The sequence below is a fragment of the Balaenoptera musculus genome, chromosome 10, assembly GCF_009873245.2.
Source record: "Balaenoptera musculus isolate JJ_BM4_2016_0621 chromosome 10, mBalMus1.pri.v3, whole genome shotgun sequence".
NCBI lineage: Eukaryota > Metazoa > Chordata > Mammalia > Artiodactyla > Balaenopteridae > Balaenoptera > Balaenoptera musculus.
Genome location: NC_045794.1, coordinates 7,493,105 through 7,560,580, shown reverse-complemented (window position 1 = coordinate 7,560,580; position 67,476 = coordinate 7,493,105). Strand labels below are relative to the sequence as shown.

Here is a 67,476-nt window from a genome sequence, read left to right as displayed (position 1 = left end):
GGGAAAGAGAGAAACCGATGAAACTGGGGGTGACTCCGGTGCTTCAGTTGGGTAATGGTGGCACCATAGTCCTAGTATGGGGAGGGACTATGCAGGGAGCAGGACTCAGTTTTACATATGCAAAAATAAGGCTTCCGGCTTCCCTGGTGGCGCAGTGGTTGAGAATCTGCCTGCCAATGCAGGGGACACGGGTTTGAGCCCTGGTCTGGGAAGATCCCACATGCCGCGGAGCAACTAGGCCCGTGAGGCACAACTACTGAGCCTGTGCTCTAGAGCCCACGAGCCACAACTACTGAGCCCACGTGCCACAACTACTGAGCCTGTGCGTCTGGAGCCTGTGCTCCGCAACAAGAGAGGCCACGATAGTGAGAGGCCCGCGCACCACGATGAAGAGTGGCCACCGCTTGCTGCAACTAGAGAAAGCCCTCGCACAGAAACAAAGACCCAACACGGCCAAATATAAATATAAAAATAAATTTAAAAAAAAAATAAGGCTTACTCAACATTTATTGAAGCTTCTTTCTTGGGCACCTTCCTGGATTACAGAGGGTGGGAAACTAAAAACGACATACCCTAGACTCTCCTATAGCTAGAGTTTGAATCCTATAGCTAGGTTTCAGCAACCGTATGCACTAAGCTAAGTCTTGAATTCAAAACCAAGGTTAAGTGAAGAGAGAGGCAGGGAGTGAGGATCCGTTCTGCTGGTGTGGATTCTAGCAGAGCCAGCGTGGTTCCAGAGCTAGAGTGGTGACATCTCAGCATGGAAGGTGGCCTCCAGAAGGTGGGAGGGGCACTAGGATCTTGGTAGTTATTCCTGGGCGTCTGTTCTTTAGCTTCTCCCCTTTCTGCTTAAATGATCCTGCTCTAATATGAAGCCTGACGGACTCAAGGTGCTAATGGGACATCCAACTAGAGATGTACTATTGCACCTTCAGATGTAGAAGAGACTGAAGTATAGATCTAGAAGCAGAAGCCAGTAGATGGTAAATAGAGACACAGGAGTGGGGTGTAGTAAAAAGAGATGGCTGGGGTAAGAACCTTGAAAACTACCAGCATTTAAGGGTAAACACAGAAGAAAAAGAAATTAAAAAATAATGCTGAGCCAAGCTAAAGAGGAAAACAAAGGAAGTGATGTCATAGATGCCAAGAGAAAGACACATTTCAAAAAGGAGGGACAGGCCAACAGTGCCTGATGCTGCAGAAAACAAGAAAATAACACTGAACTTTTTCTATCATATTGAGCATCCAAGAGGTCCTTAGAATTGTGAAGAGAGGTAAATCAGGTTTCAGGGAAACAGCAAAATACAAACGTTCTTTGTTTGGCCTTGTCTAATTTGTTAAAAAGATTCAGTTTAACTTTGTGACACATGTGGCTACACACTTTTGCCACTCCTCCCATCAAGAGGTAAAGTCTATTTCTCCTCCCCTTAACTTGGAACTGAGACCCTGTAGACCAACAGAACATGGGAGTGATGCTGGGAAACTGATGCTGAGCCCTGAGAGATCTGCGGCTTCTTCCTTTGCTTCTGGGAACGCTTCCTCTCTCAACCAAGACCAAGGGAGTCAAATGTAAGTGTAGATACTACATAGAGTGTGAGTATAACAGTGCAAGACCACCAGCGCCATCTGAAAATTTACACAAAGCAAAATGATGAGACAAAAGCACTCATTATTGTTGATAGAAGTCACTTATGTTTCGCATGCACTGATTTTACAGCCCTTCTGCCAAAATTCCTTTATTTCTGGAATAACTGTTGCCCAATCTCTGTGCCTGTTTCCTTTAGGTCTATTCCTCTCGTATTGGATCAAAACACTGGTTAGTTGTTCCAATGGCTGTACTCCTGTATCCTCTCAAACTACTTTCTTCTCTAGAACTTTCTCCTTTACTTTGCATTTGACTCAGTTTTTGAATGTTTCTCTCCCGAAATATTTCGAGTCTTCATCTCACCTCAATTCAAATGACCAACTTTTGAGTTGTTCTGTGCTGATCATCATTATGTCAGCCAGAGACGAGTAAGAACCTCTCAGTCTAATCAAGAACACAGACATGTAAAACAAAGAATATAGGGACTTCCCTCGTGGTCCAGTGGTTAAGAATCCGCCTTCCAATGCAGGGGACGCAGGTTCAATACCTGGTCGGGGAACCAAGATCCCACATGCCGTGGGGCAACTAAGCCCGGGCGCCACAACTAGAGAGAAGCCCACGCACTGCAATGAAGGATTCCGTGTGCTGCAGCTAAGACCCAACGCAGCCACAAATAAATAAATAAATTAAAAAAAAAAAAAAGAATACAATAAAGCTGAGGGGAACTTCTCTGGCAGTCCAGTGGTTGGGACTCTGCACTTTCACTGAGGGGGGCAGGGGTTCGATTGCTGCTTGGGGAGCTGGGATCCCGCATGCTGCGTGGTGTGGCCAAAAAAATAAAATAAATTTATAAAGAATATAATAAAGCTGATGCCACAATGATTAAAAAAGAGAGGTAGCTCAATAGAGGGAATGATTAACCATTCAGAAGCAAAGGGGACCAGGAAAGTTTTCCGGGAAGAGCAGCATGGGGGCTGGGTTTTGATGTACACATCAGCATTTATTTCCTGGAGCTGGGAAGAGGATATATATTTCAGAAAGGAAGGAACAGAAAGTGGAAGGCGTGGAGGCGTGAAGAACAGAGAGGTATGGGTTACTAAGAAGCGGGAAGTTTTCCCTTGCCCAAGTTCTCTGAGGACATATGTTTGCTGGCTCTTAACTCCTCCACTGGGTCCATCTCTTAAGTTTGGCTTTTACCACTTTATTGCTTCATTCCCTCTACACACAGCACTCCCCCCCCCCCACCACCACCCACCTCGTATAACCCTCCTTCCTTCCTTCTTTTCCTTCCTTTTATGGGATTTTTGTGTGTGTTTAGGCCCTGGATTTAATTTAGTTGGATCAGACTGTAGTAATAACGTTTCTGTACGTTTGCCCAGAGGCCTTCAGCTAATGGGTGTATTCTTCACAGGCCAGTAAACAGATGAATAAACCAGCATGCTGTCTCGCATTCCTGTCTCCCTTCTCTTTCTTTGCATTCTACCCATCATCCCCTGATTGGAGACCTCTTTTGAAAACGAACATTTTCCTGGATGTCTCAGACATTAGATCGCCTACATTAAGTCGCTTCTTCACCTGCCAGTCAATTCCATGGAGGACTTTCCTGCATCCTCGACCCGCAGGAGATCCACCCTGTGTTGGATGAGCATGTGGGCTGCTGCCCAGGGAGTTTTTCCCCAGGGCCAGCGAGAACCTCGGAAGAGTCTAGGCTCACATCTCTGGATGGCAGTTGCTCATTCCTGACCATGGGTGCTGACTTTGACTTGATGTAATTAAATGATAACCACCAATGAGAAAAGTAAATCAGAAGATCTCTAAAACTGGGGGTCCAAGCGGAGACTCTGAAAACAAACAGGGACTTGTGCTAGAAGGGGCCACCAGAGCTGCCATGAACAAGAAATCAACCCAAGTACTTTCAAGTAACCGGCATTCCTGAATGACCAAGAAAGATTACATGGTGGTTTCTGCTCTTCTGCCAGCTCCTGCCGTGCCTCCTCGCTTCCTCTCCCTTCCTTCCTCCTCGCTTCCTCTCCCTTCCTTCCTCCTCGCTTCCTCTCCCTTCCTTCCTCCTCGCTTCCTCTCCCTTCCTTCCTCCTCGCTTCCTCTCCCTTCCTTCCTCCTCGCTTCCTCTCCCTTCCTTCCTCCTCGCTTCCTCTCCCTTCCTTCCTCCTCGCTTCCTCTCCCTTCCTTCCTCCTCGCTTCCTCTCCCTTCCTCCTCGCTTCCTCCTCTCCTCTCCTTCCTCTCCTCCTTCCTCCTCCTCGCTTCCTCTCCTTCCTTCCTCCTCGCTTCCTCTCCCTTCCTTCTCGCTTCCTCCCTGTCCTTCCTCCTCGCTTCCTCTCCCTTCCTTCCTCCTCGCTTCCTCGCCCCTTCCTTCCCCTCGCTTCCTCTCCCTTCCTTCCTCCTCCCTTCCTCTCCCTTCCTTCCTCCTCGCTTCCTCTCCCTTCCTTCCTCCTCGCTTCCTCTCCTTCCGTCCTCTCGCTTCCTCTCCCTTCCTTCCTCCTCGCTTCCTCTCCCTTCCTTCCTCCTCGCTTCCTCTCCCTTCCTTCCTCCTCGCTTTCTCTCCCTTCCTTCCTCCTCGCTTCCTCTCCCTTCCTTCCTCCTCGCTTCCTCTCCCTTCCTTCCTCCTCGCTTCCTCTCCCTCCTTCTCCTCGCTTCCTCTCCCTTCCTTCCTCCTGCTCCTTCCTCCTCGCTTCCTCTCCCTTCCTTCCTCCTCGCTTCCTCTCCCTTCCTCCTCCTCGCTTCCTCTCCCTTCCTTCCTCCTCGCTTCCTCTCCCTTCCTTCCTCCTCGCTTCCTCTCCCTTCCTTCCTCCTCGCTTCCTCTCCCTTCCTTCCTCCTCGCTTCCTCTCCCTTCCTTCCTTCCGAGGGCCTGCTCGCTGCCTGCCTGCTCCCTCGGCCTTGCTCTGAACATTTTGTTCCTGTTTTTACTGCCCTAACTTCAGACTCCCCCTTGAGACCCTAGGAAAGCGCCCCCTCCTACTGCCTGGGGAGGCTTTCCTAAGCTACAGTCTCTGGCTGGGAGCACATTGAGGTCATTACTGTCCCTGCCAAATGACTGGCCTGAGTTCAGTTTCTCCATCTGTCTGTGCTTCACGGAAAACATGAGTGTGGCCCTAGGCTCTCTGTTGTATGCCCTGCCTTAGTTCTGCTTTGCGTCTGCTTTTGTCTCTACCCCCACCCCTGCCTCCCTGCCTTTTCTTGCCCTGGCTCTCCCCAGACATCTGTTCTGTAGCCTCTGCACTCTCATTGTGGAACAGACGGGAAAAGATCAAGTTCTGGACAGATCCGATCAGGAAGAGCTGGGTTTTGCACACAGATTTGTTCTGGGGACTGACCAGAACCCATGTTATCTCAGAGATGGAGCACGTATAGCTTCCTAAGAGAAACCAGAGGTGCTATATGCTTATTTCTGACTATGTCCATAGCTCTTCCTTCCTCGTGACAGCTTCCTTCCTTCCCTCCTTCCTGCCTTCCTTCTTCCTTCCCTCCCTCCCTCTCTCTTCCTTCCTTCTTCCCTTCCATCATTTACTCTCTTCTTTCTTTTGGTCTGTAATCCATTAATACTATCTGCTCTGTCTACCTGTACACTTCTCTAATTTAGCTCGTCAGGGAAATACAAAATATAGACTAAAGAAGCTAACAGATAACTTGAAATTTACACACTGCGAGGGCACATAAGGGCAACCATTCTTCAGATTTGAAGTTTCTGTAATTCAAGTTTATTCCTCCGAAGTGGAGATGTTGTAATGGTCTAAGCACTAGAGTTGCTAGGAATAAGAGTGAAGACAAAGTTTTTACAGCTCCTGGATCAGAGAAAACATTATATACATATTACGTGACATGGAGGAAAGTACTGATGGAAAATAAGGCAAGCAGAATGAACTTGGCTCCCAGTTTTCTTTGGGCTTCTGATAGCATTTTTGTCCTTAAGATTCCAGAAACCAAGATTCTTAATATAAGCTTCAACAAAGACAAAAGGCAACACAAGACTGGAATCTCCTCTCATGGAGCTCCTCCACATTTCAAAAAGATGAGGGTTCTATATTCCTTAACTTTTCCTAAGACAGCAGCCCTCCTCTTGGACAAAACTCATGTACTGTCTGTTTGCTTGGATGTAGCAATATATGAGATTCTCAAAGGCGCGTGACGGGGGCGGGGGGTGGTGGGAGAGTCAAATGTGGAGGTCAAGAAAGAGGCAAAGAAAAAAGAGAAACATAAGGATACAAAGAGGGGCTTCCCTGGTGGCGCAGTGGTTAAGAATCTGCCTGCCAATGCAGGGGACATGGGTTCACCCTGGTCCAGGAAGATCCCACATGCTGCAGAGCAGCTAAGCCCGTGAGCCACAACTACTGAGCCCGTGAGCCACAACTACTGAGCCCACGAACCACAACTACTGAGCCCGTGAGCCACAACTACTGAGCCCGCGCACCTAGAGCCTGTGCTCTGCAACAAGCAAAGCCACCACAGTGAGAAGCCCGCGCACCACAATGAAGAGTAGCCCCCGCTCGCCACAACTAGAGAAAGCCCGTGCACAACAGTTAAGACCCAATGCAGCCAAAAAAATTTAAAAATAAATTAAAAAAATAAACAAAAGGATACAAAGAAATTTTTTGGTGTGGAATTCTAAAAGGACAAAAGTGAGAGGGGCTTCCCTGGTGGCGCAGTGGTTGAGAATCTGCCTGCCAATGCAGGGGACACGGGTTCGAGCCCTGGTCTGGGAAGATCCCACATGCCGCGGAGCAACTGGGCCCGTGAGCCACAACTACTGAGCCTGTGCGTCTGGAGCCTGTGCTCCACAACAAGAGAGGCCGCGACAGTGAAGAGGCCCGTGCACTGCGATGAAGAGTGGCCCCCGCTTGCCGCAACTAGAGAAAGCCCTCGCACAGAAACGAAGACCCAACACGGCCAAAAATAAATAAATAAATAAATAAATAAATAAATAAATAAATAAATAAAAGATTGTTATTAAAAAAAAAACAAAAGTGAGAAAGGGGGCTAGGGGAATGATTCCAATATGGACGATAGCCAGAAAAATAGATTCTGGGCGCGTGAGCGGGGAGGGGGCCGGGGAGCTGCTCTTTAGGTAAGAAGGAACCCAAGGAGAAAGGGAGGCCGGGGCCAGAACGTGGCGCACGGAAGAAAGGCATATATGAGCGCCAGCCAACCCTTCAAGGGAGCAGCATCAATGTGGTCATAACCTTTGGAATGAGGGTGTGAGTGGCTGCGAAGCCCCATCCCCCTTGTCCTCCCAGCCTCATATTGTAGCACAGCATCAGACTTCTTGAGCCCGGCTTTCTCCCTCCCTCCCTCTCTCTCTCTCTTCCTCGCTCTCCCTCATCTCATTGTTTCAGAGTAGGCCAAATTTGAAGTCCTTTCCAGGGAGTGGCCCTGTTCATCTTACTCTCCAGCCAAAGTGGAACAGAGTGAGAAGGAGAGAGACACATTCAACAACCAAAGGACTCGGTGGAAAGAGCAGAGAACCATAAACAGTGAGTTGTTTTGATTGTCTAAAACCCTAAATAGACAGGGGTAGGGAATGTGTGTGTGTGTGTGTGTGTGTGTGTGTGTGTGTGTGTGTGTGTGTGTGTTTTGAAAGGCTGGAAGAGGGCAATGGGGAATGTCACTGACTTAGAACTGAACAGACATCCCAATTATCCATGGAATCCCAATGAGGAGACACCAAGATGAGCAGATGATATTAAAAAGCCACAGATTTCAAAACAGAAGATTAGACACTAGGGTTGAAAGAGGCCACAGGGTGGGGGCCATCGTGAACCATTTAGAGGATAAAATTTCCTCTGAGTTGGTAGAAAAAAAGGAGAGAGAATAATGGCAGATGATCAAAGAATAGAATTTGAAGGAGAAATGTTGAGTGAAAGAGAGGAAGGGTCTGAGACTTACGGGACACTAGGAAAGTTCCTGGGAAGATGCAGAGACAGAGATCCTACAGATATCCTTGCCTGGAACTGAAATCTCTACTCTCCCCACCCACCTGTCAGATATGCTGCTTTTGGGACCCAAAGTGATGCTGTTTCTCACTGCACTCATCATTCCCTCTGGTGAGTCCCTACCTTTTTTTTCTCCCTAAAATGTCAGCTCCCCAGATGTGGGTGGAGGTGTATGTTAGAGGGTGGATGGAATGAGGCTGAAGGGGAGTAGGAGGAGAGATGCTTGCTATTGAGCTCTAGAATTGCCATTAAAGAGAAGAACACAGCGAGTTCCCTGGTGGTCCAGTGGTTAGGACTCGTCACTTTTCACTGCCGTGGGTTCAATCCCTGGTCGGGGGAACTAAGATCCCGCAAGCCGGGCAGTGAAGAAAAAAAAAAAACAAAAACCGAAGGATAAAGAAGCTGATATATACAAATGCATACACAAACATATAAGGACCACCTCACAAGAAACTCAAGTTTAAACCGTGAAGGAAAACAGTGGGAATATATACACCTAAGAAACACTAGTACCAGCCTACACACAAGCTGATTCACATGCACACAGAAAATATGTTGCCACATCTATACACAAATGAAAAATGATCTTCACAGATTTCAAAGAATCGAACTAGAAGATTGACCACAGAAAGTGAACCTTGGCTTTCAAAAAATCCTACTCTTTTTTTTTTTTTTTTTCTCATTCGGCCAAATGCAGACTGTGAGATGATAATTTTTGGCCTTGTTCAGTAGTGCAGTTAAGAGGGGTTGGCTGTGGGGACAGAAGGATGGGACATCAGAAAGTCTGCTGGCCTTGTGTGTGGATCAGGGCCCTACCCTTTCTGGCTGGCCTGAGGGCAAGAGGGCCTCCTGAGTCAGGGCATAGCAGAGCTCGCCTTTGTTCTCAGGAATCTGCTCTCTTTGAGTGTTCCCATGTCTGTGTGTAGCACTAACGGTCTGAGTACTTTTATATTGAGCTATAACAGAAATAAAACACTGGAAGATAAAGTACAATTTTCCCATCATTTTCTGGTTCATCTTATACAAGCTTTACGGGGTATAGAGCTGGACTCATTCACATACATTTTCTCCTTCCTTTGATACAGACTGGACACCCCTAGGGGTCAGCAGCCAAAGAGGAGGTAGGTGAACCCTTGGAACTGGGCTCTGATGAGGTTCTTATTAGGACAATGTAGCTGAAGGGTTAGAGTTCAAGAATTTGTAATACAACACAGAGATGCATTGCCAAGGTGTGGGAAATAATAGGATCTAATTCACTAGTTCAACAATCCTATTATCCTGGTAACTGCCGGGTGGTCCAGTGGTTAGGACTATAAGCTTCCACTGCAGGAGGCACGGGTTCGATCCCTCGTCGGGGAACCAAGAGCCCATTCATAAAACATTCTTGTTCTCTCTTTTTTTTTAAATTTTATTTATTTATTTATTTATTTTTGGCTGTGTTGGGTGTTCGTTTCTGTGCGAGGGCTTTCTCTAGTTGCGGCGAGTGGGGGCCACTCTTCATCGCGGTGCGCGGGCCTCTCACTATCGCGGCTTCTCTTGTTGCGGAGCACAGGCTCCAGACGCGCAGGCTCAGCAGTTGTGGCTCACGGGCCCAGCCGCTCCGCGGCATGTGGGATCTTCCCAGACCAGGGCTCGAACCCGTGTCCCCTGCATTGGCAGGCAGATTCTCAACCACTGCGCCACCAGGGAAGCCCCTCTTGTTCTCTTTTGAACTACTGAAATAACTTTCCCCAAACCTTCTCTATGTCCATCTCATTTCCACTCCCTTGGAAAATGCCCACAGATCCTAACAGAAAACATTTTCCTAACCATGTAATAGGGGAGAAACTAAAATGCAGACATAAGAAGTCTTCCCAGCACCAGAGCAACTGTGGCACAATCAGACAGAACCCAAAAGTTCTGGCTTCCAAAGGGCCACTTCCTTCAGCTTGATGAAGGATACTCTAATCAACATTCCCAGGCTGCCTCCAGGTATCTAACATAAGTTCTCTTGCTTTTCCCAACCCCTGAGAGCACTGCAGTATGCAACCTGTTAATGGGTCAGAAACCAAATGAGTGGGTCACAACTGGGGCTTTTAATGAGTTAGGATAGACTAAAATAAAAATAGAGTACACTGCAAGTACATTACCAGAGTAAAGTATTACCTTATTAAACTTGTTTCAGTTTTCTTTGTGTATACTGAGGCACAATATCATTCCTTACTGTGCATCCTGGTAGAGAAGCTAAAATATAGAAAAGCTTTTTTTTTTTTTCTCTGTTGTGGCTATGGAGGTCTGAATCCCTACGTTTCTGAACCTAGGTCATAGTCAGCAGTAGCAAAACTAAAAATCCAAATTCCTTTCTTTGGGCTGGTTAAGGTCCAGTCCTATTTTATGATTTGTGATGCAGAGATAGTACAAGAGATGATGAAAATGTTCCTTCAGGGAACACTCATGAATCCTTAATAAAGCATTCAGATGGTGGTAGCTCATGGAAAAGGTGGGTAAACTGAGGAATATATGGAAAACTAGTACTCTGCCTGAAATTCTGAGGAGACAGCCAGGATACTCTCAAACCCTTTGCTCGTGCACTGCTCGCTCTGTTTCTGTGCGTGGTTGGACTGGAATGTAGCTGGAGAGAATGGGAAACAGGGCAGGATAGGGCTGCACCCCGGGGAGAATCCACTCCCTTCTTACAGCCTCTGGAATGGTTCAGGTCAGTGGCTTTTCAAATATCCTGTGGGACTAGAGCAGACTTGAATTCCTTTTATCAAAATTTGTTCCGGAAGACAAAAGCTTATACTGAGTGTTAAAGATGAAGCTGTTGTCAGATCTGATGACCTTCTATCCGGAATTTTTTTTTAAAGGATGAGGTAAGGAATAAGCAGGGGAAATTCCTTCAAAATGTTTTGTGTATTGCTTCTAGCGCAAGGATCAGTAACTCTGACATGCTTTATAAAAATGCTATTCTCACCAGATTTTAAATCTGACATTTGTCAGCGGACCTCAAGGCAAACTGTGATTTTGCTGACCTCTAGTGGGTAAAACAGATTATGACTACAAGCCATTTACAATGAAGGTTAATTACAGGTGGGATGTTTAACAAACATTTAGTTCTTCACACTGCTTTGTTATGTTGCTTTTTAAAGCAGAGACTATTTGTTTCAGGAATTGCTGTTAGTTACAGTTTCAGGTACAGTTTTCTTAGTTTATCCAAATAGCTTCCACCTTAAGACCTGGACCATTTTTATTTCTTCCCCTCTGGCATTTACTTTCCAAGGACCAACAACAAGGCATTTCCTCTCCCCTCTCTTTATCTCACTTATCACTGAGCATCAGAAAACTACCAATGTTACTTTTGTGAACACTCTTTTGTGGAAAGCCTATCGTCAGACTGATATTCAATTACATCCAAATTATGAATATCAAGATCACAGTCTGTTTGAAACAGATTCAGACAGAACGAATTTATGGTTACCAGGGGGGAAGGGATAGCTAGGGAGTTTGGGATTGACGTGTACACACTGCTACATTTAAAATGGATAATCAACAGGGACTGTATACTGTATACAGGGAACTCTGCTCAATATTAAATAACCTAAATGGGAAAAGAGTTTGAAAAAGAATAGATACATGTATATGTATAAGTGAATAACTTTACTGTACACCTGAAACTATCACAACATTGTTAATCAACTATACTCCAATATAAAATAAAAAGTTTTTAAAAATCACCGTCTGTTTGAGAGAAACAATTTTCATTTTAAATAAGTATCACAAAGAGGTCATCAATCCATTATAATTATTAACAAGCTCTATGACCTTGTGTGAGTTATTTATTCTCCTGGTCCTGAGTTTTACCATCTGTAAAAGCAAGTACATAGTAATCCCAAATTAGCTGTATTTGTTATTATATGCTAGGATGAAGAAGTCATTCTTGCAGTCCAACGCTTAACCAAAGTCTAACCGATAAAGGGTGTGCCTGTGGTGGACTGTCTAATGGCCATGTAGTTCATTAATTCCTCTAAATAAGGAGCACACAGGGAGAAGGACTCTCTAGGGTTAGGACTGTACAGGTATATTCATGGAAGTAGGAAAGTGTGACATTTGTTTGGGTTACAGGGGGAAAGGACTTAGGCTGGGAAGCAAAGAAAGAAAAACACTTCGGGATCTTACTATGAGTCTACTGTGCTTGTCAATTTCACTTACTGGGAGTGCAAGGGTAGGGGTGGGGGACAGAGAATGCTCAGAAAATGTTTCCCGATTGTTTTTATGCAGATGATGTGACTCCAGTGACTCCAGAGACATTCACAGAAGATCCTAGTAGGATACTCTTTTGTTTATTTCTTTGCTCTCAAACTGGGGATAGAAGGGTTGAGGTCTGTACATCCTTCCTTAAAGGAAGACTAGACCAGTACCCCTACGTACAAACCTTCAAGTTGCGAACTTTCAAAGATTTGAACATTCTCATGTCCAGTCACCTAAGTTAGTTCTCATGTCTGGCGTACATTGTCACGTGTGTGCATCCTCTACAAGTGGATGTGCTTTCGTGTACTTTACTGTATGGTACTGTATAGAGTACAGTAGTACAGTATCTTTATTTCAAGCCCAGGATGTCCAGAAGCAAGCGTAAAAGCAGCAGTGATGTAGCTGGTACTACTGTGCTTTTCAAGGTACTGTACTGTAAGATTAAAAATGTTTATTTTTTGTGTTTGTTTGTTTTTTATGTATTATTCGTGTGAAAAGTATTATAAACCTATTACAGTACAGCACCACATAGCCGATTGTGTTAGTTGGGTACCTAAGCTAACTTTGTTGGACTTACAAACAAATTGGACTTACGAACGTGCTCTCGGAACGGAACTCATTTGTATGTAGGGGACTTGCTGAGGTTCAGAGCTCTGTTGTCTATCTTAGATGCCACCGAGGGCTTAAACATGCCCCATCTTTTTATCGCTCCCTTATATTTTCCCCAAGAGTCCACATTCTTTCACTTCAATCTTGCCTCTTTTTAGATCATCATCCTTTCATCCTGCTCCTCTTTGCTACTTTTCCGACTTGCATTTTTCATTCCCTATGTTGTACCTTTGCAGATCTGGTGAATGATCCTGCTACAGATGAAACAGGTAGGTTTCACTCCTACAGGTATGTTTCATCTCCTTAAAGATGGCATGATTCTTGTTAATATTCACAATTATTTATTCCAGCTCTTGAATTAATCGTGTATTTTTATCACAGGGAAAGGGATGTTGTTCAGTGACGGTGGGATAAAAGGAAAGAATCCTCCTAGTCCTCTAAAAAGAGGAAGCAAAGTGGATTAATAGCTTAAAAAAGCATGAATTAAGGTCTTCCAAAAATTAGTATAATGTCAACAGGCCAAATAATATTCAAAAAATATTTAATTATTTTCAATTAACTTTATTCCCTTGGACATAATACACAAACCCAGCCATAGTCTTGACTTTGTCCTGTTATCTATATTCTTCCCTCTTGCCTTCTGCCTTCCCCTTTGCCAATTCGAAACCCTCCTCACACCACTGTTTTGTGCCTTTTCAGTTCTGGCCGATATCAAGCCTCCCACAGATGACCTGGGTAAGTTCAGATCCGGGATCCCAGGGCCACCAGGCCCGTTCTGGTCTTTCCCTATCCCCCATGACAGAAGGCAGTATGGCTGGTGAAGGATCCTAATTAGGGCTACCATTTTATGTAGCACATTTGTCCAACAGTATAATTTAAATTAAAGACATTTTTGATCCCCTAACAAGCAAGAACTGCGCAAGGGGTTTGATACACAAAATACCAAGACTTGATTTTTCTCTCCAAGTTTCTGAGACTGGATGGGTAAAGGCAAGACAAGGGTGAACAAAACTGATTTTCTTCTAGATATCTTTTATCTAGTAGACAAGATAGACAAAGGAATGGATAACCTTATTCAGTTTTACAAATGCTATAATCAGGATAAGCAAAAGAAGCTGTGGAAGACTCAAAGAGTCCTTGACTATACTTTGTGTTGGGAGTTGGGAAAGGCTTTTATGGAAGGCATATTGACTAGGTTGATTCTTGAAAGACAAGTGAATAGAAAGGGGAAGAGCTTTTAGGTGAAGAAAACAATATGGGCAAAGGCTTAGAATGGAAATGAAAACCAATCAGAGAATAGTGCATGCAAAGGAAGGTCCTAAGCAGATTCTTGAACTGGAAAGCCAGTGAGAATGCTTTTGCCTAGTCCCAGTAAAATAGGATGGCCTGAACTACATTAGAGGTAAGGGAGAGAAATGAGCTATCAGTGAGTAGGGACTGTTGAGATGATGTCCAGTTTTCTATTAGGTAGATGGTAGCTATTGGGTGGATGGTGGCACCAATGTGAATTGGTGAAGGGGAAAGATAAGGCAGTTTGAGATATGGAAGGATCTTTTTTTTAAAAAAATCCATGAACTCTTCCACAAAATGGCAGTTGGATTTGTAGGTCTTGAGCTTATTAGGAGAAAGATCTGGGCTAGACATATAATTTTGAGAATTCTCAACATATAAACCTGTAATTGAAACCATGGGATAGATATAGCATTCTTCCTATGGTATCCTATAAGCAACGCTTCCAAAGACATTTTTACAGATAACTCCCGTGGTTAGTCTATTTCCTCAAGACTCATCTTACTCCTTGACTTATTCTCCATTTTACAAACTTCGCTGGTATTTAACTTGCCCCTAGGTTAGGGCTGGATATGACTATGACCCTTGCTATTCTTTACCAAATAACTTTTATCCAAGAACCCATGATGATGTATCTAGAGCTTCCACAGCAGGATAATAATCTTTTCTCCCCTTAGCTCTCGGATGACGCTCTTCTGAGCATGGCTCGTTGCCTTGTGTTTCTACTAAATTTGCCTCTTGATAGAAACAAAGATATTCTCAATACAATGAGTTTCTCAACTCTCTAGGAGAGAAAGGAGAAAGACAAAACTCATTTAAAATCATGTTAAATCTCTTCAATTGTGTGGATCAAAACACCCCATTATGGGTTTTCTTTTAGAAGTTGTTAAAAAAGAGTTATTAATTCATCTATTTATGGGTGCCCCACGTGGGTCTCAAGTAAGGCAACATGACAGTTACAGGGCAGTGACTTCTAGAAGCAGTAATAACTGAATAAAATTTTTGCCTTCTAGCCTCGCCCGATAAAAATACCACCACAGGTATGATTGTCTTTTGCATGTCTTTTTTTAAGCTTTTTTTTCCTTCCTGAGAATTCCTTGTCCTTGTTCTTGGGAGGATACTTGATACATCTTCTAGTTTATTTCCAATCCTTTCTCAAAGCGTATTTGTAGTACTCTTCATTATCCTCCCACCCCACCCCACTGTTTTACGAGCTCCTGTTCTAAAAGTCATGGGAAAAAGATGGGACCACTGTTGCATGGTCCCAGACCAGTCCTCTCCCTAAACTACCTTTGGACACTATCTGTTGGTTAGTGGGTTGGGAAGTGACTGCAAGGACTCCACATTACTGCAGATGTCATGCTTTCTCTAATGTACTGATAATTCTGATGTGCAGATAGGGTTGAAAACCACCAGAACAGAGAAATAGTGACCCACCTTAGAATTCAAATTCTTCAGAATGGGACTGCTAGCATTTGATATTTCATGTTACCACCTGTATAACCCTAGAAGGATTTTTTCCTAGAAGAGACCTCAGGGACTATTTTAACCCACTTTCCTTCCAGGTAGGGAAGCACCTAAATTTCATTTTTTAGCCAACTTCTATTATTGCTTTGTTTTGGTGACAGGAAGAACATGCCCCAACTTACAGTGATCCTCTGTAGAGATTACTTTGTAGGTTTTCCCCAACTCTATCTCCCCTCCTCCATCCCCTTAACCCTTTGTTCATGCCTGTTTGTTATGCCTCCCCGTGTTTTTTATGTTGGGCCTCTTCAGAGTGCCGGGATGAGAAATTTGCCTGCACAAGACTCTACTCTGTGCATCGGCCAGTGAAGCAATGCATCCATCAATTATGCTTTACCAGGTAAAGGCCCCAGAACACCTAGAGAGCATCGTCGTCCATGATAGTGCTTTCATGTCAGGAACTATTTAATGAGCATCCACTGTGGAATTTCAGTCTTTGGAGGGGCAGACGTTTTTTAGCATAACCCTCTTAGCTATTCCTGAAGGTGCGGATGAGAACGTGGAGTATGGATTGAGGCACACAGATAACAGTTTGACTAACAAGTGTAGACGCTAGAAGGCAAATGAGGGTGGGGGCTGGAGGTAGGATCATCATGAGGGAAACTCCAGTCTATCAAATTTACCACCTCACTGAAAAAGCCTGGAGCTAAACATCCAAGTGTGAAGGTAGAAAATAGTAGGGAATAGTGGGGAGGAGTATGACGCCTGAGTCTAGGTGGAGTGAGCAAAGTGTCACTGAGAAGAGTGACTGATCCCATTCCATCTCCTACACTACTTGGGGAGGTGGGGTGGGACGGGGAGCTGGAGGAAGAAGTCTGAAAGACTTAAGGAAATCCAGATAAGGGGAGAACAGATAGGGAAGAGTGGGAAATACAGGAGTTGAAGAGGCATCACAGGTCTAGGCTAGTTCTCCCTCTCAATGCTTTTTCTATCTCCTTCCTGCACCGTGACATTTGCACTGGTGGCAGTTTACGGCGTATGTACATCATCAACAATGAGGTCTGCTCCCGTCTTGTCTGTAAAGAGCATGAAGTCATGAAAGGTAAGACTGGCTTTTTAGTGGGGAGGGACAGTAATGAGAGTGATAATGAGGCGCAAGATGCTAACAGATCCAAGGTCTGGCTTTGCAGGAGGGCTTTAGGCTACTCCCTGACTTACAATAGCCCCTGTTCCACCAACTTACCCCAAATAAACAATCTAAGGAAAGCAGTATGCTTACTATATACATAGCCCTAAGAAAAGCACCCCTCCCCAGATCTCTTTCCAACTAGACAGTAACCTCTAACTTCTCTTATATATAGACAGAAATTTCAGATGCTCTGGTTGCTTTGAAGATCATTCACCAGAGTTCTAGATGGAAGGCCAAGTCAGCCATTAAAAATAACAGTCTCTACTAGTCTGCAGCCACGTTCATAACTCTGGGGGGGGGGGGGGCGCCGGGGAAAGCCACTAATTTGGAGGCAGTAGCATTTGGATATGTGAAAAATCAACTGGACTCCTAGACACCGGCTGCCTTTTAAACAGTCCACCAATTCCAAGAACCATTTACCTTGCTTATTGTGAAATGTCAGAGGTAGAGGAAGGTAGAAAGATTTTACAAGGGTCCAGAGTGTGTGGTTATAGACTGTGCATGGTAGGAAAAAAGATATTTCTCACCTTGCCCCTGGCCAGCCCCAAACGATGGCTGTGGTCGGCAAAGGCACCACACACGAAAACCACTCTGACTCAGCAGCCCGCCTTGCACAGAGCCCCTGAGTAAGAGCTGTACTTAACTTCGCAGAAGGAAACTTGCTGCTTGCCCCCAATTGGCTCTATGCAAGCCACCTGCAAGGGAAGCACCTTGACATTGAGGATGAGTATTTGGGACTCTAGGCACTTTCAAGTGTCTCAGGGGACTTGCTAAAGTTAGCCATTTGCACATAGTAAACATTTAAATATATATTGAATGACTGGACCTCATAGTTTTGCTGTTTAATAAGTCCACGATTAGAAGAATTGGGAGCAAGATGTATAAAGGAAACTAAAATTTACCGACCACCAGTGTGCTAGGTACCTTTGTATCCATTTTTTCATTTTCATACTGACAACTACCTTGTTGAGGTGGGTATTTTAATGCTTGTTTTACAGAAAGGGATAGTGAGGTTCAGAAAAGTTAAACTTTCTGGTAGGGAGTAAATAACCAGTAAGTGGCAGAGCTGGGGTTCTAACCCTGATCTATTTCTCTTCAACCTTTTCACTACACCACCCTGCAGTCTTCCCTTTCCTTAAGACACGAGGCCTTGCCATCTTCCTGCATCCTCATCCCATTATGCTCTGCTTTTCTTCTAGATGAACTGTGCCGTCAGATGGCTGGTCTACCCCCAAGGCGACTCCGTCGCTCCAGCTATTTCCGCCTTCCTCCCTGTGATGATGTGAACTTGCAGAGACCCAGTGGTCTGTGATGTCAAGGAAGAGGAAAGAAAGAATGTGTGCGTGGGAGGGAGAGAATGCTCTAAGAAGAAACTTCTTGTCCAACCATTGTCAGCCAACCCATAGACATGAGTATTTCTTAAACCAATCCCATCGCAATGTCTAGCTTTTGTCCTTACTTCTTGATTTTTCATCCATTTATCTCATTTTTCAGTACTTAAAATAGTCTGTAGTATTGCATGGTTTTGCTGCTTCCCCATATCATAGACCTAGTAGATATACCATGTGGCTTAGATACAAACATTCTGCATACAATTTCAAGGGAAAATAAACTTCAATAAAATTATTAAAAATAATAATTAACTACTGAATCTGTTTGAGATAGATCTTAGGGTGGAAGACGTTATCACTGTCTACCTTAACTAACCATGGAACTTTATTTTTCATTCAAGAGTTTCCTAGATTAACCCCCATTCACCTACATAGTCCCCTTTACTTTTATTAATTATTTTGCTGGATTGTCCTAACATTTTCCTGGTAGGTCCTTTTTAGGAGAAGAATTATGGTAATTTTTGTAGCCGTAGAAAATTCTCCAGAGCCAAGAGTTATACAAGACCGAGGCTAAAGAGAGAGGAGTACACCAGGTATAAAACTATTCAATTTTTCATGCAGTTGTTCAGTCGGCAAGTAGGGCTAGCAAGTCTCATTTACTCACTCATTTATGGTAGTATGGGGGTTAGCCCACCTCCACAAGTTAATTAGACAACTTAATGTGAAACCATATCATTGCTCCCAATTTCCTTGAGTGGTTGGTACTTCTTTCATCCTCACCACTTACCAAAATCTGTAGAGATTATATTGTGCAAATGGATTCTGGAGTAGCCTGATTTGGGGCATAAGAAGGGAATTCAGACCTGAACTTTAACACACAAGTATAAAGTTTACCTGATGGTTTACAGGAAAGAGTAAAAGAAACACAACATGAAGACAACCTGCATTCTAATCCTGGCTCTAGCAGTAACCAGGCAAAGCATGTAAGCCCTACCCCAATCTCTCAAAGCAAATGTACTCGTATATAGACAGACATAGTCAATGGACATTGTAGCCACTGTAGAGGCATCTCATAGGCACAGTTTCCAAGAATCATTTGAGTCTCTTCATGAACTTGACCCACTGATTGCCTATTGAACGAGAGGTGGCACTCCCCCCAGAAAGCACCCCAATCCCAGTATTGGGTATATTGCAAATTAAACATTTAAAATAAATGTTCCCAATTTCCTTCTCAGAAGACAGTGGTCTTTGGTCTGGTTATTTCTTTTTCTATGTTTAGAAAGAAGGCCTGGGGCTTCCCCGGTGGCACAGTGGTTGAGAATCTGCCTGCCAGTGCAGGGGACACGGATTCGAGCCCTGGTCTGGGAAGATCCCACATGCCGCGGAGCAACTAGGCCCGTGAGCCACAATTGCTGAGCCTGCGCGTCTGGAGCCTGTGCTCCGCAACAAGAGAGGCCGCGATAGTGACAGGCCCGCACACCACGATGAAGAGTGGCCCCCGCTTGCCACAACTGGAGAAAGCCCTCGCACGAAGACCCAACACAGTCAAAAATAAATAAGTTAATTAATTAATTGAAAAAAAAAAAAAGAAAGAAGGCCTGAACTTAGGCTTTTATCCCATTTTGAAAGCTGAGTAGCAGCATCGCTCACATTTCTCTGTTCTGCTCTTCTCCATTGTTTCCTCCTTCCCTCCACAACTTGACCACTGGTTCTCCAACATTACAAATTTGTTTCCTCTCCCCCAGACGTGGTCCCCTCCTAGGTCCTCCAGAAAATTCCATTTCTTTTCTGCCTCCTTTAGTCTTACTGGGTGAAGTTTTGCGCTTCACCCTCACTTTTCTTTTGCATCATCAAATTCCTGTGCTTTGCCGTTTCTCACTGTTCTGATATCCTCTGCCTTTTGTACTCTTCTCTATATGTAAACCAACACTTCTAACTCACTTTCCGTCCTTTCTTTCCTTATTCTTACAAAGGCTTATTTTCCCTCATAACTTTCCTCTAAGAACAGTCCCAGGGCAGTTTTGGGGGGTTGGTTTTGATCCTAGTTCTTTCCCTCTGTCCGTTCTTCCCCGTTTGCAGAATTCCATTCACCTCCTTCTTGCTGCATTTTACTCTCGACCCATTTCAGTTCCCGATGTTCTAGTTTTCTCTCCTTGATCCTCCCCATAAAAGGATGTGAAAACATTTCACTCTTTATGGTAATAATATTTTTTTTTCCTGGTGAACACAAATGACAACCTTCTTAAACAAGGAACTTGATGAAAAAGAGTTATTTGAACTAAAAAATGGATCTTTAATGTTGCAATTAACAGATTGGGTAAAAGTACCATTAAGCAACTTGTGACTGAATGCTTTCCTGGTACCTTGAAGAGACTCAGCTGCCTACTCACCTCACCTAAAAAAAAAAAGTTTTACTCTTATTTTCTCTTCCAAAATTGAGTTGATCCTGCTCTGAGCCTAACCTTTTCCCATAATTCATGCTTCCGATTAAAGAAAATTCTCCTTCCTCCTTGAATGAAGAAGTTCTGGAAATTCAAGTGTGCACTATACTCTCTAAAAGAGCTCCTTGCACACTTTCTCTAAGTATTCATTTGACTCAGATGGTGCAAACCCCAAGCTGTCTCCCCACTTTTGATGACCTCAAGCAGTACGTGTTGCCAGCCACAAGCTCCTCCCTCCTCTGCCTCGGGCACTCGTGGTGAAAGCTGATGTTTAGCCAAATACTTTACACCTGGTCAGAGGTGCAAGCAACTGGCAGTCTCTTAAGGTTCACCTTCCTTCTGTACTGAAGCAGCTGTAACACAGTTAAGAGAGACATCTGAGAAGAAACAGAAGTTGGAAGAGTACCACATAAGGGGGATAAGGAGATGGCAGAGGGATGATGGGTTGACATCAGAGCAGGGGAATCCAGAGGCTCTGGGAATTCACAAATCTGTCTGGGAGAAGGGAATTTGCAAAGTGTGGTGAAGAGGACCTGAGTTCCATACCGATCCATCTGGAACCTTACAGGGTAGAATGAACATCAGCAGCACAGTGGAGGTGGGGCAGGACTGTGCTTAGAGTTTAGTCAAATTCAGGGAGGCAAAGATTAGGTTAAAAATACAACACTCCAATAAAAACTGAAATCCTTGGGACTTCCCTGGTGGCGCAGTGATTAAGAATCCGCCTGCCAATGCAGGGGACATGGGTTCCATCCCTGGTCTGGGAAGATCCCACATGTCGCAGAGCAACTAAGCCTGTGCACCACAGCTACTGAGCCTGCGCTCTAGAGCCCGAGAGCCACAACTACTGAGCCCGCGTGCCACAACTACTGAAGCCCGCGCGCCTAGAGCCCGTGCTCCGCAACAAGAGAAGCCACTGCAATGAAAAGCCTGCACACCACAACAAAGAGTAGCCCCCGCTCGCCGCAACTAGGGAGAGCCCGCGCACAGCAACGAAGACCCAATGCAGCCAAATAAATAAATAAATAAATAAATTTAAAAATTGAAATCCTTGTGTGTTTTAGCATTTTTCACTAACCAAACACCAGCGAAAGTGACTTGACTTTCTCTGTGGTAGAGAGAGGAACAGGTGGCCACAGCTTGGTTTTTTTTTTCTAAAAACCAGTCAACCAGAGCCAGAAGCAGCCTCAGACGACAACTTCTGGGCAGAACCCAAGATGGAAAAGCAAATGTTGTTTATTATATAAATAGAGGTGCAGAGCCCATAGCTTCCTGTTGACAAAATGAGCTTCACTTCACCTCAAACCCTCAATGGTTTTAAAAATAGCTGATAACGGGTTGTTTTTTTTTTTTCTTTCAATTTGTCCAATCACTTTCAGTAAGATTCTAGCTTTTTCTTAACCCGGGGTCCTGAAATTCTTTTCTCTGTCTCTGGTGTTTTCCTCTTTCATTCCCTTTTCCTTTCTTCTGTGTGTTTACCCAGCCATAAATCTGTACTCTGTAGTTTTGGGGAGTACATTATCGGAGTTCCATACCAATCAATAAGGGTTGAACTCGGAATGATCTCATATGTTTGTGAGACTCACCTCCCCCCAACTCTTCTAAAAAGTAATAGATGCACTTTGAGCAAGTATAAGGAAATATTTTAATGGAAAATAACCTGAATTATACTTAAGGGATTGATGGGCATTGAGGTATCAACTGTGTCATTATATGTTTTCCTAATATGTTGTTCTGTCCCAAATGGTCAAACACAAGGAGTTACAATGAGAGTAGTGAGAATTGCACAGAAAAACACTCATATATTCATTCATTCTTGAAAATGGGTGAGATTTAGGGGGGAAGGAAAATAAAGTAATATAAAAACAAATCAGCCTATGAAAATGTGTAATATTAACATCAAAATCAATGTGAAAACAAAAAAGTATTTCAAAAATGTTCATATAAAATCATGCACGGCAGCTCCTTAATTGGCTATTAAGAGAAACCAATTTGTTTGTTGGAAGGTGAGCTATAACTTAATTGTGTTAAACAACTATGCTCTTTTCTGTGCCATTAGCTACCCAGGATCGAAAGACCGGCATTGTGTAATAAACTGATAATTAAAGTACAAAAATTCATAATTAAATTTAATTATGAATAATTAAATTACAATTCAGAAGAATCACAGTATGTTCTAATGACATAGGACAAGAATCATTTCTCTTGCCATGTAAAAAAAAAAAAACTAAAAAAATATATCATCTAAACAGGGGGCATCTAGACCCTAAATCATCCTGTTTGTTTCAAGTAATATAAAAGAATTGATATTGGTTTCCGGGCCAGTCCTGATGTAGCACCCACGTTGTGTGGTCCTAAGGTAATAACCTCTGTTATAACTGTAAATTGGTGGTGATACATCTGCCTTATGAGTGGTTCTGGGGATTAACAAGACCATGTATTCAAAGGTTTGGCGCCTGTAAGACTATTATGTAGTAAAACTATGGGACTTTTTTCCTAGTTAAGCCGACTGGTTTCTCCCTAACTGTCCTTGAGTAGGTTGACTCTCTTCTTTCTTTCTCTTGTGACAAAGTGAGATGATCCTTGTGGATTAGCTTTTGCGTGGAGAGGTATGGAAGCCTGCTAAGGGTGTACAATGCCACCGATGCTAGTTTCTCAACAGTTTGAGCTTCCTAATTTTTTTTTTTTAAATAAATTTATTTATTTTTGGCTGTGTTGGGTCTTCGTTGCTGTGTGTGGGCTTTCTCTAGTTGCGGCGAGCGGGGGCTACTCTTCATTGTGGTGGGCGGACTTCTCACTGCAGTGGCTTCTCTTGCTGCGGAGCACGGGCTCTAGGCGCTCGGGCTTCAGTAGTTGTGGCTCACAGGCTCTAGAGTGCAGGCTCAGTAGTTGTGGTGCACGGGCTTAGTTGCTCCATGGCATGTGGGATCTTCCCAGACCAGGGCTCGAACCCGTGTCCCCTGCATTGGCAGGAGGATTCTTAACCACTGCACCACCAGGGAAGTCCTGAGCTTCCTAATTTAAATTTAATTTTTTAAGTATCCAAAAATCTTTTAGCAGGGCAGGGTCGTTTTTGTAGCAGCGGCTGGCGGGTCGGCCTCTGGTGCTTGGAGAGCAGATAGGATGGGTGGAGCTGTGCGGTGTTCCCTGGGCCTCGCCCAGACACCTGGACACCTTGCAACCCTTGAGAGGACCGGAGGGCAGGACGGTGCCACAGCTCTTGGGGGAATCCAGAGCCAGGTGGTGGAAAGTAAGGATCTTGCCTCTGGCCTTGGGGATGCAGCTCAGCCTTCGGGATGCAACTCTGGGCGCGGCTGCTCCCCTGAAGCGCACACCTGAACTTTGGGCAGGTGTGCATCATCAGTTTGGGGGTTATACTGAGACACGCGCATCGTCGGGTATAACTCCCATAACCACAGCCATTCTGTCTTCCCAGCCAGGAAACTTCATCTTCCCGACCATCCAGGAAAGGGACAGGGGCAGCTGGTTGGAGCAACTCCTGAACAACTTCTTCAGCACAACTTGGCTGAAGGTGGAGTTGGTTGGCCAGAAACCTATACAGCTTGACCAACAGCCTTCGGGAGACGTCCTGGCCTTGAGCTCCCGGCCCTGAACTCTTCGGTCCTTGTTGTGGCCAAAGTTCCCTCACATGTTGGAGTCTACTGCTCTGCCAGGTGTTTTGTTTGTTCATTCATTTTAACAAACATCATTATTTCATTTTGAGAGTGACCCTGTGAGGTGGGCAGCAGAGGGATCATTGTTCCTATTTTTCAGACAGGGAACAAGGTTTAGAGAAATGAAGAGCCCCACTGACTGGATAAAGTTTAGTGGGGCAGAACCATGCCTGAACCAAGTCTAAAACTGAGGTTAATGCTCGTTCAGTTGCAAAAGGAAAACTCAATAACATCTTGTTTAGAAATCAGAGGTAGTTTACTAGCTTGCTAAAGGTTTGTAAGGGAATCTACACTGCAGGCGACCGTTTTGCTTTCATACACCACACGCACTACCCAGCAACTGTGCTTCTCTGGAATTCTGTGGAGACAGCCAGTAGTTGTGAGCCATGGATTTGGTTACAAGATAATGGAAGAACATGCGAAATGCCAAAGATCATCATGTTTTTCCTCTTCTCAGAAGGATGGAGAATTAGTTTAGTCAACCTTTTCATCATGGTTTCTTTGATTTCTTCAGGAAATTGAGAAAGTGTTTCAGAGCACAAACTCTGTGCTAGGCCACATAGGTGTCAATCCTGACTCCACCATTGTGAGCTTAACCTTTCTGTGCCTCAGTTTCCTCATCTGTAAAAGGAGAGCACAATGTCTTTGAACCCTGGGGACTATTTTAAGATCAAACGAATTAGATGTTTAGAATAGCACTTGGGGGATTTCCATGCTGGTCCAGTGGTTAAGAATCTGCCTTCCAATGCAGGGGACGCGGGTCCGATCCCTGGTCGGGGAACTAAGATCCCACATGCTGCGGGGCCACTAAGCCCACACACTCTAGAGCTCACAAGACGCAACTACTGAGCCCGAGCCCGCTGCAATGAAAGATGCCACAATGAAGAGCTCACATTCCACAACTAAGACCCGATGCAGCCAAATAAATAAATTTTTTTTTAAAGAAAGAATAGCACTTGGCACATAGGCCCCCATGTCAGTGTGAGTCATTATCTTTAGGTCAACAACTTTTGAGCCTGGCACAGTGCTGGGGATACAAAGATGCGTAACACATGGTCTCTTCCATCAATGAGATTAGAGTAGCATCTTTATTACTCAACTTGTTTCTACTTTCACCTCTTACAATGGCACATGTTTTCTTGTTTTCTTTTCAGCTTTTATTTTTGATCAGAGATAATGCAATGCTTTAATTTATACTGTGTTTCCTCTTGTTCAGGGACAGAGAGATGCTTAAGTTTGTACAGTCCCACCCATAGCCTTCAGTTCCCTGTAAGCACCCTGTAAGCAACTGAATTTCCCATTTCTGCCTGGGTTCTTTCTTCCCATTCCCGTTTCTGTTCTTTCTTCCTCTCTGTTCCAGGGTATATATCACCTTTGCCTCTCTTATTACGGACTTTCTCCTTTGCTTTCACATACCAACAGCTGAGAGAATACCCATCATCACTCTCACCCTTTTTCCAGGTGTTCAGCCCCTTGAAGTCTCTGAATTAATCAGGACTCTTAAAATTTTTTATTTAGGTGAAATTCACATGACATAAAAATAACCATTTAGGGCTTCCTTGGTGGCACAGTGGTTAAGAATCCGCCTGCCAATGCAGGGGACACGGGTTCGAGCCCTGGTCCGGGAAGATCCCACATGCCGTGGAGCAACTAAGCCCGTGCGCCACAACTACTGAGCCTGCGCTCTAGAGCCCGCGAGCCACAACTACTGAGCCTGCATGCCACAACTACTGAAGCCCGCGTGCCTAGAGCCTGTGCTCTGCAACAAGAGAAGCCACTGCAATGAGAAGCCCATGCACCGCAACGGAGAGTAGCCCCCGCTCGCCGCAACTAGAGAAAGCCCGCGTCCAGCAACGAAGACCCAACACAGCCAAAAATAAATAAATAAAATAAATAAATTTATTTTAAAAAAAAAACCATTTAAAGTATAAAATTCAGTGACATCTAGCGCATACATTGTTGTTCAACTACCCCCTCTATCTACCTTCAAAACTTTTTTCATCACCCTGAAAAGAAAATCCCATATCCATTAAGCAGTAATGACTATTCCCTGCTCCCTCAAGCACCTGAATAACCATCAATCTGCTTTCTGCCTCTCTGGATTTATCTACTCTGGACATTTCATATAAGTGGAATCATACACTGTGTGGCCTTTTGTGTCTGCCATAATCAGGATTTAAGGTTATCTGTATAGGACATAAATTACTAATAGGAAGAACTTCTACTTTATTTTTTATGTTGTAGCCATACCTCCTTTAAGGAACCTGTGGATGGAGGTCTAAAGTAACCAGGACATGTGAGAGGTAGGGCCATGCTTAATAAAGTAACCAAGGTGCTGAGTGTACTGAGTTTCTAATTGCACTGAGGAAATTGACTCTTCCTGTCCTCTGGTAACAAACTGAAGAGATCTTGGTGGTGCATTTAGCCAATGTGCGGATGGGTTGGGGGTGGTGAAAAACATGGGGTTCTTGTTGGGGGGAGGAAACCAGGTTCACACACTAAGGAATTTGGGACTATTTGATATCAAGTAGCTGTTTCTCAAACCTCAAAGATACTGAATTTAGTTAAATCAACAGGTGATGTGGGAATTTCCCTGGTGGCCCAGTGGTTAAGAATCCACCTTCCAATGCAGGGGATGCGGGTTTGATCCCTGGTCAGGGAACTAAGATCCCACATGCCATGGGGCAACTAAGCCCGCATGCCACACTACAGAGCCCGCGCACTCTGGAGCCCACGCCACAACTAGAGAGCCTGTGCACCACAGCTATTGAGCTCTGGAGCTCACCCACCACAACTAGAGAGGAGACCGTACACCGCAACAAAGGATCCCCCATGCCGCAACTAAGACCCAACGCAGCCAAAAATAAATAAATAAAATAAATAAATAATTTTTTTTAAAAAAAGGTGATGTGATCTAATTAGTAGTGATGGACTGATTATTGCAGAAGGCAGTGATCAACACAGATCTTCAAAAAAGGTGAGAGCCAAGGAGGAAGAATTTGCCAATATGGTGCCAGGGCTTCCTAGAGGGGATGATCTGATACCAATGAGTGTTGGTCACTAGACAGAGTAGAGAATAGCAGTTCTGCAGGTAACATTTAATCTGCTATCCTTACTTCAGAACCTGTCCCTTATTCATTTTAGAGCTGTTTTTATCAAGATTATCTCTACCAGGACTTCCCAGGTGGTGCAGTGGTTAAGAATCCGCCTGCTAATGCAGGGGACACAGGTTCAATCTCTGGTCCGGGAAGATCCCACATGGTGCAGAGCAACTAAGGCCGTACGCCACAACTACTGATCCTGAGCTCTACAGCCCGCGAGCCACAACTACTGAGCCCGTGTGCCACAACTACTGAAGCCCATGCGTCTAGAGCCCGTGCTCTGCAACAAGAGAAGCCACCGCAAGGAGAAGCCTGCTCACCGCAATGAATAGTAGCCCCTGCTCACCGCAACTAGAGAAGGCCTGCGCGCAGCAACAAAGACCTCACGCAGCCAAAAATTAATTAATTAATTAATTAATTATTTAAAAAAATATTATCTCTACCAATGAAATCACATCACTCCTTATACTACATCACTGAGCAAACAAATACTATGGAATTTGGTCTTGGGAATACACATACCCACAAAGAGAAAGACCTGCATGTTATTTGGAGCACTTCTCATTTTCCCTGGCATTTCAATTGCTTACTAAGGAAGCAAACAAACACATCACACACACACACACACACACACACACACACACACACTTTTTCAAAAGTATATAAAGTCACATAATCATAGAATTTTACTGCTGGGGAAGACTTTAGAGGTCTACTAGGCCGATGTAAACTAACTACCTGCTTGGAATTAATGGGTGTTTGTTGAAAATGCAGAGTCCTGGGCTGCACTCCAGAATCACTGAGTCAAAAAAAATCTGCAGGGATTAAACACTGGAACATGCAATTTTATACACTTGCTCAAACCTCAAAGTATGAAAACCTCAAAATTATGCACTCATATTTTATTGCTAATCAGAAAACTTTGAACCATGGGAGGAGTTAACTTTGATGACAATAATTTATTTTTTCAAGTATCTGGTCTCCTTAATATTATCAGCTATTAGAAGATACTACTTTTTTTAAAAAATTTTATTTATTTATTTATTTATTTATTTATTTGGCTGTGTTGGGTCTTTGTTGCTGCGTGCGGGCTTTCTCTAGTTGGGGCGAGCGGGGGCTACTCTTTGTTTCAGTGCGCGGGCTTCTCATTGCGGTGGCTTCGCGTTGCGGAGCCCAGGCTGTAGGCGTGCAGGCTTCGGTAGTTGTGGCACACGGGCTCAGTAGTTGTGGCTCGTGGGCTCTAGAGCACAGGCTCAGTAGTTGTGGCGCACGGGCTTAGCTGCTCCACAGTATGTGGGATCTTCCCGGACCAGGGCTCAAACCCGTGTCCCCTGCATTGGCAGGTGGATTCTTAACCACTGCGCCACCAGGTAAGTCCCTAGAAGATACTATTTTATAAAAGTAGTTGTTCTTATAGAATACCTTCCCTGCACTAGGCCACATGCAGAGCCACTGATTTTAAATTATTTTTAGCAATCGTAAGATAATGATTTCAACTCTTTGGGCCTCAGTGTTCACATCTGAAAATTGAGATAATAGTTCCTACCTCTTAGACTTAAATGAGATAATATATGCAACATGCTCAGCAAAGAACCTGGCATAAATTAAGTGCACAAAAAAGGTTAGCTATTATTACTATTATTTATTCACATTTTATACATGGGGAAACTAAAAAACATATGGCATCAGGCAACACCCAAACACAATTCACTAGGAAATGGTGGAGACAGAATTCAAGTTTTCATATGTTTGATTATAGAAACCTAACTTTTTATTCTTTCTTGTATGTGTGTGATCAATGAAACTCTGGTTAATGTCCCCATCAAAAATAACTCTTTTACACCTTTGACCAGCCCCAGGCTTTTGATGAATATTTATTTGTTCTCTCAACCTCAGTAAGTCCTGGGCAGCTGCACAGCAGGAGCCGAGTGAGTAATTCCTGTATATGTCCCTCAACTTCTTCATACCCCCAGAGAAATTCAGTAATATGCCTGGCAGTAAAGTGAGAAAAACAAAAATTGGGAAATGCAGAAGTTGAAGCACTCCAAAAACCACACTTTAACCCACGCGGAAACCTTTTTGGGCTCTTTTCAAAAACAACAAAGTATCATATTGAACAATCTACCTGGTGTCCAAAAATAGTGGTCTGGGGAGTCATTGTCTGAGCATCTCATCTCTCAGACACAGGAATGGATACCCTGAAGAATTCCCAGGGGGCCGTCTGGCCTCACACACTGGCCATAATGAAACCCCAGCACCTTGTTTTGTTCTTCTCATGAAGGTTACCCATGGTGAAGTCCAGATGTCCAATACTTAACTCAGCCACCAGAGGCACAATTTCCAAGTCATGTTGTTTCTGTGGTTTTTAACTTTTCAAGAGAAGTTGGTGAGGGGAGAAGGTAGTTAGTAAGGAAAATAACTTTCAAAATAGCTGAAGGAAACCTCACAAAATTGTTTCTTTTAATCTCACTAACTCCAAATCTCCAGGAATGAAAAATGCTATTGTCATCATAAGAGACGTACTTTTCTTTCCTTTAACAGAAGAAAGGTGAGCAGGAACTATAGATTTCTGAGAAACAAAGTTATTTCCTTATGCTGGATGAATCATGCCTCTTTAATAATTTTTTTACAGCCATTATGCAAGTTATTTAAGTCTCCATTTTGTTAGAAAGCATTCCTTAAGCAGCTTATATGAATTGTGAATGTCATCTCATTTTTATCTGTCATTATTGTTTTGTTATGAGCCATCACTCAAACCAGAATAAGCGACTCGTTACTAAAACATAGGAAGCCCATTCCTACAGTTCTGCCTTTGTTTATGTTGTTTCTGCCACTTGGAGAGAGGATGAGAAATTTTATCAAGCATATTCATGTATTCCAGATACCATGCTTTCTCACTCACACAGTAAAGCTAAGTAGATTCTTGGAATGACTTTGCGAACAATTCTTTCCCAGTGTCATGTGTTTCACAGGTGAAAGGTCCAGTTGTAGGGCCCAAGTCTATCTTCAAAGACTGTTCTCCAGAAACTCTCTGTTCTGTACTCTTTATTTATTAAAATTTTATCCATTCATCAGAGTCTCAATCAACAACTCAGTCTAGTGCTTCCCTGGTGGCACAGTGGTTAAGAATCCGCCTGCCAATGCAGGGGACATGGGTTCGAGCCCTGGTCTGGGAAGATCCTACATGCTGTGGAGCAACTAAGCCCGTGGGCCACAACTACTGAAGCCCATGTGCCACAACTACTGAAGCCTGCGAACCTAGAGCCTGTGCTCTGCAACAAGAGAAGCTGCCGCAATGAGAAGCCCGTGCACCGCAATGAAGAGTAGCCCCCGCTCACCGCAACTAAAGAAAGCCCGCGCACAGCAACAAAGACCCAACTCAGACAAAAATAAATAAATAAATAAATTTATAAAAGAAAAAAAAAGAACTAGGTCTATTATGAAGCTTTAGATTATGGAGTCTCTCCTTCCTCTGAACTCATGGCACCGAGTGGGCAATGGTGTCCTGTTAATGGGATTAGACAAGAGGGTAGGAGACCACTGTTTGGGATGCTTTAGCAAAAATTCTCTACAAAGAATTGCGGTATCATTGGTTCTCTATTTGTTTTTCCCATTAAACTGTCCTATAAAGAAGAGTAAAATAAGAAATGCTGAGTATCTGAGGCTATAATCTCAAACCGCTCCCCATGTTGGGCTGAAATTTCCCTGGAATCTATGTTTTCTCTTTAACATTTTACATGATGCTCTATTTACCTGTGGGCCTCCCAGATGTGGGCTTACTCTCCATATGGGGAGAATAAAAATTGTTGAAACCTTCCATGCCATGAGGACTTTTACTTTTTAAATGGGGGTGATAGAGGGTAATGGGGAAAAGCATAAGTGTAAGGAAAACTAACATACATATTATATTCTACTCTAAATAATTTTAAATACAAACACTATTTTCCCCATATCTTTGGAAAACTTTTATGCTCTAGGATAACATGACCTGTTTATCTTGTAGTTTTGACCTACTCCCTGATATATTGCCACGTACTCAAATTTAGGTGTAAAGATATGTGTATCCCATTTTGAGAAGCACAGGGCTAGATGAACGCTAAGGTCCCTTCAACTTTGAGATGCTATGATTCTGCCATTTTTATTTTAGTCTTATATTGACATTTAATTTTTTTATATTGTCATTTTAAGTATTGTCTATTTTATTTTTATTTATTTATTTATTTATTTGGCTGCATTGGGTCTTAGTTGCGGCATGCAGGATCTTTCGTTGCGGCACGTGGGCTCAGTAGTTTCAGCGCACAGGCTCTAGAGCACACAGGCTTAGTTGCCCCATGGCATGTGGGATCTTAGTTCCCCAACCAGGGATTGAACCCGTGTCCTCTACATTGGAAGGCAGATTCTTAACCACTGGACCACCAGGGAAGTCCCAGTATTGTCTATTTTAAAGCTTTAAACAAAATTATAAATTCCTTGAACTATAATGTGCATAATTGTTCCCTTTCAAAGCTCAGCTTTCTCATAATAGGCCTTCAATAAATACTGAATGAATTTCAGTTTTCAAAGATGCTTTTTATAAATTACTTATAGAAGCACTTTTTGAGTTGCCCCCGAAAGGATAGAACATCAAAACAAACACAGTAGATTTTTTTTCCTCCCTAGCACCTTCATTTTCAAGTACTGGATATCTAAAACATTTGTGTGTGTTGGAGAGAATCTTCTTTATGTGGCCTATACACTGAAAAGTAAGATTTTCAAAACAGGAGATAGGATACAAAAATGTACATTGACTATTTTGTGTTTATTAGATTCTGCCAACCCTATCAAATCTAACTTATAAAATAGAATAAATATCCACAGATAATTCTGCTTTGGAAACTAATTTGGAGGAACTGACTTGATGGCCACCTTTCTCTAGTCGCTCCCATACTGCCTGGTCTTGTATGTTTCCCAATACGTAGTGTTTGGCTAAGACTCACGTTCCATCATTGAACTGAGAGATGGGAAAACATCCTGGCTAAAAATGGCCAACAGAGACTCTCTTGACAAAACAAAGAGCTCCAAAGTCCATGCTTCAATTAGATTTAGATTTAATTACTCACTAGGCCAACAGTCTACATTTTCTATGTGGGAGGGAAATTGTATCTTGCATAAGCAATCTATTGAGTTTGCCTGACATATGCAGCCAAACCCAATTCTAAAGACACAGTAATATGGGGGAAAAACCCCTCTGTGCAGCTCTGATGAAGTTTTCTAAACTGATATCATCAACGGATAAGATCTGCAGGCTTGATTTTACCAGCATGACAGCATTGCATGGGTTTTGAAGTAAGGCTGACCATAAAAAGGAGTGAAGTTCTGCTGCATGCTGTAACACGGATCAGTCTTGAAAACATTACGCAGAATGAAATAAGGCAGACACAAAAGGACAAAGACTGTATGTTTCCACTTATGAGTGTTTAGAATAGGCAAGTTCACAGAGATTACCAGGGGTTGGATGGTGGGGGGAATGGTGAGTTTTGGCTTAATGATTATGGGTTTTCTTTTTGGGGTCATGAAAAGTTTTGGAAACAGATAGTGGTGATGGTTGCACTTTATGAATGCAATTAATACCACTGAATTGTGCATTTAAAAGTGGTTGGAGACTTCCCTGGCAGTCCAGTAGTTAAAGACTCTGCACTTCCACTGCAGGGGGCATGGGTTGGATCCCTGGTCGGGGAAATAAGATCCCACATGCCACGCACAGTGCGGCCAAGGGGGGGGAAAGGTTAAAATCCAAGAAACTAAACCAAACCAAAACTAAACAAAAGAGAAGCATGTGCATCATCAATGGGCCTATTTTCCTATTTCTGGCCGGAACAAAAGGTCATAATTTGAAAAGAGAGAATATACAAAAGGAGCAATACAGTTTTGCCTAATCATGTGAAGTTATCACCTGCAGTATCAATGAGGGTCTTCCCATTGGGGCAGCTAGGAAATTTTTTTCTAGTTTTTGGATTTAGAGATGTTACCATCTCTGAAAATTAATATTTATTCTTTGGAAGGGTGTGTGTGTGTGTATGTGTGTGTGTGTGTGTTTGTGTTTGTGTTATTCTCTGGACAATCGGTTGATAATAGGATAAAAGTGCAACTCATATCTGAGGAAACAAAGGATCACATTTTTACATGCCCTTGGATGATCCCACCTTGTCTTCTGCTGAGGAACTTTAGTTTTGTTTTTCTTGGCTGTGCTGCAGGGCTTGTGGAATCTCAGTTCCCCTGACCAAGGATTAAACCCGCACCCTCTGCAGTGAAAGTCCTAACCACTGGACCGCCAGGGAATTCCCTTTAGAGGAATTTTGATAAGTCTCCGTCCCTATGTTCCTCACTCATCTGTTCTATGCCAAAGGTGACCATCTCCTGTCTTTCTGGTGCCCTGAGGAATTATTCCACAGATAATTAGACTTGGAGAAAAGAATGTATAGAGAGGAAGCTTAGATCCTTGGATGAGAATAGCCCATGACCACACAGGGTAGGGTTTTGTAACAGAGGCGTGGACGTGAAGACAGGTGAGCAAGGCTAGGAGTGGGGTTTGGTCATGAGCAGAGCTCCTGTGTAGAGTTTAATTCCTTGCAAATATTCAAACTCTAAAAAGCTATAATTAATGTATTGATGTATATGACAATGAATTAATGTATGTGACTTCTCTCACATGTATCATTCCCTTTGGCTCTCCAAAGCTTCGATAAAACCTGCTGTACCTTGGGACTTCCCTGGTGGTCCAGTGGTTAAGAATCCACCTTCCAAAGCAGGGGAAGAGGGTTCGACCCCTAGTCGGGGAACTAAGATCCCACGTGCCGCGGGGCAACTAAGCCCGTGCACCAGAGCTAGAGGGCCCGCATATCGCAACTACTGAGCCTGCGTGCTGCAACGAATGATCCTGAGTGCTGCAACTAAGACCGCATGCAGCCAAATAAAGAAATAAATATTTAAACCTGCTGCACCTTTACAGTTTAGTGTGGTTGTACTGGAGGAAAGTGATTGTAAAGGGAAGTGAGGCTTGCCCCACATTCAATCCACCCTCTCCCAGAGAGTCCTTTAGAGTGAACTAGCATCATGCCATCCCCCTCTGGGGACCCACACTGGAGCAAAGAATTCGTAATCCAGAGATTCAGTGACCTTGATCACAACTCAGGAGCTTACAAGAGAATGCCCCCACCACCAGTTTTCCTAAATTTGCCTAGCTTTTATTTAAAGCCTCGGCACAAGCCTAACCATTATAAGAATTCAAAGCATTAGCTGTTATTTGAATTAACGCTCACTTTAGAAATTCCCCTTAAAGTCCTGGTATTGATGGGGTGAGGACAGGTGTAGGACAAATAGGGAAGGGTAGAGTTCTATGGTTCAACAAAGGATGTGATTAGAAAGTTTCTGAGTTGGGCATGGAATGTAGAGAAGAAATATACTCCCTTCCATATACTCCCTTCCTTCCATAATCTAAAAAGGATCTTGACTGAGAGGCGAGCTATCACCACCTCCCAACCAGGAGTGCTCTCACCGGTCCCTCGGCCAGTTAGGTCTCTTGTTATGAGATGTGTACTTTTCTTTCATATCAAACATCACTGTTTTAATTATATATTTACATGTGAATGCAATTACTTAATTAATGTCTCTTCCCCACTTGAATTTAACTTCCATGAGATCCTCATTGGTTTCATTCAACATTTTTTTCAGTGTCTATTATACCAGGTACTATGTACTTTTTCTCCATGTGGGTAAGAAAGAAACAGACCAAAAAATCCTCCTCTCATGGACCTAAGACTCAATCAATGTAGACAATACTGTATTTTAAGTGATGTGTGCTAAAGAGAAATATACATTAGGATAAGGGAAAAGGAAAGGTCAGGATGATGGGATATAGTTGAAATTTTAGATATGGGTCAAGAAAAAGCCTCAACTACGAGGGAGTATTTGAGTAAAGATAAGGGATCAAGCTGTAACAATATACAGGGGAATAGCATTCCAGGCAGAAGGGCCAGCAAGTATTCTTTGCTCCTGTGTGTTCTTTGTGCAAGCAAGGAGAGAGGTATGGCAGGGGCAGGTGGCAGAGGGTCTGGTGACCCATTGTAAGGATGTTGGCTATTACTGAGAAAATGAGGGAACATGGAGAGTTTTGAGAACAGAGAGACATGAGCTAAAATACTTCAGGGGACTTCCCTGGTGACGCAGTGGTTAAGACTCCAGGCTCCCAATGCAGGGGGCCCGGGTTCGATCCCTGATCAGGGAACTAGATCCCACATGCATGCTGCAACTAAGAGTTCGCATGCTACAACTAAGGAGCCCGCCTGCCACAACAAAGACCCAGCGCAACCAAAATAAAATAAAGAAATAAATAATTTTTTTAAATTAGGATAAATAAATTAAATATTTTGGAAGGATTGCTGTGCAGAGAATAGTCTGTAATTGAAGAAAGGAAGACCCGTTGAGAGGCTGAATGTAACCATCCAGGTTGTTTAGACCTGGAGGTGGTGAAAGTGGTCAGTGCCCAAACAGGATTTGGGCATGGGATTTATTTATTTTTTTAATTTTTTTTTTATATTGGAGTACAGTTGATTAACAATGTTGTGTTAGTTTCAGGTGTACAGCAAAGTGATTCAGTTGTATATATACATGTATCTGTTCTTTTTCAAATTCTTTTCCCACTTAGGTTATTATAGAATATTGAGCAGGGTTCCCTGTGCTATACAGCAGGTCCTTGTTGGTTATCTATTTTAAATATAGCAGTGTGTACATGTCAATCTCAAACTCCCAGTCTATCCCTCCCTGCCCCCACCCCCAGCCTTCCCCCGGGCATGGGATTTCAAAGGAAGAGAGCAATCAAGAAGATGGCCAGGTTGGCCTGAGCAATGGGAAGAATGACATTGCCATTGATGCCGTTGAGACAGGGAAGGCAGCAAGAGGAGCAGATTACATGTTGGGAGAGAGAACAGGTGCTCAGTTTCAGCCATGTTGGAAATGCCCATCAGACATCCAGATGGAGATGCTGAGGTGGAAGATGGACATACTTGCCTTGAGTTCAAGGGGGAGGTCCAGCCTAGAACTACAGATTTGGGGGATCATCAGTGTATAGATGGTATTCAAAGCCTTGAGGCAGGAAGAGAGCAGGAACCCTAGCTGCTTTGCTCACTATTGTAACACCAGCACAGTTTCTATCATCTAGTGGGTATTAAGTTTCTATTGAATGAATAAATAGAATGCATATGGCCTCAGGTAGGAGGGAGAAGCAAAATCTTTAATAGACCAGCTTGTATGAGGGAAGGAATTTAAAGCCTCTTATTTGAAAAGCCCGACCTGTTTTCCAAGTTCAGTGCAGTCATTTAGATGCTGATTCTGATTAAATAAATCTTTTTTTGTTGTTGTTCTTTGAGATGCTGCTGCTTCTGACTTCAAATTAATAAATGGCTTTTGCGGAAAACATGGCTTATGCAAAAATCCTTTGGTGTAATCATCTAGTCTTCTATCAATTCTTGTAAAGCAATCAAAGAAGTGGTTTGGGAAGCAAAATCTCTGTCCTAAGTCCTATATAACTGAGTTTACTTGACCGGCCACAAAGCAGGAGCAGTTAGTGCTGATCTCTATTGAGACTCAGAGATATTGTGTAATTAAATGAGGGAATAGATGCTTTTGGCTGATGGAACACAAGATGCTTTTAAGTAAATGTTACAGGCTTCCCTGGTGACGCGGTGGTTAAGAATCTGCCTGCCAATGCAGGGGACACGGGTTCGAGTCCTGGTCCGGGAAGATCCCACATCCCACAGAGCAACTAAGCCCGTGTGCCACAACTACTGAGCCTGTGCTCTAGAACCGGCAAGCCACAACTACTGAGCCCATGTGCCACAACTACTGAAGCCCACGTGCCTAGAGCCCATGCTCCGCAACAAGAGAAGCCACCACAATGAGAAGCCCGCGCACCACAATGAAGAGTAGCCCCTGCTCGCTGCAACTAGAGAAAGCCTGCGCGCAGCAACGAAGACCCAACGCAGCCAAAAGTAAATAAATAAAATAAAATTATAAATAAATAAAGTTACTACGGTTATTATTATGCTTCTAAAATTAAAGATATCATTTTACCATGATTACAATTTACAAACTGTCTACTCCTCCCGTCTCCTGATCTTTATTACCTGTGGAGCACGGACTGGACTTTTAAAGAGGCAGCCCTGAAGGAACCTCTGCATTAGGCAGAGTGGCCCTCAATCATTTTACCTATGTGATTCGGCGTGTGAAAACCCCGCCCATCTTCACTGGACCCACACAGGAGGAAGGCAGCTGGGGTACCTGGTGGTGGTGATGTTGCTGTGGGGAGGAGCCTACAGAACTGGGTTCAGATTTGAATGTCAGGGCCCATGCACTGTCAGCCAGTGCAGCAGCAGTGCTGGAGGAAAGCTTCCCTTCCTAAGACTTTCAGGGAGCCACGAAAGACACGCTGGAGTCCACCATGGACAGGTAAAGCAGTCGGCTCGTGGGTGGCTGTGCTGGCCTTTCGCTCAGAGCAAATCTGAGTAATCAGATGGGTAAACTCTCCCCTTCTCCCCTGTCACTGTCTGACTCACAAGATCTGCTTGGTCAAGATGCACATTTATTTTTCTAGTTCTGTCTCATCTTCTGTTCAGATCTTAACATGCTTTCCACCCAACTGTCTCTTTCTCTTTTTTCCCCATAGTCAAAAGAACTTTTCTGCACTATGTATTGACTTGTCCTTGCAGTTAGAACTCGTTTATGGTAGTAATATGAACCAAGCAAATGTTAAAGAGACTGAAATCATGAAAAGCTCATAGCAATACTATACTAACAGTAGTGGTAACTGTAATAATTCTGTAAACATTCAACTATGAAACCCCTTGAAGAAAAACTTTACTGGGGAGACTTTACTGAATAATTTACACAGTCAAGAAATTATTTTTTAAATGTCAATATTCAAAATTAATTGCTTGAAGGTCACTATGACTGTGTCTACTATTATAAGGAGATAAATCAGTCAAGCAACTTATTTAATATTATAGGCCCAATTGTTAGGCAGTTAAATGGCATTTATTATTTACCTAGTCTTTCCATTTCTTCAGACATGACTTAACTTACTTCTTTAGTGTGTATTTTGTAAGATTTTCACAATGTCTTCACATGAAGTTTATGACAATCATGTTATTGTCATAGAACTTAATCTATTCCTATTTTTGATTATTGCAAATGTATGAAAATTTACACCTGATCCATACTTTATCTCAATTTAATTCTTTTACAAAGAATTTAAACTACAGAGCTAAGAATCTTAATGGTAGATTCAATGTTCTTCAGAAAATTGAGGGCAAAAATGTCAAATGTCAGCTCAGTTTACAGTGAGATTTTGAAAACTAATCTGAGGTAAAAGAGAGAGGAAAAAGGCTCAGTGGAGATACTTGTAAATAATGAAATGCAAAGCAATGGTAAAATCAGAGCTGAAATTCAGAGAAAGTCAGAGAAGGCAAAGGAGATGAAATTCAACAGGAGAAAAAGGGAAATACATGATTTTCATTAAGGAAAATACTATCTGCAGAGCACAGTAGTAATGGCACACGGCAGGAGAGGGTGACCTTGTCACGATTATTTTTAACCCATTTGTCTCTGGTTTGCATTGCTGGGGATGCAGCCAGTGTTCTGCCTCAGGGAACACAGCTGTCCTGCGCAGCTGTCAACCTGCAGGCCTTACAGGCTGTCTCTGCTGAGTCCTTCGTACACTTAAGAGAAACCAGAGGAGCATAGGGTGCTGCAAATAGGCCCCCAGCTATAGTTAAAGAAAGTGATGGATCAAGATAGTTCATTAACAAGGCCATAGTCATGCCATTCACTTCACTGTGACTGGTAACTTCTGATGGAAACAGAGCTATTGCATTTTCATGTGGGGTAGGAGATAGAAGGCTATCTGAATTCTTTAATCTATGCCCTGTCCTTTCTCATACTCCCAGGACACTTTTTTGCTCCTCATGGTAACAGGGCTCCCACACCACCTGCAGGGCATCATATAGTCCCCCCTTCCTCTACTTCTCATCCACACACCCCAGGAAGACAGGTGAAATGTAAAAGGAATTTACTGGTATAGACTATGAATATGAATTATGAATGAATAAGATATGAATAGATTATGCTTACTCTACTTAAAACTGGGCCCCAAAGAGAGAATTTTTTTTCTTCCACTCCCGTATTTATTAAGCATGTATTATGTATTCGGTTTATGGTCTATGCTGAGGGTGATTATGTTAATTATTTAACAATCGTAATAGTAACAGAGGTAGCGCTGTGGTGGTCACCGTGTAAATCATTATCACTTTAAGATAAAGCCAATTATTATTAGATCTTTGTTAGCATCCATTTCGGATTCCTGTCAAACGTGCATTTTTATTTTTATTTTTATTATTTATTTATTTATTTATTTAAAAACTTTTTCTAGATTATACTCCATTTAAATCATTAGAGAGTGCTTGGGTTTTTGGGGTTTTTGTTAAGATAGTCATCTTTTCTTTTTAAAATTTATTTATTTTATTTATTTATTTTTGGCTGTGTTGGGTCTTCGTTTCTGTGCGAGGGCTTTCTCCAGTTGCGGCAAGCGGGGGCCACTCTTCACCGCGGTGCGCGGGCCTCTCACCATCGCGGCCTCTCCTGTTGCGGAGCACAGGCTCCAGACGCGCAGGCTCAGTAGTTGTGGCTCACGGGCCCAGTTGCTCCGCGGCATGTGGGATCTTCCCAGATCAGGGCTCGAACCCGTGTCCCCTGCACTGGCAGGCGGATTCTCATCCACTGCACCACCAGGGAAGCCCCAAATGTGCATTTTTAATTCTAAAAATCTGATTGACTAATTTTTATATGGTTTCACATATGTAATGTATATACTGGTGATTTAGATGTATCACCATCTCTGCCTCAGGATTTTTTTTTTTTTTCAAAATTAATCGTCACAGCATCTTTTATTTATTTATTTATTTTTGGCTGTGTTGGGTCTTCGTTTCTGCGCGAGGGCTTTCTCTAGTTGAGGCAAGCGGGGGCCACTCTTCATCGCAGTGCGCGGGCCTCTCACTGTCGCGGCCTCTCTCGTTGCGGAGCACAGGCTCCAGACGCACAGGCTCAGTAGGTGTGGCTCACGGGCCTAGTCGCTCCGAGGCATGTGGGATCTTCCCAGACCAGGGCTCGAACCCGTGTCCCCTGCCTTGGCAGGCAGATTCTCAACCACTGCGCCACCAGGGAAGCCCTGCCTCAGGATTTAAAGTGGATTCCAGGAACCTCCCTGGCAGCCCAGTGGTTAAGATATTGTGCTTCCATTGCAAGGAGGACAGGTTAGATCTCTGGTGGGGGAACTAAGATCCCACATGCCCTGCAGCACGGCCGAAAAAAAAGTGGATTCCAGGGCTTCCCTGGTGGCGCAGTGGTTGAGAGTCCGCCTGCCAATGCAGGGGACACGGGTTCGAGCCCTGGTCTGGGAGGATCCCACATGCCGCGGAGCAACTGGGCCCGTGAGCCACAACTACTGAGCCTGCGCGTCTGGAGCCTGTGCTCCGCAACAAGAGAGGCCGCGACAGTGAGAGGCCCGCGCACCGCGATGAAGAGTGGCCCCCACTTGCCGCAACTAGGGAAAGCCCTCGCACAGAAACGAAGACCCAACACAGCCAAAAAAAATAAATAATAAATAAAAATTAAAAAAATTAAAAAAAAAAAAAAAAAATGGATTCCAATAACCTTCATGTGTGTGAGGAAGACATTCAAATTGCAACAGCTTTAAAAATCTCCAGCCCTTGCTTATCTACTTACTAAGAGTGACATTTGAGAACTTGACTTCAGGGTCTATCTCATGTATTTCATTATTAAAATATCAATAATCAACGTATGTCCATACAAAGACTGGTACATCAACATAGAAGCTTTATTCACAATAGTCCCCAAAGGGAAACAATCCAAATGTCCATCAACAGGTGAATGAATAAACGAAATGTGCTGTATCTAAGCCATGGAATATTGCTTTGCTGTAAAAAAGAACAAACTATACTGATACATGCAACACCAGGAATGAATGTCACAGTCATAGCATGCTTAGTGAAAGAAGTCAGACACAAAGGAGGAAATAATATGTGCTTTATATGAAATTCTAGAAAATAATTTATAGTTGCAGAAAGCAGACTAGTGGTTGCCTGGGAGGGAGGGGAAGAAGTGACTGAAAAGTTGGGTGAGGAAACTTGGGGAGGAGGGGTGCCCTGAAAATGTTCTGTATCCTGATTGTGGTAGCAGTTTTGGGTGTTTACATCTGCCAATATTCATAGAACTGTACATTTTAAATGGGTGAAGTATGTAAATTATACCTCAATGTAAAAAAAAAAAATTGAAAAAAGTTTCAATTCTCTTGCCAGCAAACCGTATTCAAATTACTGACTAGGTCATTACTTTGACAAGTCCTCTGCACTTCTGCTCAGTGCCACTAGGTGGCAACATTATCTCCACAGATTAGATAAGTACATTTCTGGAAAAGTCCAAGGACAAAAACCAGGGACACTCACTCCTGATGCTTTGGTATCAACCACACTGTGTAGCTCGTGGTGTGTTCACAACCACAAAGAAACTTGTGTTAGCAGAGAGTATTTCCACAAATTCAACTCAATTTAGTGCTTATGATATGCAAGACCCTGTGCTGGGAAACAAAGAGCAATCCGCCCCGCCCCTAACCCGCCCCGCCCACAACCCCCGTGTGTGAAGAACACTGCAAAATATTTAGATTATATTGCAAATTTACACAGGAAATCAGCCTACTCTAAATCCTGTAAATACATGCCTATAAAAAAGACTAGAACGAAAAACGTAAGTATATTAACAGTAATTGTCATTAGATAGTATGTCTATCACTAGACGTACTGGTTAAACATTTAAAAAATTTTAACTTTCTACTTTTTAGTAGTATTCAAGTTGACATACTTTTAAAAAGCATGACTCAAAAAGTGACACTTCCTGACTCAAAACAGAAATTCTAATTGAGGAGACAGATGTAGCAATCAATTGATAACAAAGGTTGAATGCTTTGATAAGGATAAGCGGAGAACAGTAGGAAACTATGGGAGGGTTTTTTGTTGCTGTTAATGTTCGATTTTACCTAGAAATTTTGGCATAGTGGCAGTGAGAAAGATCTGAAATTGTGGTTAAGGCTTTGAAGGATGGGTAGGTTTTGCCCAGTGGAAAAAAAGGCAGGGAAGCTTGCAGTCAGGTGGCTGGAAAGAAAAGACTAGTGCCAGGGGTCCTGCTGCAGGCGTGGCGGGGAGGCTGAAGTGATGCGGAAAAGAGAAAATACTAGGAAACGAGGCTAGAAATGTAGATTGATGTCCAAATGTAAAAGCTTTACTGCATTAAAGAGTTTGGAGTTTATTCTACCAGCGGAAGTTAGGGGCTTTTCGGTATCAGAATGACAGGCCCACACCTGGGCTTTTGTGAGATCTCTCAGGCACCTCGTGGAAAATGTTATTTTGAAGGGACTGTGGGCAGAGACCAGTTAAGAGGTCAGGACAATGGATAAAGGGAAAGATTAGAGCTTGGACTGAAGCAGAGAACAGAGGAAGTAGAGCAGGAACAAATCCAGAAATATTTGAAAGTTTGACTCAATAAATTTAGATGATTAATGAATTAATTCAATATGGGGAGTGAAGGAGAATCAAAAATGATTCCAAGCTTTTAGCCCGGTTACTTGGGATGGAAAGTGGGTAGGAGAGGAGAGGCAGCTCAGGAAAGGGCGATTTGGGAATACTGTGTTTACCCCGTGAGTTTGAGGTCCATGTTGGACATTTAGATAGAGGTTGGAGGGGAAACCTGAAAAGATCAGTATGGGACTGGGGAACAGGTTAGTAATTCCAAGTTATCAGCATCTAGAAGACAGCCATGGAAGGAGCCTGCCCTGGGAGCGCGTATGGCTTTGGGTTTCTTGCTGTCTCAACTGGTCTTATAAATATAAGCCTGACAAGGGGGTTGTAATGGATTCCAAGCTCAGTTAAATCTCAGGCATCCAACAAAGGGAAGCAAGAGCATCTCCTTTGGTTTGGCCCAAGTATTACAGATTTTTTTTTTAAAAAGCTGAAGGAAAGCCAGGAGTGACCAGAGGATCAGCGGTGCTCCTGCACTTCCTCCCTCCTCTCACCCACAGCCTCCTGATGAAGCGGAGGAAGTTTCTTTACCACTTCAAAAACGTGCGCTGGGCTAAGGGCCGCCATGAAACCTACTTGTGCTACGTGGTGAAGCGGCGGGATAGCGCCACCTCCTTCTCACTGGACTTTGGGCACCTTCGAAACAAGGTATCAATTAATACCTGCTTCCCAGGCAGGGCATTTTTAGAGCCACCTGCTGATGGTACCACTTTCAGCCTGTTTCATTTGTCTCCACTAGATTCCTCTAATCTCTTTTTTACATGTCCCTGCAACCACAATAGAAATACCCCAAAGGGTGTCATTTAATGTCCTCCCCAATCATGCTGAGCACAGCAAGGCCACACCTTGCTCCAATGCCAAGAATAACTGCCCCCAAACTTCCTCTCCTTTCCCCAGCATCCAAATTGCCTTTGAGATTAAAGAAGATATCCAAAGAAAGAAGCTTTTGATTTGCGGGAATATATACAGCTCATTCAAGCTGAATTTTAAATGTGGAAAAACAAATTGTGGCTTTAGAATTTTTAAAAATTAAGGAAGAAAAATTTAGGAAAAATTAATGACTCCATTCTGTCTTCCAAATGAGTTCTATTCCTTCCTGCTCACCTAGATCGTAGGCCAGTAAATAACATACGTAATAGTGAGCCTCAGAAAACTCAGGGAAGCCATTAATTAAAACTTGAAGATCAGAGAATCACATTTTCAAGAGACTTCTTCACCAAAACCCAGATGGGTTCACATACTCTTCTGCCAATGAATATTTCCTCTCATAACATGCAGTGACATCTAGTCTTGGTGGAATCCCAGGGAGGAATCCATGGGTGGAATGACACTGGCTAGTTTCTAGGGTTAGTTTTACTCTCCAATTTTTTTGGCCTCCATTTGTATTGTGTAAATTATCCCACTGCAATTGTTTTACATTCTAATCTCTTTTCTATTTGGTAATAAGACACATTCTAAACATAGAAAGTTTTTGTGTTAACAACCCTTTCCTTCCCTCTCATTTAATCCTCACAACAAAACGTCATTCCGCTGATGAGGAATCAGGAGATCCAAGAGCTGGGTGACTTGTTTAAGTAACAAGAGTGGCGATGCCAGGAAATGGAACCTGGGTCTTCAGATTCTGGGACTAATGACTTTTCTGCAGTATTAAGGGGACTTGCTGGGAATTCCCTGGCGGTCCAGTGGTTAGGACTCTGCACTTCCGCTAGCAGGGGGCACAGTTTCGATCCCTGGTCGGGGAACTAGGTCCCGCATGCCACACCGCAACTGAGTTCACATGCAGCTACCGATCCGGCATGCCACAAGTAAAGATCCCGTGCGCCACAACTAAGACCTGGCGCAGCCAAATAAAATTTTTTTTTTTTTTTAAAGAGTACATGCCTTAATTTTAAAAGCTTATTGCTAAAAATTGCTATCATCTAAGCCTTCAGCGAATCATAGTGGTAACAAAGATCACTGACCACAGATCACCATAACAAATATAATAATGAAAAGTTTGAAATTTGCAAGAATTACCAAAAGGTGACACAGAAACACAAAGTGAGCAAATGCTGTTGGAAAAAATGATGCTGATAGACATACTCAAGACCAGGTTGCCACAAACCTTCAAAACGCAAAATATCTGCAAAGTCCAATACAGCCAAGCACAATAATATAGGTATGCCTGTACTTAATTGCTCTTAGCCCCAGTGGCGCCTATTACCTCTCTCAAAACAGCACTCAGGGACTTTCCCTCGTGGCGCAGTGGTTAGGAATCTGCCTGCCAAGACAGGGAACATGGGTTCGATCCCTGGTCCAGGAAGATCCCACATGCCGTGGAGCAGCTAAGCCCGTGTGCCCCAACTACTGAGTCTGCATTCTAGGGCCCACGAGCCACAACTACTGAAGCCCGCGCACCTAGAGCCTGTGCTCTGCAACAAGAGAAGCCAATACAATGAGAAGCCTGCGCACTGCAACGAAGGCCCAACGCAGCCAAAAATAATAAATTAATTAATTGATTAATTAATTTTAAAAAACAACACTCACCTGTCAGTCTCATAATCTATCTCCTAACCCTAAATTTTCTGACCTCCACTTAGTGGTCCAGTGTATTTCCACAATGTTACATCAACAGCCCTTCCAAGCCATTTTCCTTCCCCTCCAAGGAAGAAAAAGGAACTTCACAAACAAAAATTAAATCTGAGATATATGATGCTCCTTCATCCACCCAACTCATTCCATCCTCCCCATTCCACAGAAAAGCTGGACGCTTTTCCCTTCCTAGGGCCAAAAGTGCTAAGTGTTCGGGCTCACCCCTTATACTGTGTCCTTTCCGGCAGTTGCTTAACCTTCCTGTAACCTAGGACAAAACTGCAGACATCCCAAAAAAAGATCACCCTGGGAGGGACACGAATTAATGGCTGTAAAGCTACCGGCAGGGCAGGTCAAGGTCAGTAACCCTCCGCTGAGCCCTCTGCCCTCTCCCCAGGCGGGATGCCACGTGGAACTGCTCTTCCTCCGCTACATCTCCGACTGGGACCTGGACCCCGGGCGGTGCTACCGTGTCACCTGGTTCACGTCTTGGAGCCCCTGCTACGACTGTGCGCGGCACGTGGCCGACTTCCTGAGAGGGTACCCCAATCTGAGTCTGAGGATCTTCACAGCGCGCCTCTACTTCTGCGACAAGAACCGCAAGGCGGAGCCCGAGGGGCTGCGGCGGCTGCACCGCGCTGGGGTCCAAATCGCCATCATGACCTTCAAAGGTGCGCAGGGACTTTGCTGCCCGGCTCAGCAAAGCACGGTTTGCAATTCAGATTGGGAAGAGCCGGGGCGGGGGGGAATCACGGGGGCAGAATTCTGGGAGCTCTGGTTCGCCTTTGGAGCCAAAAGTTATCAACTAGAATTGGAGGAAAAGAACCAATGGCTTGGGACTTCCCTGGTGGCACAGTGGTTAAGACTCACGCGCCCAATGCAGGGGACCCGGGTTCGACCCCTGGTCAGGGAACTAGACCCCACATGCATGCCACAATCAAGAGTTCACATGCAGCAACTAAAGAGCCTGCAAGCCACAACTAAGGAGCACACCTGCTGCAACTAAGAACCAGCAAGACCAAATAAATAAATAAAATATTTTAAAAAAAAAAGAACCAATGGCTTGGACCCAAGGCTTTGGGCGGAGCCAGGGTTTTCTTTCTTTCCTCATGATTTGAGATCTGAGCTATCCCCTTCCCCCTCCTTTTTTTTATAGATTATTTTTATTGCTGGAATACTTTTGTGGAAAATCATGAAAGAACTTTCAAAGCCTGGGAGGGGTTGCATGAAAATTCGGTTCGTCTGTCCAGACAGCTTCGACGCATCCTTTTGGTAAGTTAAGGGGCTTCTTTGCTTCACATTTTCTTTCTCTCTCCAAAGTCATCTATCCCTGGAGCTACTTATACTTCCTTTTCTTATATTTCCCACATTGTTGTGTGTGTGTGTGTGTGTGTGTGTATTTATCATTCTCTCCTTATTTTTCCTCTGATGAAAACTTTACAGAGCACAGGCTGTAGGCTTCTGTAGTTATGGCGCACGGGCTTAGTTACTCCGTGGCATGTGGGTTCTTCCCAGACCAGGGCTCGAGCCCATGTCCCCTGCATCGGCAGGGGGATTCTTAACCACTGCGCCACCAGGGAAGCCTGTCTCCCCTTACTTTCTTCAAAAATACTTACAAAGTCATCCACTCTCTCTTTTTCTCCACAGCCCCTATATGAGGTTGATGACTTACGAGATGCATTTCGTACTTTGGGACTTTGATACCAACCTTCAAGAATGTCACATACAAAGAAATACCTCTGAAGATAGTGGGTAAAAGAACTATCCTTCAAGAATTCTGTTTTTCTTCAACTCTCACTTTCTCTGAGTTTAGAAAAAAGTATTCACAGATGTTTTTTAAATGTCTTGAAAATAGAAGGAACCCAGACCCACCAGGGTTAATGCCGCAACTGGTGCAGTTTTTAAATGCAGCATCGTCCCCTACTGGGAAACGACAGAACTGCAAGGCCTGGGAGCCCCTAGGTGTCAATACTCTGCCATTTAAGCAGAGAGAAAGCAGAGGTAAATGCTGAGGAGCATGGTGAGAGGATCAAATGTTTTATAACCGGTATCCTTTATTATTTGATTCTTGTTCTGAGTTTTCAGTGGTATTAATGATAAATTTTTCTACTCTTTTCCATTGGGGCTCACTTTCAAGTGAACAAAATTCTGTCACCCTGTGATCCACAGAACTTCCTAATGAGAGAACCTGGGTGATTGTAACCCCAAGCCATCTCTTCAAAGCATTAATATCCAAGCATGTGTTGTATGTTTTAATTGTCTGAAGCATGTTTTTATGTTTGTACGTACAGAGGATTTTTTCTTGGTATGGAAAATGCCTGGTCACCTTTAGGTTCTTGTATAATAAAGGATCTTAAAAAGAATTTGAGGGCTGTGAAGAAGACACACTAAAAGTGAACTTATACCTCAAGTAACAAATCTGCAAAAAGATCCTTTTAAGGGCTTCCCTGGTGGCGCAGTGGTTAAGAATCCGCCTGCCAATGCAGGGGACACGGGTTCAAGCCCTGCTCCGGGAACATCCCACATGCTGCGGAGCAACTAAGCCTGTGCGCCACAACTACTGAGCCTGTGCTCTAGAGCCCGTGAACCACAACTACTGAAGCCCGCATTCCTAGAGCCCGTGCTCTGCAACAAGAGAAGCCACCGCAATGAGAAGCCCGCGCACCACAACAAAGAGTAGGACCTGCTCGCCGCAACTAGAGAAAGCCCGCGCGCAGCAACGAAGACCCAACACAGCCAAATATAAAAACTAAATAAATTTAAAAAAATATATATATAAGATCCTTTTAAAATCATAGTTTTGCAACTATACATTTCCCATATAACTAGTGAATGCTTGGAAGGGACTTGCTTGAATGTTTTGAAAAGAAAAATCTATTCTCTCTGATGGGTCTTTGAACCTCAGCAATGCCAACCAGGTCAAGGTTTTCCCCTTTTTGTGTGTATGTGTCGCTTCTCTCAAAGAAATGTGACGATATAACAGACTGTGACAGAAGAATAGTTGGGAGGGAAGAATGACAGAGCATTGCAATGAAATCGTGTTTTATCCAGTAAAATGGTGTGAGCCAGCATGGCGGAGAGTGGTCATTTGTCCCTAATAACTATCCGGGACTGTGAGAAAAATATTCAGAATAACCATAACACTGTACAATTATTACCTAGCAACCCTTGCAACGCAGATAAACAGATCCACAGGAAAGGTTGAACACATAATTGTATTATTTTATTCTTATTGTACATAATTTGTGAAAGTTAAATATTAAAAATCCTTATTCATGTATTCATTCATATTGTATGTTTATGCTATGTGGTGTCTCATATTTTTGTCATAATTTCCCTTTCTGATATGTTGAAATGGATTCCTAATGTCTCATAAATTTATACCTTTAGAAATGCTTCTAGTAGCAAAGCATGTAATTCTAACATAGTCTAACATTGTAATAACTTTGCTATGAAACCCTCTTGATGTTTAGTCTAACATTGTAATAACATTGCTATGAAACCCTCTTGATGTTTAGTAAACTTTTCCCACAGCAAATTTGATTCTGGCTCATTTCAATCAACTGAATCAATGATAAATAATTTTGGAAGTTTTGGAGATAAAAATGCCAAATTAAAGTAAATCCAAAAGTGATTTTTAAAAGGTTAAATTACAAAATTCAGATGATGGAATAGAATTCAGAGTCCAGGAATAAGCCCACACATCTATGTTCAACTGATTTCTGACAAGGGTGCCAGGACCATGCAGCGGGAGAAAGAACAGTCTTTTCAACAAAAGATGCTGAGACAACTGGATATCTATGCGCAAAAGACTGAATGTGGACCTCTACCACAATACACACAAAAATTAACTTAAAGTTTATCAAATACCTAAATCTAAGAATGTCCCTAATTAGTACATGCTTAAGTCTGCTCTTTGGAACTCAGGGAAGGCCTAAGATACTAAAGCCTTTTTCTACAAACAAGAAACAGGGGACACAGTGGGGCTTTTGTACCCGGAAGGGTCGTTTTCAATCCTCCCTTTTCTTTGATAGGACTCAGTCCTGAGGGGAATGAGGTGGGACAAGAAAGGGGATAAAGTTTTGGATAGAGAGGTTAATCAGAAACTCAGCAGGGGAACTCTTGTTTTAGGAGGATTTGGTTTCAGACTCACAGAATGGGGAAAAAATATTTACAAATATTATCTGTATATATTCTGGATATTCAGTATCCAGAATATATAAAAGACTCTTAAGACAACCTAAGTTAAAAACGGCTGAAAGACTTGAGTACATTTCTCCAAGGAAGATTTACAGACGGCTAGTAAGCATATGAAGAGATTCTCAACATCCTTAGTCATTAGGGAAATGCAAATCAAAACCACAGTGAGGTCCACTTATACCTACTAGGATAGCTATAAACAAAAAAACCAATAATAACAATTGTTGGTGAGAATGTGGAGAAATTAGAACTGTGATATGAGAAAGTGGAGAAATGAGAACCATATATTGGCTGGTGGAAATGTAAAATTGTGCAACCACTATGAAAAACAGTCTGGTGGTTCCTCAAAAATTAACATATAATTACTGTATGACACAGCAATTCCACTCCTTGGCATATATCTGAGAATTAACAACAAATGTTCAAACAGAAACTTGTACATGAATATTCTAGCAGCATTATTTGTGGTGGCCCAAAAGTGGAAACACCCAAATGTCCATCAACTGATACATGGATAAATAAATGTGGTACATCCGTACGATGGTATTTTACTTGGTTATAAAGAGATGAAGTAATGACACATCCTACAAAATGGATGAACCTTGAAAACATTGTGCTAAGAAGTCAGACACAAAACACCAACTATTGTATGATTCCATTTATGTGAAATGTCCAAAATGGATAAATCCAGAGTTCTGATTCCATGCAACAGTGGGCAAGGTATTTAACCTTTCTAAAGTTTTAATTTTCCATCTGTAAAATGGGTATGATATTTTAACTTTTCATATATTTTTTAAAAATTAATTTTTGTTGGAGTATGGTTGATTTACAATGTTGTGTTAGTTTGTGCTGTACAGCAAAGTGAATCAATTATATATATACATATATCTACTCTTTTTTAGATTCTTTTCCCATATAGGTCCTTACAGAGTATTGAGTAAAGTTCCCTGTGCCGTACAGTAGGTTCTTTATTTTTGGTATTAAGTTGAAGAATTACACAAAGCTGGTGCTATCCTCGTGAATAGCATTGCCACCCTCTAGAAGAGGGCAACCTAGAAATCACCGCTGACATTCCCTCTGACCCTATATCTGGTCCAGTAGACTTGTGGGCTAAATCTCTTGAATTTATTTACTTTTCTCTATTTACTATCACCTGGTGGGCGGGGGGTGGGGGGGCACGGTGGAGGGCAAGGAGCAGCCCCTGACAGTCAAAAACTGGCCCGATACTCGTAACCAGGCCATATCTCATTTCCCTGTTGGACATAAGTCTCGTAGAATACCAACCTCAGACAAGATGACTCTAAGACCATGATAAAATGAGAGCAAGCAAAGCCACTTCATAATTTGTCTGAGACACCCACAAAACACCCAACACCCCCTCTCTTGGGTAAAAAGAATGTCTGCTACTTCTTTACCAATTACAGCCTGACCCTTGTTCCAGTCAGCCTTCCCCAAAGATTTATCAACAACCATAGAATCGACCCTACTCCCTCACAATGTCCAATCTAACCAATCTAAAGCAAATCTCCCTTTTCTTATGCCCTCCCCCAAATGACCAAACCAAAGCCCAAATTCTATAATTGAATGTATAGCTAGGGAGTGTCCCAGTAAGAGAAACACCCTCATGCTGAGACATTTCATGGCTCATGGTTCCCAATGAGGTGCATTCTCCCTCACAGAGTCATAAATCTCACTTCTTCAACTGCAGGCGTTTTCTTCATGGTCTTTAGCTGGAGGCCATTGACACCTTAGTTGGAGCTATCAACATCGCTTGCTTAGTCTATTGCCAAGAGTTATGGTATTCACTAATTCTTAATATATTTTACTGACAGTTATTCTGTGGTGGTGATGATGACGGTTGTTTTTTTAAGATAATTTCATGTGAAATAAATGCTGAATCTGTTAATGGGAATTGGAGGACTTTGGTCACAGAATGTTATTTATAGTATGTTAGAATTTAAGTACATGTTCAATTTATTAAAGATACAAATTTCAATACCTAATTTTAAGTCTTCAAAATTGTGTAATATGATTTCCAAATCTAATTTTCTATTAAGGGACTTCCCTGGTGGCACAGTGGTTAAGAATCTGCCTGCCAATGCAGGGGACACGGGTTTGAGCCCTGGTCCGGGAAGATTCCACATGCCGAGGAGAAACTAAGCCCGCGTGCCACAACTACTGAAGCCCGCGCACCTAGAGCCGGTGCTCCACAACAAGAGAAGCCACCGAAACAAGAAGCCCGCGCACCGCAACGAAGAGTAGCCTCTGCTCGCCACAACTGGAGAAAGCCAGCACGCAGCAACAAAGACCCAATGCAGCCAAAAAAAATAAATAAATAAATAAATAAATAAATAAAATATAAATAAATAAATAACTTTTTAAAACAGTTCATACATATTGGGACTTCCCTGGTGGTGCAGTGGTTAAGAATCCGCCTGCCGATGCAGGAGACACGGGTTCGAGCCCTGGTCTGGGAAGATCCCACATGCCGCAGAGCAACTAAGCCTGTGAGCCACAACAACTGAGCCTGCGCTCTACAGCCCGCAAGCCACAACTACTGAGCCCGTGTGCCACAACTACTGAAGCCTGTGAGCCTAGAGCCCATGCTTCATAACAAGAGAAGCCACCGCAATGAGAAGCCTGCGCACCTCAACGAAGAGTAGCCCCCGCTCGCCGCAACTAGAGAAAAGCCCTCAAGCAGCAATGAAGACCCATAGCAGCCAAAAATAAATAAATAAACAAATTTAAAAAAAAAAAGTTCATACATATTAAAAAAAAAAAAAAAAAAAGAATCCGCCTGCCAATGAAGGGGATACGGGTTCGAGCCGGGTTCGAGCCCTGGTCCGGGAAGATCCCACATGCCGCAGAGCAACTAAGCCCATGTGCCACAACTACTGAGCCTGTGCTCTAGAGCCCACGAGCCACAACTACCGAAGCCCGCACACCAAGAGCCCATGCTCCGCAACAAGAGAAGCCACCGCAGTGAGAAGCCCACACACCACAACAAAGAGTAGCCCCGGCTCGCCACAACTAGAGAAAGCCCGCATGCAGCAACGAAGACCCAACGCAGCCAAAAAATAATTAATTAATTAATTAATTTTAAAAATAATAATTTTGTATTAAATAGGAGGAATCACTTTCACTAGTTTTTAATTTAGAGCAACTCAAAACAGATATTAAACCTTTTAAAACAATTCTTTTTTTAAAAAATTTTAAAACAATTTTATTTATTTACTTACAATAAGTAAGTTGGGTCTTTTATTGCTATGTGTGGGCTTTAGCTGCGGCGAGTAGGTGCAACTTTTCCTTGCAGTGCATGGGCTTCTTATTGCGGTGACTTCTCTTGTTGTGGAGCATGGGCTCTAGGCACGCAGACTTCAGTAGCACACGGGGTCAGTAGCTGTGGCTCGCCGGTTCTAGAGCACAGGCTCAGTAGTTGTGGCGCACGGGCTTAGTTGCTCTGTGACATGTGGGATCTTCCTGGACCAGGGCTCGAACCGGTGTCCCATGCATTGGCAGGCGGATTCTTAACCACTGCGCCCCCAGGGAAGTCCCACTACCTTATTTCTCAGATTTCCAAGTAGCCCAGCCTACTCCGTTCTGACAATTTGTCTGGGGCAACTCCAGCTTGGCTCTCCTCCTCCAGCTCCTTACCTGCCATGTCCTGGACCCCACCGCAAAGAGAGGTGCATCACGGCCGCGAGGAGGCCAGGGACAGCACTTCAGAGCCGACAAAGGGTGCCGCCATGTTGGAGTCGGGCGGAACCGACCTCGCTGGCTTCCCATCTCCCTTTTAAAACAATTCTATTCACAAATATGATCACACTACTTTTAACATTTTAAGTTACATTACGCATATTAACATAACTGCTTTTTAACCACCTTAAATGCTTGATACGGCAGACTGGCAAACAAATCTAACAAATTAAACCTATAAAAGGGCAAAATAAATGTTAAATATTCCAAACATCTTAATATGGTTTATGGACTTAAATTCTCTTAAACCTTTCAGCCTGAAATGCCAATATCTAATGCAGAATTCTTTGCATTACAGTTGAATGCATATTATCTTGAACTAAAACCAAAGGTATTATGTAACTGGCTTTGAGACAAGAAGGAAGGGGGCAGGGCACAACGATTAAGAGAATGCCACAACCATTTAAGAACATAAACTGGTTAGAACCGACTAGGTCCAAGATGGCACAAGATTCTACTTCCAGTAGACCTTGGGCCTCATTTTACTCTCATTAGCATCTAAATGACACACCCGCAGGGGCCATGACACAATTTCCCAAAAAGGCCATAAAGTGGGTGGTGGCCCAATTCCTGGAAATCCCCACCCCTTCTCCAAGATACTTAGAAGATTCCTCCCACTCACTAGCCTATGAAATTATCCAGACCATAAAAACTAAACACTCCATATTTTGTGGCCGCTTCTCATGTTCTAAGAAGGCCCACAGTCTATCTATGGAGTGTGTATCTCTCTAAATAAACTTGCTTTCACTCTACTCTGGCTTGCTCTGAATTCTTTCCTGTGCAAAACCAAGGACCCTCACTTGGTGGCCTGTCCCAGGGGCTCACCCAAGGTTACATATATAAGGATATTCATTCCAACACTGTAGTAAGGAGAAACTAAAAGTAACTGAAAGTCCATAGTAGAATGGTAAATATATTATACAACCGTCATTCTTAGTAAAAGTAGGCAACAATTTAAAAAGAATGATGGGGACTTCCCTGGGGACACAGTGGTTAAGAATCCGCCTGTCAATGCAGGGGACACGGGTTCGAGCTCTGGTCCGGGAAGATCCCACATGCCGCAAAGCAACTAGGCCCGTGCGCCACAACTACTGAGCCTGCGCTCTACAGCCCGCGAGCCACAGCTACTGAAGCCTGCGCGCCTAGAGCCCGTGCTCCGCAACAAGAGAAGCCACCGCAATGAGAAGCCCGCGCACCTCAACGAAGAGTAACCCCCTCTCACCGCAACTAGAGAAAGCCGCGCACAGCAACAAAGACCCAACACAGCCATAAATAAATAAATAAATAAATTTATTTTTTTAAAAAGTCTACAAACAATAAATGCTGGAGACGGTGTGGAGAAAAGCGAAACCTCCTACACTGTTGATGGGAATGTAGATTAGCATAGTCACTATGGAAAACAGTATGGAGGTTTCTTAAAAAAGTAAAAATAGAGCTACCATATGATCCTGCAATCCCACACCTGGGCATATACCTGGAGAAAACCATAATTTGAAAAGATACGTGCACCCCAATGTTCTTTGCAGCACTATTTACAATAGCCAAGACATGGAAGCAACCTGAATGTCCATCAACAGTAGAATGGATAAAGAAGATGTGATATATATATAAAAAAGAATGAAATAATGATATTTGCAGCAACATGGATGGACCTAGAGACTATCATACTAAGTAAGTCAGACAGAGAAAGACAAATATCATATGATATCACTCATGTGGAATCCAGTTTTAAAAAATAATACAAATGAACTTATTTACAAAACAGAAACAGACACGTAGATTTCGAAAAAAAAAAAAAAAGCCTATTCTTACCGAAGGGGAAACATGGAGGGGAGGGATTAGAAGCTTGGGATTAACATACACACACAACTACATATAAAATAAGTAACCAACAAGGACATACTGTATAGCAGCAGTCCCCAACTTTTTTGCACCAGGGACCGGTTTTGTGGAACACAGTTTTTCCAAGGATGGGGGCGGGGGCTGGGGAATGGTTCAGGCAGTAATGGGGAGCAATGGGGAGTGGCAAATGAAGCTTCACTGGCTCGCCTGCCACTCACCTCCTGCTGTGCAACCTGGTTCCTAACAGGCCACAGATGGGGTTGGGGACTCCTGCTGTATAGCACAGGGAACTCTACTCAGTACTCTGTAATAACCTATATGGGTAAAGAATCTGAAAAGAATGAATATATTTATATGTATAAATGAATCACTTTGCTGTACACCTGAAACTAACACAACATTGTAAATCAACTATAGTACAATAAAAATTTTTTAAAAAAAGAAATTGTTCATTTATGAAGGTTGTGTATGAGAGAGAATTATACGATTTGTACTGTCTTGTTTTGCCCATTATTGTCTTAGAAGGTTGTCTGAAACATAATAGGCCTTTTATATACATATCTTTTTTTTGTTTTTTAATTTTATTTATTTGTTTATTTTTTGGCTGCGTTGGGTCTTCGTTGCTGTGCGCGAGCTTTCTCTAGTTGCGGTGAGCAGGGGCTGCTCTTCATTGCGGTGTGCGGGCTTCTCATTGCGGTGGCTTCTCTTGTTGAGGAGCACAGGCTCTAGGCGCTTGGGCTTCAGTAGTTGTGGCACACGGGCTCTAGAGCGCAGGCTCAGTAGTTGTGGCGCACGGGCTTGGTTGCTCCGCAGCATGTGGGATCTTCCCGGACCAGGGCTCGAACCCGTGTCCCCTGCATTGGCAGGTGGATTCTTAACCACTGCACCACCAGGGGAGCCTACATATTGTTTTGATTGACTGAGCATCTTAAACTGGGCTACAGGTCAAGCTCCTCAACAGATCTTTAATTCTAATGAGATTGCTTGCAACCAGGCCTACCTCCTCTTGCCTGGGAGGCCACAAATAGTAAATATCTGCTGGTCTGTGGAGTGCAGGGTGCCTCTATCTGTTCTGTGGACGATTAGGTCTATTGACACATGCCTCGTATCATAGCAGGCCAGGGGATCACACAGTCCATTAGTCAAGGACAAATTTGTCTGATCTTACTGAGTGGAGGGGTGGTATGATATCCATCAAAAGTTGAGGATTACTATAACCCATCACTCCTGGTAAATGTGAAGATAGATTAAGGACAACCTAGGTTTGTCCTAGTTTGATAAACTAGGTTATAACTGGAGTCTGAGCTACCCTACGGTTTATAAACTTTTCAAGGGTCTAAAAACTATTTGAGACCTAAGAGCAAACAAATACCTCTAAAATACCCAGCTCCCCATTGCCATATTCCTGCAAAAACAAAGTAAATAAACATTTGAATGTCAACAAAACATACCATGCCAATTAGCCAATTGTTCCCCAACTCATATATAAATTTAACGTCACACATAAATATAGGCAATTCATATGTAGTAGGGTCCCCTGTATTGTATATATTAAAAAAAATTTTTTTTCTGTATACTATGACACCTTAAAAATACCTTTCTGGCTGAGGAGAGGCTGTCCTTTCTAGGGTGAGCCAATTCTTAGACATAGCAAAGATAGGCAAGCTAACCAATCCAGAGCCATGACTCCTCTGTTTGGCTCATACACCCCAGGAGGCAATATTCCTCTCCCTTAATCATCCCAGGGCCGGTTACCAGGCAACTAGGGACCATCCCTATAGGGTAGAGCCCAGTGAAATTAGTAGCCAAAGCAAGCTTGAGACCGAAAAATGGAGCTGGAGGAATCAGGCTCCCTGACTTCAGACTATACTACAAAGCTACAGTAATCAAGACAGTATGGTACTGGCACAAAAACAGAAACATAGATCAATGGAAAAGGATAGAAAGCCCAGAGATAAACCCACGCACATATGGTCACCTTATCTTTGATAAAGGAGGCAAGCATATACAGTGGAGAAAAGACAGCCTCTTCAATAAGTGGTGCTGGGAAAACTGGACAGCTACATGTAAAAGTATGAAATTAGAACACTCCCTAACACCATACACAAAAATAAACTCAAAATGGATTAAAGACCTAAATGTAAGGCCAGACACTATCAAACTCTTAGAGGAAAACATAGGCAGAACACTCTATGACACACATCACAGCAAGATCCTTTTTGACCCACCTCCTAGAGAAATGGAAATAAAAGCAAAAATAAACAAATGGGACCTAATGAAACTTAAAAGCTTTTGCACAGCAAAGGAAACCATAAACAAGACCAAAAGGCAACCCTCAGAATGGGAGAAAATATTTGCAAACGAAGCAACTGACAAAGGATTAATCTCCAAAATTTACAAGCAGCTCATGCAGCTCAATATCAGAGAAACAAACAACCCAATCCAAAAATGGGCAGAAGACCTAAATAGACATTTCTCCAAAGAAGATATACAGATTGCCAACAAACACATGAAAGAATGCTCAATATCATTAATCATTAGAGAAATGCAAATCAAAACTACAATGAGATATCATCTCACACTGGTCAGAATGGCCATCATCAAAAAATCTAGAAACAATAAATGCTGGAGAGGGTGTGGAGAAAAGAGAACCCTCCTGCACTGTTGGTGGGAATGTAAATTGATACAGTCACTATGGAGAACAGTATGGAGGTTCCTTAAAAAACTAAAAATAGAACTACCATACGACCCAGCAATCCCACTACTGGCCATATACCCTGAGAAAACCATAATTCAAAAAGAGACATGTACCAAAATGTTCATTGCAGCTCTATTTACAATAGCCAGGACATGGAAGCAACCTAAGTGTCCATCAACAGATGAATGGATAAAGAAGATGTGGCACATATATACAATGGAATATTACTCAGCCATAAAACAAAAGGAAACTGAGTTATTTGTAGTGAGGTGGATGGACCTAGAGTCTGTCATACAGAGTGAAGTAAGTCAGAAAGAGAAAAACAAATACCATATGCTAATACATATATATGGAATCTAAGAAAAAAAAATGGTCATGAAGAACCTAGGGGCAAGACGGGAATAAAGACACAGACCTACTAGAGAATGCACTTGAGGATATGGGGAGGGGGAAGGGTAAGCTGGGACAAAGTGAGAGAGTGGCATGGACATATATACACTACCAAATGTAAAATAGATAGCTAGTGGGAAGCAGCCGCATAGCACAGGGAGATCAGCTCGGTGCTTTGTGACCACTTAGAGGGGTGGGATAGGGAGTGTGGGAGGGAAGGAGACACAAGAGGGAAGAGATATGGGAACATATGTATATGTATAACTGATTCACTTTGTTATAAAGCAGAAACTAACACACCATTGTAAAGCAATTATACTCCAATAAAGATGTTAAAAAATTTTAAAAAATTAAAAAAATAAAAGAAAGAACTGGAAAGAACTTGTCTGAAGTCAGGCCACCAGGGAAATAGGCACAAAACCTAGCTAGCTTAATGCATAACAAGCTGTTCTAATCTTTGGACCATGAAACCTACACAGTACAAATAACCACCTCTGAGTGTTAATCAAAAAAATTCTGCCCCTAGGGTTTTAAAGTTGTCATGGTCCATGCAATCTGGTTTCTTTTTCCTTCTAATTTTAAATCCCATGGGGGCTTCATGTACCCTTTACCATAGATGAGATCTGAATCCAAAATTAAGCTAAGAGGGATAAAGTATATCAAAATCAGTGAGCTACAGAAGTTTCAAAGGTCTTCATAAAGATTGGTGAAGTTGAACTAGAGTCTTAAAAACACAAAATTAGTCAATGATAGAATAAAATTAGAAGCAACCTGTGGCGATCATCTACTTGGACGACAAACTCCCACATTTTTTCCTAGCTAGGAAGGTTTCAGTGACTATTCCTAATGAAATGTCTTCACATTGGTTCACGCAAAGATGAGATTTCATAAGTATTTACTACAAAATAAAAATGGGCAATAACTTACATAGGAATGAAACGGGCTCAGAATTCCATCTTGTGTCCCAGGATGAATCAGCTGTCCCCTAATTTTTTTTTTTTGTTATCTATTTTTTATAGTACTGTGTGTATGTTAATCCCAAACTCCTAATTTATCCCTCCCCACCCTTTGCGCTTTGGTAACCATGTTTGTTTTCTATGTCTGTGGGTCAGCTGTCAAGTTACTGCGAATTTTAATTTATTCAGGTTACTGCGAATCTTTCTTTGGCATACCTGGTGCTCTTTTTTGAAAAATTTATTTATTTATTTATTTGTGGCTGCATTAGGTCTTCGTTATTGCGTGGGCTTTCTCTGGTTGTGGCGAGCAGGGGCTACTCTTCGTTGTGGTGCGCAGGCTTCTCATTGTGGTGGCTTCTCTTGTTGTGGAGCACGGGCTCTAGGCTCACAGGCTTCAGTAGTTGTGGCGCACGGGCTTCAGTAGTTGTGGCTCGTGGGCTCTAGAGCAAAGGCTGAGTAGTTGTGGCGCATGGGCTTAGTTGCTCTGCAGCATGTGGGACCTTCCCAGACCAGGGCTCGAACCAGTGTCCCCTGCATTGGCAGGCGGATTCTTAACCACTGTGCCACCAGGGAAGTCCCAAAGGATATTTTTAAGTTGTAAAATCTGAAGGGAAATAGATCTGAGCCGTAAAGAAAATTATAAGAAATGCCTTTTTTTTCACAAGACGGCTTCCTCTTTGGTGAGCAGTATAGTGGCGTGACAAGGAGATTAAACTCTGGAGGTAGAGTGGGTTTAGACTTAGTAGCTATGTGACTTTTCTCAAGTCATTTGTACCTATGTGCCTCAGTTTTCCCATTTATAAAGTGGGGATAATGATAGTATTTACTTAGTGGGGACAGTCGTTAAGATTAAATGAGTTCACATGTATAAACCACTTACAACTGTATATATAGGTATGTATTTATGCATATATATATAAATTTATATATATGTTATTTCTCCCCATTCTACCTAGTACTTATAAAATTTGATTGCCCTATTTGTCTACAAGGCTGCCTCGACTAATTATACTGAACCTTGTAGGTTTCCCAAGCACCTATGGTATATTTGGAAGAAAAACCATTTAATCTATAACTTTGGAGCTCAAGGGGGAAAAAGTCAGGATTAGAAACATAGTTGTGAAATAATTAATAATAATAACTATCATTTATTGAGTGTTCATCAATATTCCAGGCTGTTCTAGGGACTTCCCTGGTGGTGCAGTGGTTAAGAATCCACCTGTCAATGCAGGGGACACAGGTTCGAGCCCTGGTCCGGGAAGATCCCACATGCTGCGGAGCAACTAAGTCCATGCACCACAACTACTGAAGCCCGCGCCCTAGAGCCCATGCTCTGCAACAAAGAGAAGCTACCGCAGTGAGAAGCCCGTGCACCTCAACGAAGAGTAGCCCCCGCTCACTGTAACTAGGGAAAGCCCACGCACAGCAACGAAGACCCAACACAGCCATAAATAAATAAATAAATAAAATATTAAATCACTTAAAAAAAAATTCCAGGCTGTTCTAAATGCTTTACATGTATTATACTGTATGACTCTTTTAACAACCGTATGGTGTAGGTACTTTATTATGCCATTTTATAGAGGGAACTGAAGCACACACAGGTGAAGTAATTTGCCCCATGTCATGCAGCAGAAGTAACAGAGCTAGAATTTGAGCAGTTTGGAGGTTCTAGACTGTCCTCCTACTACCAGACATATTATCATATTTATATATTATAGGTTGGGCTGATATTCAGCCAGTACAACAGAGTACAGCCAGACTGTCTGTCTGATTGGTTGATGCCCTCTTCTGATTCAGTTGGTGCTAGGATGATTCCATTGTTAACATATTATATCACTCCTGATTACAGGTGTAGTTGAAGCCACGGAAATGAATGAGATGTCCTGGGAAGTGTTCACGTAACAGGGAAGAGCCAAATCGGACTACACCTTGGATCTGTTTCTTTTACTTTAACCTTTGCTTTCCTCTGCTTTTGTTCACTGTCTCTACATAATGGCTTGCCTAGGGGAACCCTGCCCCTCTGCCTGAATGTTAAACCAAAGTGCCTTTGTTCAGGGAAACATCCAGACCCGTTCCACCTGTGGATGGCTGCAAGGAAGAAGAAATTAACACACCCCCTCCCGGAGGCTGGCCATTCCAGGGGATATCTGCAAAAATTATGGCCTTTTTACTTTACTTCCTCATCTCCTCCCCCTCTCTGTGCTATAAAAGAAACTGGCATCCAAACCCCCATAAGATGGTTTTTCAGAGACACCAGTCTGCCAGCTTTCCGAATAAACACCTTCTATTCATTGGCCTGTCGTGGGTCGAGCAGAGCGAGCTTGGACTCAGTAACATTTATACGACGATATGAGAAAACTAGTATTTGAGCTCCATGAAAGACAGGGTCTTTTTTATTTACTGCTCTGTTACCAGATTGGTTTTACTCAATCTATTGAATGAATGAATGAATGAATGAATGAGAGGTGATAATCTTATAAAACACCAATATTTCAGTGGTGGACAAAGTAAGAAATGCCTAAGAAGGAAACTGAGAAGAAGGAAACCAGGAGACAACAGGTCTTGGGTATCAAAGAGTTCCAAGAAGAATGTGGTCAAACACAAGAAGGCAAATAGACAAAAGAAGACAAAATTGAAGACAGCCCATTGGTGTCCTTAGCAAAGGCTTACAAAGGAATTGAGGAGCAGAAGATAAAGAAAGAGAATAATGAGTCTGCACTACTATTTCAAGAAACTTGGCTGGAAAGAAATGGTTGCATGAGAGTAACACATAATTGGAGAGTAGAGGGAGGGTTACCTTTTTTATCTGGCATTTAGAGTTTCACTAGTGACATTTTGAAAACTCTGCTGGCTCTTTAGGAACTCCCACAAGATAATTCTAAAGTTTATCTAGTTAAAGAAACATGTGAGAAAACCAAGAAAATTCTGAAAAAGAAAAGAATAATGGGGGCAGGGTGGGCATCAATTGGGAGATAGGGATTGATATATACACACTACTATATGTAAAATAGATAACTAATAAGGACCTACTGTACGGCACAGGGAACTCTACTCAGTACTCTGTAATGATCTATATGGGAAAAGAACCTAAAAAAGAGTGGACATATGTATATGTATAACTGATTCATTTTGCTGTACAGCAGAAACACAGCATCATAAATCAACTATACGCCAATAAAAATTACCAAAAAAAGGGAAAAAAAGAAAAAAAAAAGAAAGATGGGGCATACCTCCTTGATCTCCTTTCTACTTTTCTATTCTAACTTTGCTCTAAAAATAGTTAATCCATCCTGTTTCTGACCATAATATATTATTCTTCAAGCTTGATAGTTTAAATACACCCACTGTACCTATTTAATCTTATCAAGATTTCCACTTCAGTGACCTTTCTGACTTTTCCCAACCCACCAGCCCTCTTCGTTCTTCATTTTCTTTCTTATTCAGCTCAGAGGTTGACTCATCTGAAACTTTTTTGCCCCTCTGCCTCTTTATTGCTCCCATCTGCCAAAATCCTAAAACTGGCTAACTATCAGCATCCTCCACGCCAGCACCTTAGCAGCTCAGTTCAACGGGAAAATTCCACACAATAGGGCAGATTTCTTTTTTTTTGGCCATGCCATGTGCCTTGTGGGATCTTAGTTCCCCAACCAGGGATTGAGCCCAGGCCACGGCAGTGAGAACGCAGAGTCCTAACCACTGGAACGCCAGGGAATTCCAATAGGGCAGATGAAAGACTGTAAATGTATCACCAGCATCCCAAAGGGGCCCTTATAACTAAGGATAGTGAGTCTACTCGATTTCCCTTGTCAACCCCCTCTCCCCACCTTGGGTGTAAGGGGGTAGAGGTGAGTGAATGTATTTATACTCTGGTAGAGGGAAAAGTCTAAGCACGGTCAAATAACAAAAATAAAACAATTTAGTAACCTGTTTGATGTCCTTTATTCAAGGGAAAACAAACCATGAACTGGGGGAATACAGTGCCTTCGAAGCAGGGGGGCCCTCTTTTCCAGGGAGGTCTAGGCAAGAGTGAGTGTTAGAAGCAGCAACTTGGAAACAGGGCATGCGTGATTGGCTGGGAGGTCAAGGGTTTCCTTGTAAGGCTGGCAGGTCCTATTTTCTCGGGTGAGGTAAGCTACAGCTGAGTGGGAGGGTGGTGGCTGGTGGGTATTAGGTTTATTGGACAGTGGGGCATTTCCGGTTTAAGTGTGGGCTGAAAACTGAAGTTTTGTGATGTGGACCATCCTCTATTTCTTGGGTCCCTAAATTAGGTCCTAGACCCATTTCCACTGCTGGGGGAGGTTCTCCCCCCCCATACACACACACATACACACCACCAGACAATGCTTGGGACACCAGCTGGGTGTCCTACAATTCAATTCAATTATGACACTGTCTACCTGGAGACAGCATCAGATTCCACAGGCTAAGAGCTCAGTTCTACAAGACTACTTCCCACCCCTGTCCTTCAGACACCAATTGCAAGCTCAAATTACCTGCGCTTTTGACTGACTACAAATTAGAGGTTCCAGTGATCCCCTCTAACCTAGGACGCCAATCTCAAGTCCAGGTTGTCACTGATACTTCTGACTGACTGGCTATTATAAATCAGAAGTTTCTGGGAATTCCTTGGCGATCCAGTGGTTAGGGCTCCGCGCTTCCATTTGGGGGTGGGGTGCGGGGCACGGGTTCGCTCCCTGGTCGGGGAACTAAGATCTCACAAGCTGCACGGTGCAGCCAAAAAAAAAAAAAGGTTCCACAACCCGCTCCTCAGGTTCCATTAATTTGCTAGAGCAGCTCACAGAACTCAGAGAAATGTTTTACTTACTAGATTGCCGGTTTATTATATAAACCAGGAAAAAACAGATAAAGGAAATGCATAAGGCAAGGTATGGAGAAAGGGTATGGGGTGCCCATGCCCTCTCCCAGCGCCACCCTCTCCCCACATCTCCACCAACCTGGAAGCTTTCCAAACACTGTCCTGGATTTTTATTACAGGACTTCATTACACAGGCGTGATTGACTAAATCTTTTGCCATTGGTCCCCTCTACCCTCCTAGAAGGTCCAAGGGTGGAAGAGAAAGTTCCAACCCTACAAACACAGGGTTATCTCCCTTGGCAACCAGCCCTATCCTTAGGCAACATAAGAACATTCCAAAAGTTGCCTCGTGAACATAGCAAAACACCTTTCTCTCTCTCATCACTTAGGAAATTACAAGGGTTTTAGAAGCTCAGTCATAAAAAACAGTACAAAGCCCAAATGCATATTCCTTATTATAATTCACATCATAATTCATAACATCCCAGTCCCGATATACAAATTATCTTTATCAGCATGCCGTAGAAACTACAAAGTATGTATTTGCCTATATAAAATTTTAAATTAAGAAAAAAAGTCGTAACGTTACCGAATCGAACTTGGATCCGCCGGCCTCCCTGCAAAGCCAATTTACTGACAAGGGGATGTGGTGAGGGAAAGTACCGCATTTACTACAGGGCACCAAGGAAGGAGAACAGGTAGCTCAACCTCAAAAGAACTGAACTCCCAGATGGCTTTCAGGGAATGGTTTTTAAAGGCGACATTTGGGGTGAGGGTTGCAGAGGGCATGACTTTTTTTCTGATTGGTTGGTGGTGAGGTAATAGGGTGGTGTTTCAGAAATCTTAATCATCAACCTTCTGGTTCCAACCAGTCTGGGGTCTAATGTCTACATGTTTGTGGTTGGCATGTACTCACCATCCTCCACCTGGGCTGGGGTCTTCTTTTCTGCAGAGCAATTCAAAGATACGCATCAGATTGTTATATATATCCCCTGAGAGGAACTAAGACTCTTTTATTGCTGCACTATTGCTTCTTGACTGCTTTTCCTTAGTTTCTGCATTCCCTCATCTCCCTAATTAGTAACTGTTGGATTCTGCTCTTTGGAAGTCAGGGGAGGCCTAGGAGTCTAAAGCTTTTTTCTAACAAACAAGAAACCATGGGACACAGAGGGGCTTTTGTACCTAGGAGGGCCTGCAGAGTCCGGCTTGGTTTCAATAAAGTCAAAAGACTGGGAAAAATACATATGAGAGAAATGGACGTTTCCTCTAATGTACAAATCTCTCTCACAAATTAATAGAGGAGAGAAGACAAACCAATAGAAAAAAAGGGCAAAGGATTGAAGGGGAGCAAAATTTGCCACCCTAAAACATCTCTTTGGCATGTGGATAATTTCAAGCTGAAAACAATCAAGGCCCAAAAGACTCAAGAAGAAAATTTGACCTTCCCCCCTTAGCTGCCTAAAGAATTTAGATAAAGGGCCAGTTCCCAGAATAGAGCTGTCACCAGAGATCTCTGCAGAGACTACGGGCTGAGTGTGGTGGGGAAACTCGGCAGGGCCTGGAGATCAGAGCCCACTCTGGGTCCCATTGCCTCTGCACAGCCCAGCAAACATCTGTTTGCCATTCACTTTTCCATTTCCTTGCGAATTGCCTTCCTCCCCTTTGAGGTCCCAAATCACTACCCACAGCCTCTTCTTTTGTCTTTAGCTGAAGATGGTATTTAAGGTCAGGGCTTCAGCCATTTGGGTGAGTTAGTTTTTCTGGGTCTCTCCCATGCATACATGTTATCAAACTTTTGTTTGATTTTCTCCTGTTATCTATATCATGTCACATCAATTCTTAGACCAGCCAGAAGAACTAGAAGGGTAGAGGGAAATTTCTTCCTCCCCAACAGGAAAACATAATTCCCAGTCAATGAATACCCACACACAAAATGCCAAATACCACAAATTAAAGAATTAGAAATTAAAGTACCATTGTTCATCTATCAGATTGTCAAAGATTTAAGAGATTGATCATACCCAGTGTGACATTGTCATTTTTTTTTTAAGAAGTTTTTTTTAAGACTCTTATTTATTTATTTATTTTTGGCTGTGTGGGTCTTCATTGCTGTGCGTGGGCTTTCTCTACTTGCGTTGAGCGGGGGCTGCCCTTTGTTGCGGTGCGTGGGCTTCTCATTGTCATGGCTTCTCTTGTTGTGGAGCATGGGCTCTAGGCGCGCAGGCTTCAGTAGTTGTGGCACATGGGCTCAGTAGTTGTGGCTTGCGGGCTCTAGAGCACAGGCTCAGTAGTTGTGGCGCACGGGCTTAGTTGCTCTGCGGCATGTGGGATCTTCCCGGCCCAGGGCTCAAACCCATGCCCCTTGCATTGGCAGGCAGATTCTTAACCACTGCACCACCAGGGAAGCCCGACACTGTGATTTATAATAAGAAATATATATTTGGTCTTCATCCTGTTCATGGCACAAAGCTCCCTTGGAATTTCCTAAATGTTGAGCACAATAAAAGTGTCTTTTGTTATGTTTATGAGGTGACTTTTGGAATCCCCCTAGGTAACATAAAGGTGAAGTCTGGCTGCCAGGAATATCAACATGTGACTAGAAGTCTGGAACTTTCAGTTCAGCCCCTGACCTTGGGGGAGAGAAGATGGAGAAAACTGAGTTCAATCACCGATGGCCAATCATGCCTATGTAATGATGCCTTCATAAAAACTCAAAAGGTGGGGTTTCTGAGAGCTTTCATATTGGTGAGACAGAAAGTAACCATATCCCTGGAGAGTAGCACACCCCAAACTCCACTGGGACAGAAGCTTCTGTGTTCAGGACCCTTCCAGGTCTTGCCATATGTATCTCTTCATCTGGCTGTTCATTTGTGTCCCTTTTTTTTTCTTTTGGCCGCGCCATAGGGTATGTGGGATCTTAGTTCCTGGACCAGGGATGAAACCTGTGCCCCCTGCAGTGGAAGCGAGGATTCTTAACCACTGGACCACCAGGAAGTTCCAGCATTTGTATCCTTTAATATCCTTCATAATAAGCCAGTTATCTAGTAAGTCAACTGACTTCCTGAATACTGTGAGTTGCTCTAGCAAATTAATCAAACCCCACGAGTGGGTCAAGGGAACCTCCAATTTATACCCAGTTGGTCAGAAACACAGGTAACAACCTAGACTTTCAATTGGCATCCGAGGTGGGGGCAGTCTCGCGGGACTGAGTCCTTAACCAGCGGGATCTGACACAAGATAGTATCAGAATTGAGAATCAGAGAATTGCTTTATGCGTGGAAAACCCACACAGCTGGTGTCAAAAGTGAAGTAGTGGGCTTCCCCGGTGGCGCAGTGGTTGAGAATCTGCCTGCCAATGCAGGGGACATGGGTTCGAGCCCTGGTCTGGGAAGATACCACATGCCACGGAGCAACTAGGCCCGTGAGCCACAACTACTGAGCCTGCGCGTCTGGAGCCTGTGCTCCGCATCAAGAGAGGCCACGATAGTGAGAGGCCCACGCACCGCGATGAAGAGTGGCCCCCGCTCGCCACAACTAGAGAAAGCCCTCGCACAGAAACGAAGACCCAACACAGTCAAAAATAAATAAATAAATAAATTAAAAAAAAAAAAAGTGAAGTAGCAAAGCAGGGTGAGAGTAAAGGAAAGACACACAGGACTGTGTTTTTTCATTATCCAGTGTTGGCAAGGATGTAGGAAAACTGGAATTT

At 43.1% G+C, this 67,476-nt stretch overlaps 2 protein-coding genes and 1 pseudogene across 5 annotated transcripts; 2 read left to right on the top strand and 1 right to left on the bottom strand.

Annotated features, from left to right (window-relative positions):
- Window positions 1–6,843: 6,843 nt before the first annotated feature.
- On the top strand, window positions 6,844–18,879 carry MFAP5 (microfibril associated protein 5). 4 transcript variants are annotated; one of them, XM_036867640.1, is made up of 10 exons: window positions 6,845–7,073; window positions 7,584–7,643; window positions 8,618–8,653; window positions 11,790–11,834; window positions 12,605–12,637; window positions 13,068–13,103; window positions 14,672–14,698; window positions 15,435–15,522; window positions 16,151–16,224; window positions 17,511–18,879. In XM_036867640.1, the coding sequence occupies exons 2-10, from the start codon at window positions 7,586–7,588 to the stop codon at window positions 17,621–17,623; spliced, it is 510 nt and encodes a 169-aa protein (XP_036723535.1). In that variant the 5' UTR covers window positions 6,845–7,073; window positions 7,584–7,585; the 3' UTR covers window positions 17,624–18,879. The 4 variants fall into 4 exon arrangements, with proteins under 4 accessions (XP_036723537.1, XP_036723535.1, XP_036723536.1 ...); XM_036867642.1 differs by lacking the exon at window positions 11,790–11,834 and having other exon boundaries at window positions 6,844–7,073; XM_036867641.1 differs by lacking the exon at window positions 8,618–8,653.
- A 1,488-nt stretch (window positions 18,880–20,367) lies between these two features.
- LOC118902009 lies at window positions 20,368–25,195 on the bottom strand (annotated as a pseudogene).
- Window positions 25,196–37,332: 12,137 nt separating this feature from the next.
- AICDA (activation induced cytidine deaminase) lies at window positions 37,333–46,807 on the top strand. The gene is made up of 5 exons (XM_036865872.1): window positions 37,333–37,340; window positions 43,036–43,183; window positions 45,504–45,777; window positions 46,263–46,378; window positions 46,754–46,807. The coding sequence occupies exons 1-5, from the start codon at window positions 37,333–37,335 to the stop codon at window positions 46,805–46,807; spliced, it is 600 nt and encodes a 199-aa protein (XP_036721767.1).
- Window positions 46,808–67,476: the final 20,669 nt, after the last annotated feature.

Bases quoted from the DNA above. Each gene is read 5' to 3' on its own strand.
- MFAP5 (XM_036867640.1), top strand. From the start codon at position 7,586: ATGCTGCTTTTGGGACCCAAAGTGATGCTGTTTCTCACTGCACTCATC. The intron at 8,654-11,789 runs GTAGGTGAACCC...GTTTTTATGCAG, and splicing joins GGTCAGCAGCCAAAGAGGAG to ATGATGTGACTCCAGTGACT. The intron at 11,835-12,604 runs GTAGGATACTCT...GTACCTTTGCAG, and splicing joins GACATTCACAGAAGATCCTA to ATCTGGTGAATGATCCTGCT.
- AICDA (XM_036865872.1), top strand. The intron at 45,778-46,262 runs GTGCGCAGGGAC...TTTTTTTTATAG, and splicing joins CGCCATCATGACCTTCAAAG to ATTATTTTTATTGCTGGAAT. The intron at 46,379-46,753 runs GTAAGTTAAGGG...TTTTCTCCACAG, and splicing joins AGCTTCGACGCATCCTTTTG to CCCCTATATGAGGTTGATGA.